This window comes from Cibotium barometz, chromosome 3, assembly GCF_041138505.1.
Source record: "Cibotium barometz isolate CiBa-2024 chromosome 3, ASM4113850v1, whole genome shotgun sequence".
Lineage (NCBI taxonomy): Eukaryota > Viridiplantae > Streptophyta > Polypodiopsida > Cyatheales > Cibotiaceae > Cibotium > Cibotium barometz.
This window is the reverse complement of record NC_141048.1, coordinates 49,902,427-49,974,515: the sequence shown is the minus strand read 5'-3', so window position 1 is coordinate 49,974,515 and position 72,089 is coordinate 49,902,427. Positions and strand designations below refer to the sequence as shown.

Sequence of the window (72,089 nt, the reverse complement as noted above, 5' to 3'; positions counted from 1 at the left end):
GCTGTAATTGATAGAGATTTATATCATGTGAATGTTTGTTTGAGATTACATGATTCTTTAGTTATGTGATAAGAATCTTAGATACGCATGCATGCTTGTTTGATATTTGAGAAGGTTGATTTGATTGTATTGCTATGTAGAAACAACAGGATTAAATAAGTTTAATGTTTTCTTAGATGACATTGTATGATTAAGATATGGTTAGAATTTGGGTATGTTTCATCCGTTATCAAACACACATGCATAAGATTATATCTAGTGACTATTGACCGAACACGGTGCGACCAGCACCTCACTAACCATGTGGCAGATAATCAAAAATAAATATCGATGATAAAATTTACTATTAAAATACCATTTTCAATAATTCAAATAATTTCCATAATCCATAACATTCGATCAATGTATCTGCATTCTAAATGCCCTTTTCCTATCCATAACATTCAGTCAATGTATCCATAACCTTATGTCAATGTATTTACATACTAAATACCCTTTTTGTATCCATAACATTCAGTCAATGTATCTGCATAATAAATTCCCTTTTTGTATCTGCATAACATTCGGTCAATGTATCTGTATACTAAATTCCCTTCTTGTTTGATTTTGGACATTTTCTAGAGTAATTCTTCATTACTACGTGTGTCTCTACATCTTTCAATTAATCTTTGAGCTTTTTTTTATAAGTGGCCAAGTCTCTTGGGAAGGTATTGATGACACCACCTTTCAGCCTTACCCTTTAATGAACACAAAAGGTAATCCAAATAACTCTCTTCAATCCCGTTAAGTTGTGTCCACTTTTAGAATGCTTGCATTTGTACTTTCGTATCCCATTTAAGTATTGGACTCACCATTTTGATTGTCCCTTAACTGGATTTTGTTTTCTTGTTCTCATCTATGCAAAGTAGAAGAATCGAGGGTGACTATCCCCTCGCTCATGTCTTCTTGAAATTTTTTCTCCAAGATTTGCTTTCCTATCCACACCTTCACCACTGGTCCCGTCCCCAAGGGGTTTTCTATGAAGGCTATAAAAGTAAAGGAGGGGTGTTTGACTTTTCGGTACCATAGCGGGGCACGTTCCTCGCACAGGGGTATCCAAGGTATGAAGTGAAGGCAAAGCTCCCCAAAATTTGGGCCAAAAATTGTATTTCTAAGTTTAAGTGGGCATGCAAGGTTTATTGGTTTTCCTTGTCTATTGTTCCCAGTGTAGCAGCTTTAGCTTTTCTAGGGAGGACAACGATAGCAAACATGATATTATAACTTATATAAAGAATAATATAGCATGTGAATAATAATGACCAGTCTAATGATGTTTGAGAGGCTTTCCCTCTTTTTTGGGGGAGGTGGTAAAGAAGTCCCGAGTGACACCAACCGTTTTGAAACGTGGCGCATGCGTATATAAGGAGACCACAAACTCTATTAGACCGGGAATGTACGCACGATGTGCATGTTACTGGGCGCGAGAGAGACAAGGGCAAAGGTTGTGTTTGAAGCGGAACTAGAATATTAGTCGGATATCAGTCGTGAGACTTCGTGACAAAGTTCGATTGTGCACACCAACCAGTTCATGAGGATCTGCTAGACTTCGGTCTGCAGCCGTCGTCCAGTAAGTCCTCAGTACGAGCACGTTAATCTCTCTGTATGATTTATATAACATACTATTGTATGGTTATATATCTGTATAATTATATCCTAACGCAAGAACATAAATAATAAAGTCACATATATTGAATTTAGTCCAAAATCGATATAGTATAGTTCGCATAATTTATACACTTTCTCCACACAAATTATATCGAGAGAACATTTTATTGGTGGCCATAATATTATATTATATTTATATTTATATAATATTGACAGCAGCACTAGTTGTGTGATGGAATCGGAGGCGACCTCTCAGGAAAACGGAGGCACTAGTAGTACTGACTAGTCGTAGGCAAGACTAGTAATTGGGAGGCCTGCTGCTAGCGCATTATAAAAGCAAGCAGCGCTGCGCCCCTCTAATACAGCACAGCCAGCCGTATCATAATTAAGCCACCCCATATCTTTTTAAGCTTCAAATAATGAGAAAAAGTGTAGCCTTAATACTTCATTTAATTTCCAACAAACATGGACTGATAATGTTCGACAAGTCCTTGTCTTTGAAGTTAGCTAGTCCTTCTACCTTCATACATTTGTGTCTTATTCCATTGCTCAAAGTTTGGTAGACTATTGTTCTTTACATAAGAGCACACTTTGTGCTATAAAATAACATCCAAAACAAACATTATACCATCTTTGTTAGCTTTTCCCAAAACCTTACAATTATTGTTGTGCTCTTACAGCATGCATTCATATGAATTGAGAATAACCTCCAAATTTCGTTCCTCAATCTCACCAACTGACACAATATTTTTAATTATACTTGGTACACACAATACATCATGTAGATATTTCACAACATTATTTGAAAAATCAACTACTATGTCACTTACAAGAGTAGTAGAATGTGTTAAGTCATATTTTGTGGACACAAATGCAAGAACCTTAATTTATTTCTTATATGAAAACCATACTTCATGATAATTTATATGGTAAGAACACTTATCATCAAATGGCTCTTCAATTATAACACTAACCATATGTTGCATTAGAAAGTACGTGCTCCTCTTTGTCACTGTTGTTTTAAGTTGATGTTGATGCATGACTACCTTTATTAAAATTTTCTTCTCGCACATCTCTTTATCTTGATTAAAATTACCTTCTTTCACATATTTTTATCTTGAAAAATAATATTTTATAACATGACCTGACTTATAATAGTAGTGATACATTGGCCTTTGATTTCAGAAATTTAAAAAACACCTCTTATATCTTGATATGCATAACATGTACCTCATTCTTGTTGAAATATACAAGTGAATAGGGTGTGTATGGGAACAAGCTCTTGGATAGAGGCTGTAAAAGAGAAGATATAATTGTGAAAGAACTTGTGAAAAGGTGAGAAGAATCTACTGGGAGAGAATAATGGGTAGCATGAGGGAATTTAGGAGTGTGGAGATATTCTGGGAGATATTCAGGGAAAAGAGAAGAGGTGGAGAGAATCAGGCAAAAGGTGGAGATATTCTGGGAGTAAATCATGGAGAAATCAATGGGATTTGATGCTTGATGTAAACTCTATAAATTGACGCATAGCCCTAATGAGAATTTGCTGGTTTTTGAGTATCCATGCCTACATTAATCTATTTGCTAATTATTCACTAATTACATCTTAATTATTTGCTAATCACTTTGTTAATGATGTTGATTCTAGTGTTTGATCCACCATAGCTCATCATTATGCTCAAATTTCAACAATTCTATTGTTGAAATTTTGAATCTCCCCCTTTCTATCGCATTCTAAAAATCTACTCTTACTTGTTGAACGTTTGAAGCTCACCTTGCCTCTTGAATTCTAAAAAGCTTACTTGCGATCCTCGGCAATTTCCAAGAAATTTAATGTTGGGTTTGATATGAGGTTTGATTAGCTCTTCCATATGAGTCAGAGGTGCTTCCTTTATTTCCTTTTCCTCTAGAACTTTTAAAGAAATGATTGCATTCTGACCATACTAATTATTATAAGACTTTGATATACCTCCAAGGATGTGTTCTTCTCGGATCGTCTTTATAATGAGATTCTTCAAAGTAGGTAACTCTTCTATCACCATGATAAATGAATAAAACAACTTATTTTCACAATAAAAGCTATTCAAGCATGCTTGAAACACAATTCTTTAACATAATTTGAGATAGAAATATTTTAGCTTTTAACAATATTCATGACTCTACTTTCAATTGCATTTTATGTGAATTGGACACACTCTTATACATGTTTGCAAGAATATCCCATAATTCAACAACTAAATCACAATGTTCAATGTGAGGTGTGATTACTTGCCTTACATTTTGCTCACTGTTTTGTTCTTGAGATTCAAATTCTTGAGTCCATGTGCTAGTGATTGGTTAAATCGTAGGCTTCTTTAACTATTTGCTTACCTTTTCCATATTGAAGAACAAAGCGCACTGGTTCCTCCTCTATACTTGTCACTGTGGTTTCTTTATGGTGCTCCAGTAAAACTTTAACATCTTGAAGATCTTTGTAAATAACTTAACATAAAAGAAAAGGCTTCAAAAAATGCACTTTCTTCACACATGCAAGTGTGGGCTTCCAAAAACATACCTCCCTCTCGCAAACCTATGTGGGCACATTAATCTTGATCAAAACTTTTGCAAGGAAACTTTCGTTTTACCAACCTTGAGAGAATTTATGACATCAACAATTCACTCAATTATAGACACAAAAATTCATGTATTGAAAAAACTTATTTTACATGTGCATCCCCTTTAAAACTTTTTCGTTCACTGAGAAAACTTCATCACTTCATGATTTTGCACACTATATATACTACTCATAACATTATCGATTAGACATCTTAGCCAAAACATGCACTTATAAATTATCTATAAAGATTTTGTTTATGCATCATAGCAACGCCCTCTTATACCATGAAGGTGTTTAAGCCTTATTTATCCCAAATATTAAGCATAGGTTAGAGTTTATCTTTGTTTCAAACATTCGTTTGGATTTTGTAACATCAAATGAAAGCTTGATCTTGGCAATGGCTATAAAGAAAACACAATGGTTCACACCATTTTATTGGATGTTTTGAAGTGGGGTTGACTACTTGTTTACATCAACAAGGTTCTTTAAAAGGCATGCTTGGTCTTAGGATCATCTAGTGGTGTACAAATCATGCAAAGTGCTGCTCTCCCTCAATCTATTGTGCACATTGCTCAATGTTAATGAAACAAGTAATAAGCCTTATAAGGCTTTACAAAATCATGTTTAATATCTAGCCTTGAGATCTTAGCTACCAACCCTTATCACAAAAAACATGTGATTGTCTTCATCGTAGTAGATTATGCTTTGAGCATAGTGTGGTTTTCATAGGTTTAATTAAAAACTAATAATGAAAATAAAAATTAATGGGTAGGAACTTGGGTAAATGAAAGACAAATTGAGTAATGGTTTAAATGCTATTGGACAAGTGAAAGGCTTTTATACGGAATTGATATAACACTAGTGTGGTGGATATGATCAATGAGGGGATTAAAACATAATTATGAAGAGACTAATGACTTGATTAATGAATGTGAAATGTGAACACTTTAATGTGAATCAAGCAAAGAAAAACCTTTCTTTGCTTGATAAAATTACTCGTATGTATTTACAAAACAAAGGAATAGCATTTATGTTGTTTAAACATTATTAGTTTTAGCTTGATGGAGATGCTATGAATTTTGTGAAAAAGGATATATCATATTATGGCAGAGAGAGAGAGAGAGAGAGAGAGAGCCATGCTAGCATCAATATAAAATCCAATTGCCTTCGACAAAGTCATGTTATCTAGGTTGAGAGATCCTAAAACCTTGTACACATGATGGTGGGCACTCTGTTGATTTGAATGATATTCCTTCTTAGTCTATGTCTTATATTATTTATATATAACATCCCTACTTAATTTACTCTCCACTTCCTCTCCTTTATTCGTTTTTATTTACATATGGAGAGGAAAAAGAATAGAAAGATTTCATGTTTCTTCTACTTCGAGTTCTCATCAAACATAGGGTAATATAAAAAGGAGGGAAGAACAAAAGAAGAATAAGAAAAGAGAAACTTATGTTCTTGAATATCTTTGTGAATGCATCCCTCAACTCAGCATAGTTAGAAAAATGGCCATCATCAAATTGCATGAGCCAATACATTAGAATATCTTCACAGGTGGTAGCAAATTGATCTCTCTTGAGATCCTTCAAGAGTTCTTCTATTGGCTGATAGACCTTCCATGCCTGCTCAAATGTATTGATGTGGATGTGAGGGTCATTTGACTTTGCACCCTTAAACATCGGGAAGTGATCATTTGTTCAAGTTTTTAGCTATTTTAAACCACACTTCGACCTTTGTGCTTTGTTAAGTCAACATTTCTGTGAGTTTTTAGTGCCACTCATATCCTATTTCATCTAGTTTTCTCAACATTGTATTGAACTGCTTCTCCTCATAAAAACACTCCTAGTTCTAAGTTGTTGATGCCATTATCGTGTGTGCAAGTTGATGATGCCATTGAGACTCTCATTCTAATTCTGAAGTATCATTGGAGGTGCTCTTGTACTTCTTCTTCTTCTTCAGAGGTGGTCTCATACTTCTTCTTCTTCTTCTTCTTCAGAGGTGGTCTCATACTTCTTCTTCTTCATCTTCTTTTCCTCCTTATCAGAGTCACTATGTGACTAAGATTGTGTCTTGGTTTTTCTTGCCTTTCGTTCCTTTATCAACAAACCTGATGGTGTTCTTAATAAAATCTTCCAAGATCTTTGTAGGATTCTATTGTTCCATTTTCTTGATGTCCTTGTCTCTTAGGCCATTGGTAGCAAATCATCTAAGGTTTGGCACCATTGGTGGGTTTTCCACTTTCGGGGCCTTTTCCTTGATTCGGTGTCATGGAAATAGAGAATTTTTATAAGCTAAATTGATATAAAAATGTGACGGTCTCGAATGTAGCCATATCTTAATCGTATAACTTAATCTTAGCAAACATTGAAACTGACTTAATCGTTAGATTTCTACATAGCAATACAATCAAATCAATCCTCTCAAATAGAAAAATAAGCATGCATGCCATATCCAAGATTCTTATCACATAAGTAAAGAATCATGTAATCTCAAACAAACATTCACAGAATATAAATCTCTATCAATTAAAGCATCTCATCTCAATCAATCACAATGTATGTTTCTATCTCAAGATTCTATCATCATTACCATGCTTGACGACATGGTTACTCATAATGACCAAAATCCAACCAATCTAGGGCTTTCTCCGATGCCTGTCCACCCAACCTCCACACTGGACATCTCGGCCATTCCTGAGTATGCCTCTTTCTAAAACTCGTCCTCTCTGGGTTCTACCACATGGCTTCCAAAGGGCATGAATCTCGTTCTCTGTCTAGCGTTCCCTGTCTAAGGATGGCCAGCATGCATATCAATCATTCACACACAAGCATATAATTCCTTCATTTTAAAAAAAAGCAATCTGAAGTCATACTTACCATCTTACACTATCTCTAGTCCATAATCTTTTAAGGCATGCATATTCAAGTCAATTAAAATTACCTTCAAGTATAAAACAAGCTTTTAAATCAAACACCCCTTAACTTCTCTTGGTCTTTTAAGGCACACAAGAATCTTTATTTTTAACAAAATCTATTATCATGTTCTAACTAGCGAGATAATCTCTAGTCACTATAGCTAAGTCTTAACTATGCTTATGCATTAGTCCATCCGGTTTATGCGTTAGTCCATCCGATCACTATAGATAAGATAGTCAATCTTGATGTCGATTTATTTAATTCATATCAAAAGAATTTGAAGAAAAATAATAAAAAGAGAGTTTGTGTACTTCCCTGATATATTTGAAGATGTCTTGATTGAGTGGGAATCCATGTCTACTCTCAAGAAGTTGTGGAAGAGCAGTTTGTAGATTTAGCAAGCCTCTTAGATCTACTGTCAGGGGTGCAACGTGCAAGAGGTATAACTTCATGCACAATTATCAGAAGCTTGTCATGTGGGTACTTAAAATTACTAGAACATGTGTATTCTACAACCTAGTGTGGGCGAAATTGCCAAAATTAGCTGTATGTGAAAGTCAACTCCAAAAATACATCACGTTTTACTTTTTTATCAAATTTCCATCCATCTACATACCTAAAGGCTTTCTTTACGCTGCACACTAACTAATTGAAAACTCGATCTTGAATTTTCACTTAATTTTAACACTTAGAATTTTTACTACTAAAAAACTACTCAAAATCTGCTGGAATTCATTACCGAAATTTGTAGCATCTAATACTTAAGATTATCTTGAATCATAACTTGGTTAAAGTTAGAGGTATGTTACATTCTCTCCTCGTTATGAAATCGTCCTCCACGATGATAAAAACATCTTATACGCAATCATTAGACCTTGAGAAATAGTTTTTTCTTATTCAACTATTCTACTTGATATAGTACTTGAGAAGTCATATACCTTTATCTTTCAAGAAAAGGATAATTTTGTCCTAAGATTTTTTCAAGTAGCCTTGGAATGAACGACTTGCTTATCTAAGATCTTACCTTGATATAAAAGCTCTTAACTTGATTCTTCATTTCTTTCCTATCTCTTCTTGGATAAAATCAGCATATTCGGTATTCACTGCATCTATTAGACTCTCAATACTATAGCATTCTTTTCTCTCAGTATTGTGCTCTCTTTCATTCATATCTCCGATAGATCTTATCTTGGATAAACGATTTAAATTGTTAAGCTAGTCATGTATACTAAACTCTAGCGTAAGAGCTTACTAGTCTTAAGTCTATAAAATTTAACTCCAAATAAGAAACTAGATAAATCTTGATCCATTACACAAAGTAACTTGATTTTGAGAATCAGTCACTATCCATGTCATAAATAAATCTTCTTGGAATCACAACTTAATAAACAATAATAACTTTGATTATCTTTGCATTGTCTCAAACTTTAAGGTAATCAAACAATTTACAAACTCATATTTTTACTGTTCTTGTAGCTTTAGACTTAGTCAAATTTCTTCCACAAGAAATTAATCCGCGATTATTTCTTGAATTAAAAAGCTTAGAAAGCAAAACACTCTCAAGCTTTACGAACAAATGTGGTTACATCATGTTTCTATTGATGGACTTGCAATCTCCACAATAGATATAGATTTCCAAACCTACACTTATTTACTTCACGATGATAATTTACTACTTAATAAGCAAATAGTATACTACATGAAATACTTTTCTTGATCTGGTGCGAAGAAGATATCATTCTAAATTCTATATCACATCTTTGACCTTGCAAGTAATAATCTTACTATGATCTCCAATCATGCAAACCCGCTTCTCATGACACAATATCTTTGCCTTTCTAGGCACTAACCAATCTATCCCTAATATGGCATCATATCTTCCCAAAGCCAACACATGGAAATGATCTTTTGACTTGGGGTTATCTATGAATAAAAAGCATATTCTTGACATACTTCTTATATGTATGTTGCTTTCTCAAAGCAAGCTCTACCATAAGATACTTTTGGTAAAATTCAGTTATTCTTAACTATTTTACCACGTGGGGTGGTTGAAAACTATAAGTGCTTCCCGAGTCAATCAAAACTTGAAATACATTATTCACAATCTTGATAGGAATATTAATAATTGAAGCTCGATTTTCAACCTTACCTGCAAGAATAACAGCATTGACATGTGCATATTCTTTAATATCCTCAGCCCACAATTGCAATATCTTCTCCTCTTGCTCCACAAGTGTCATCGGTAGTTGAAAAATTCATGTATATTCTCTTTCATACTCTGCCTTGGTTTCTAATCTCCAGAAGTTAATCGCTCACGTACCTCTTGTGATGTTTGTTTGTTTTTTGCACTCAAAAGTTCGATGACCCTTTTGTAGAGAACCAAAACATTGGCCTTTACACCATGCCTTTCCTACCATCTCTAGGGATAAATATATAAAATACTAGGGTTACCATTCTTCTTCTCGCTCATTTGCATTATCCTATTCTCCAAAAAAAATTTCCTTCTCCTTGACTTTGTCTATCATCAAAATTAAGACGATCTTGCATCTCTTTATCTTCTCCACCACTCCTTTTTTTCTTCATTCAAATCCATAGAAGCTCAAGTACGCAAGCTCTCATTCCTTTCTCTAAGCTAAGTCCTGATGCCTATAATAACTCTAATAACTTTCTCAAGAGTTACACCCATAAAGAATAATGTGTAAAAGCTCCTCTTCTTGTCCTACGTTAACTACTGAATTTGTTTAATGTGTGGCCATCTTCTGATTGTATATCAAATCGTAAAAAAATTTAAAAAGAAAAGAATCTTCTCATTGTATCACAAAAATAAAAAATAATATGAGTCCCCCAAGACCTGCAACATCCGCAATTAAGTGCGGACTGCCCAACCTATGCTCTGATACCAATTGTGATGGTCCCAAATCTAGCCATATCTTAATCGTACAACTTAAAAGAAAAGCTGGCTTCAAAAAATGCACTTTCTTCACACATGCAAGTGTGGGCTTCCAAAAACATACCTCCCTCTCGCAAACCTATGTGGGCACATTAATCTTGATCAAAACTTTTGCAAGGAAACTTTCGTTTTACCAACCTTGAGAGAATATATGACATCAACAATTCACTCAATTATAGACACAAAAATTCATGTATTGGAAAAACTTATTTTACATGTGCATCCCCTTTAAAACTTTTTCGTTCGCTGAGAAAACTTCATCACTTCATGATTTTGCACACTATATATACTACTCATAACATTATCGATTAGACATCTTAGCCAAAACATGCACTTATAAATTATCTATAAAGATTTTGTTTATGCATCATAGCAACGCCCTCTTATACCATGAAGGTGTTTAAGCCTTATTTATCCCTTAAAAAAAGCAATCACAAGTCATACTTACCATCTTACACTATCTCTAGTCCATAATCTTTTAAGGCATGCATATTTAAATCAATCAAAATCAACTTCAAGTATAAAACAAGCTTTTAATTCAAACAGTCCTTAACTTCTCTTAGTCTTTTAAGTCACACGAGAATATTTATTTTTAACAAAATCAATTATCATGTTCTAACTAGCGAGATAATCTCTAGTCACTATAGCTAAGTCTTAACTTTGCTTATGCATTAGTCCATCTGGTTTATGCGTTAGTCCATCCGATCAATATAGATAAGATAGTCAATCTAGATGGAAATTTCTAAGGCAAATCCTGACGTCTCTTTCGGAGAGTAATGCCTTCCAATTTATTTAGAATTACACAAAAGTCAAAACTACAAAGTTTTAGGACTTCTAGTTCTCTATAAAACATATCTGAATGATGGTTCTCTAAAAAATGAGTTCTAAGGTCTCTTTGAGAGCATTCGAAATGGCCAAAGTTGTGTTTTCAGCATAAAACTATAAAAAACAGCCAAGTGTTCCACTTTGTACTCGAATAACTAAAAAACGAAAGGGATTTGGCTTTCTAGCCTCTCATACGCTCTTGTAGAGTTTTTTGCCATCTAAAACTTTTGTCTTTATGTCAAAATCTAATTCTAACCACACGGAAAGATAAATGCTTTGCAAAACAGTTCCTAATAAAAGTTATACCTAAAATTTTGTCACACAAACTAGTCAAATACTCTATCTTCTAATTCTTTACCCCACCAAAACTATTTATTCCATGAGTATCATAGACCAAGATGATCATGTATAATTAATAAAGTTAAGAATTGCTCATCATCGTTAAGCACGCCCTATATCGACTCGAATTTATTTATTTCATATATCGAAAGAATTTGAAGAAAAATAATAAAAAGAGAGTTTGTGTACTTCCCTGATATATTTGAAGATGTCTTCATTAATTGGGAATCCATGTCTACTCTCAAGAAGTTGTGGAAGGGCTATTTGTCTCTTTATATTCTAATCCTCCATGACATATATGTTTGGGAGGTTGATGTGACTTATGAAACTCCTTCTACATCTACATGAGTTTTAGCAAGTGTCAAATTTTCAAGACATGTACTCACTACCTTCATCACTTCTCAAGACTTTGAACCTATAATAACATTAGTTTTTTATAAAAAATTTAAATTCAACAAACTTCTTAGAAGCTTCACTATTATGTTTAACGAATTAGATCCATAACGTCCTTGTGCAAATCATGAATTGAGGTGATATAATAATGCGATCCACCAATGCTTGGCATTTTTTTTTGGTTGGATCCCGTATCTTTTTAAGCCTCAAATAATGAGAAGAAGTTTAGCCTTAATACTTCATTTAATTTCCAACAAACATGGAGTGATAATGTTGGATAAGTCCTTGTCTTTGAAGTTAGCTGGTCCTTCTACCTTCATACATTTATATGACCCAATATCTTATGCCATTGCTCAAACTTTGGTAGACTATTGTTCTTTACATAAGAGCACACTTGTTCTTTACAATAGAGCACACTTGTTCTTCTTCTTCAGAGGTGGTCTCATACTTCTTCTTCTTCATCTTCTTTTCCTCCTTATCAGAGTCACTATGTGACTAAGATTGTGTCTTGGTTCTTCTTGCCTTTCGTTCCTTTATCAACAAACCTGATGGTGTTCTTAATAAAATCTTCCAAGATCTTTGTAGGATTATATTGTTCCATTTTCTTGATGTCCTTGTCCCTCAGGCCATTGGTAGCAAATCATCTAAGGTTTTGCACCATTGGTGGGTTTTCCACTTTCTGGGCCTTTTCCTTGATTCGGTCATGGAAAGAGGGAATTTTTATAAGCTAAATTGATATAAAAATGTGACGGTCTCGAATGTAGCCATATCTTAATCGTATAACTTAATCTAAGAAAACATTGAAACTAACTCGTTAGATTTCTACATAGCAATACAATCAAATCAATCCTCTCAAATAGAAAAATAAGCATGCATGCCATATCCAAGATTCTTATCACATAAGTAAAGAATCATGTAATCTCAAACAAACATTCACACAATATAAATCTCTATCAATTAAAGCATCTCATCTCAATCAATCACAATGTGTTTCTATCTCAAGATTCTATCATCATTACCATGCTTGACAACATGGTTACTCATAATGACCAAAATCCAACCAATCTAGGGCTTTCTCCGATGCCTATCCACCCAACCTCCACACTGGACATCTCGGCCATTCTTGAGTATGCCTCTTTCTAAAACTCGTCCTCTCTGGGTTCTACCACATGGCTTCCAAAGGGCATAAATCTCGTTCTCTGTCCGGCGTTCCTTGTCTAAGGATGACCAGCATGTATATCAATCATTCATTAAATGCATATAAAAAAAAAAGTAATCAGAAGTCATACTTACCATCTTACACTATCTCTAGTCCATAATCTTTTAAGGCATGCATATTTAAATCAATCAAAATCAACTTCAAGTATAAAACAAGATTTTAATTCGAACAGTGCTTAACTTCTCTTGGTCTTTTAAGTCACACAAGAATCTTTATTTTTAACAAAATCAATTATTATGTTCTAACTAGCGAGATAATCTCTAGTCACTATAGCTAAGTCTTAACTATGCTTATGCATTAGTCCATCCGGTTTATGCGTTAGTCCATCCGATCACTATAGATAAGATAGTCAATCTTGATGGCAATTTCTAAGGCAAAGCCTGACAACTTGTCTCTTTCGGAGAGTAATACCTTTCAATTTATTTAGAATTAGAGAAAAGTCGAAACTACAAAGTTTTAGGACTTCTAATTCTCTATAAAACATATCTCAGTGATGGTTCTCAAAAAATGAGTTCTAAGCATTCGAAATGGCCAAAGTTGTGTTTTCAGCATAAAACTATAAAAAACAGCCAAGTGCCCTACTTTGTACTCGAATAACTCAAAAACGAAAGGGATTTGGCTTTCTAGCCTCTCATACGCTCTTGTAGAGTTTTCTGCCGTCTAAAACTTTTGTCTTTATGTCAAAATCTAATTCTAAACACACGGAAAGATAAATGCTTCGCAAAACAGTTCCTAATAAAGGTTATACCTAAAATTTAGTCATAAACTTATCAAATATTCTATCTTCTAATTCTTTACCCCACCAAAACAATTTATTCCATGAGTCTCATAGATCAAGATGATCATGTATAATTAATAAAATTAAGAATTACTCATCATTAAGCACGCCCTATATCGACTCGGATTCTCTCGTATACACTTATCGATTTATTTATTTCATATCAAAAGAATTTGAAGAAAAATAATAAAAAGAGAGTTTGTGTACTTCCGTGATATATTTGAAGATGTCTTGATTGATTGGGAATCCATGTCTACTCTCAAGAAGTTGTGGAAGAGCTGTTTGTAGATTTAGCAAGCCTTAGATCTGCTGTCAGGGGTGCAACATGCAACACGTGTAACTTCATGCAGCAGAGTTATCAGAAACTTGTCGCGTGGGTACTTAAAATTACTAGAACATGTGTATTCTACAACCTAGTGTGGGCAGAATTGTCAAAATTAGCTGTTTATGAAAGTCAACTCCAAAAATAGATCACATTTTACGTTTTTATCAAATTTCGAATTGCATGTCCATCTACATACTTAAAGGCTTTCTTTACGCACACTAACTAATTGAAAACTCGATCTTGAATTCTTACTTAATTTTAACACTTAGAATTTTTACTATTAAAAAACTACTGAAAATTTGCTGGAATTCATTACTGAATCCCCGCCGTTATGAAATTGTCCTCTCCTCGACGATAAGAACATCTTATTCTCAATCATTAGACCTTGAGAAATAGTTTTTTCTTATTCAACTATTATACTTGATATAGTACTTGAGAAGTCATATACCTTTATCTTTCAAGAACAGTATAATTTTGTCCTAAAATTTCTTCAAGTAGCCTTGGAATGAAGGACTTGCTTATCTAAGATCTTATAAACTTGATATAAAAGCTCTTAACCTGATTCTTCATTTCTTTCCTATCTCTTCTTGGATATTCGGTATTCACTGCATCTATTAGACTCTCAATACTATAGCATTCTTTTCTCTCAATATTGTGCTCTCTTTCATTCATATCTCCGATAGATCTTAATATCTTGGATAAACAATTTAAAGCTAGTCATGTATACTAAACTCTAGTGTAAGAGCTTAGACTCTCAATACTATAGCATTCTTTTCTCTCAGTATTGTGCTCTCTTTCATTCATATCTCATATAGATCTTATCTTGGATAAACGATTTAAAATGTTAAGCTAGTCATGTATACTAAACTCTAGTGTAAGAGCTTACTAGTCTTAATTCTAAAAAATTTAACTCCAAATAAGAAACTAGATAAATCTTGATCCATCTTGATTTTGTAAATCAGTCACTATCCATGTCATAAATAAATCTTCTTGGAATCACAACTTAATAAACAATAATAACTTTGATTATCATCGCATTGTCTCAAACTTTAAGGTAATCAAACAATTTACAAACTCATATTTTTACTTTTCTTGTAGCTTTAGACTTTGTCAAATTTCTTCCACAAGAAAGCAATCCTCTATTATTTCTTCAATTAAAAAGCTTAGAAAGCAAAACACTCTCAAGCTTTACGAACAAATGTGGTTACATCATGTTTCTATTAATGGACTTGCAACCTCCACAATAGATATAGATTTCCAAACCTAACACCATATTGGGGAATATGGGAATTTTCCACAAGTTTGGGACACGTGGTCAAAAGTTTGGATAAAACATAACTTGAACACCACTAATCCAAAATGAGCGCTTTATAGCTCTTTTAGGACTTCTAATTCTCTATAGAACATTTCTCAGTGATGGTTCTCTAAAAATGAGTTCGAAGGTCTCTTTGTTGAGAGCATTTAAAATGGCCAAAATTGTATTTTCAGCATAAAATTGTAAGAAAAAGCCAAGTGCCCCACTTTGTTGTACTCGAATAACTCAAAAACGAAAGGGATTTGGCTTTCTAGCGTCTCATACACTCCTGTAGAGTTTTCTGCCATCTAAAACTTTTATCTTTATGTCAAAATCTGATTCTAAACACACGAAAAGATAAATGCTTCGCAAAACAGTCCCTAATAAAGGTTATACCTAAAATGTAGTCACAAACTAGTCAAATATTCTATCTTCGAATTCTTTACCCCACCAAAACTGTTTATTCCATGAGTCTCATAGACCAAGATGATTATGTATAATTAATAAAGTAAAGAATTACTCATCGTTAAGCACACCCTATACCAACTCGGATTCTCTCCTATTCACTTATCGATTTATTTATTTCATATCAAAAGAATTTGAAGAAAAATAATAAAAAGAGAGTTTGTGTACTTCCGCGATATATTTGAAGATGTCTTGATCGGTTGGGAATCCATGTCTACTCTCAAGAATTTGTGGAAGAGCTATTTGTAGATTTGGCAAGCCTCTTAGATCTGTTGTGAGGGGTGCAACCTGCAATAGGTATAACTTCGTACACAATTATCAGAAACTGGTCATGTGGGTACTTTAAATTTCTAGAACATGTGCAGTCTACAACCTGGCATGTGCGAAATTGCCAAAAATAGTAGTATGTGAAAGTCCACTCCAAAAATAGGTCACGTTTTACTTTTTTTTATCAAATTTCTATTTGCATGTCCATCTACACACTTAAATTCTTTCTTTGAGCACACTAACTAATTGAAAACTCAATCTTGAATTTTTACTTAAATTTAACACTTTTGTATAGAACCGAAACATTGGCCTTTACGCCATGCCTTTCCTACCATCTCTGGGGATAAATATACAAAATACTAGTTACCATTCTTCTTCTCGCTCATTTGCATTATCTTATTCTCCATAAAATTTTTCCTTCTCCTTGACTTTGTCTATCATTAAAATTAAGACGATCTTGCATCTCTTCATCTTCTCCAGCACTCCTTTTTTTCTTCATTCAAATCCATAGAAGCTCAAGTACGCACAGCTCTCATTCCTTTCTCTAAGCGAAGTCTTGATGCCTACAATAACTCTAATAACTTTCTGAAGAGGTACACCCACATAGAATAATCTGTGTAAAAGCTCCTCTTCTTGTCCTAGGTTGACTACTGAATTTGTTTAATGTGTGACCATCTTGTGATTGTATATCAAATCGTAAAAAAATTTAAAAAGAAAAGAATCTCCTCGTTGTATCACAAAAATAAAAAATAATATGAGTCACCCAAGACCTACAACATCCGCAATTAAGTGTGGACTCTCGAACCTATGCTCTAATACCAACTGTGATGGTCCCAAATCAAGCCATATCTTAATCGTACAACTTAATCTAAGCAAACATTAAAACTCACTTAATCGTGCTATTTTTACATAGTAATATAATCAAATCAATCCTCTCAAATAGCAAAATAATCATGCATGCCATATCCAAGATTCTTATCACACATGTAAATAAGTTTATAAGGCATGCATATTCAAATCAATCAAAATCATGTTCTAGCAAGATAATCTCTAGTCACTATAGCTAAGTCTTAACGATGCTTATGCATTAGTCCATCCGTTCGATGCGTTAGTCCATCCAATCTATACAGATAAGATAGTCAAGGCAAATCCTGACAACTGGTCTCTTTGGGAGAGCAATACCTACCAATCTATTTGGAATTAGAGAAAAGTCAAAACTATAAAAAGTTTTGGGACTTCTAATTCTCTATAGAACATTTCTTAGTGATGTTTCTCTAAAAATGAGTTCTAAGGTCTCGTTGAGAGCATTCAAAATGGCCAATGTTGTATTTTGTCCTAAGATTTCTTTAAGTAGCCTTGGAATGAAGTACTTGCTTATCTAAGATCTTAACTTGATATAAAAGCTCTTAACTTGATTCTTCATTTCTTTCCTATCTCTTCTTGGATAAAATCAACATATCCGGTATTCACTGCATCTATTAGACTATCAATACTATAGCATTCTTTCCTCCCAGTATTGTGCTCTCTTTCATTCATATCTCCAATAGATCTTATCTTGGATAAACGATTTAAAATGTTAAGCTAGTCATGTATACTAAACTCTAGTGTAAGAGCTTAGACTCTCAATACTATAGCATTTGTCTCTCAGTATTGTGCTCTCTTTCATTCATGTATCCAATAGATATTATCTTGGATAAACGATTTCAAATGTTAAGCTAGTCATGTATACTAAACTCTAGTGTAAGAGCTTACTAGTCTTAATTCTATAAAATTTAACTCCAAATAAGAAACTAGATAAATCTTGACCCATTACACAAAGTAACTTGATTTTGTAAACCAGTCACTATCCATGTCATAAATAAATCTTCTTGGAATCACAACTTAATAAATAATAATAACTTTGATTATCATCGCATTGTCTCAAACTTTAAGGTAATCAAACAATTTACAAACTCATATTTTTACTTTTCTTGTAGCTTTAGACTTTGTCAAATTTCTTCCACAAGAAAGCAATCCTCTATTATTTCTTCAATTAAAAAGCTTAGAAAGCAACACACTCTCAAGCTTTACGAACAAATGTGGTTATATCATGTTTCTACTTGCAACCTCCGCAATAGATATAGATTTCCAAACCTATACTTATTTACTTCAGGATGATTGTTTACTACTTAATAAGCAAATAGTATACTACATGAAATACTTTTCTTGCTCTGGTGCGAAGAAGATATCATTCTCAGTTCTACATCACATCTTTGACCTTTAAGTAATAATCTTTACTATGATCTTCAATCATGCAAACTAGCTTCTCATGACACAATATCTTGGCCTTTCTAGGCACACTAACCAATCTATCCCTAATATGGCATCATATCTTCCCAAAGCCAACACATGGAAATCATCTTTTGACTTGGGGTTATCTATGAATAAAAGCATATTCTTGACATACTTCTTATATGTATGTTGCTTTCTCAAAGCAAGCTCTACCATAAGATACTTTTGGTAAAATTCAGTTATTCTTAACTAACGTGGGGTGATTGAAAACTATAAGTGCTTCTCGAGTCAATCAAAACTTGAAATACATTATTCACAATCTTGATAGGAATATTAATAATTGAAGCTCGGTTTTCAGCCTTACCTGCAAGAATAACAGCATTGACATGTGCATATTCTTTAATATCCTCGGCCCACAGTTGCAATATCTTCTCCTCTTGCTCCACGAGTGTCGTCGGTAGTTGAAAAATTCATGTATATTCTCTTTCATACTCTGCCTTGGTTTCTGATCTCCTGAAGTTAATCGCTCACGTACCTCTTGTGATGTTCGTTTGTTTTTTGCACTTAAAAGTTCGATGACCCTTTTGTATAGAACCGAAACATTGGCCTTTACGCCATCAACAAACGTGATGGTGTTCTCAATAAAATCTTCCGAGATCTTTGTAGGACTATATTGTTCCATTTTCTTGATGTCCTTGTCCCTCAGGCCATTGGTAGCAAATCATCTAAGGTTTGGCACCATTGGTGGGTTTTCCACTTTCTGGGCCTTTTCCTTGATTCGGTGTCATGGAAAGAGGGAATTTTTATAAGCTAAATTGATATAAAAATGTGACGGTCTCGAATGTAGCCATATCTTAATCGTATAACTTAATCTTAGCAAACATTGAAACTGACTTAATCGTTAGATTTCTACATAGCAATACAATCAAATCAATCCTCTCAAATAGAAAAATAAGCATGCATGCCATATCCAAGATTCTTATCACATAAGTAAAGAATCATGTAATCTCAAACAAACATTCACACAATATAAATCTCTATCAATTAAAGCATCTCATCTCAATCAATCACAATGTATGTTTCTATCTCAAGATTCTATCATCATTACCATGCTTGACAACATGGTTACTCATAATGATCAAAATCCAACCAATCTAGGGCTTTCTCCGATGCCTGTCCACCCCACCTCCACACTGGACATCTCGGCCATTCCTAAGTATGCCTCTTTTTAAAACTCGTCCTCTCTGGGTTCTACCACATGGCTTCCAGAGGGCATGAATCTCGTTCTCTGTCTGGCATTCCTTGTCTAAAGTTTGAGACAATGCGATGATAATCAAAGTTATTATTGTTTATTAAGTTGTGATTCCAAGAAGATTTATTTATGACATGGATAGTGACATGGATAGTGACTGATTTATTTATGACATGGATAGTGACTGATTTACAAAATCAAGCTACTTTGTGTAATGGATCAAGATTTATCTAGTTTCTTATTTGGAGTTAAATTTTATAGAATTAAGACTAGTAAGCTCTTACGCTAGAGTTTAGTATACATGACTAGCTTAACATTTTAAATCGTTTATCCAAGATAAGATCTATCGGAGATATGAATGAAAGAGAGCACAATACTGAGAGAAAAGAATGCTATAGTATTGAGAGTAATAGATGCAGTGAATACCGAATATGCTGATTTTATCCAAGAAGAGATAGGAAAGAAATGAAGAATCAAGTTAAGAGCTTTTATATCAAGGTAAGATCTTAGATAAGCAAGTCGTTCATTCCAAGGCTACTTGAAAAAATCTTAGAACAAAATTATACTTTTCTTAAAAGATAAAGGTATATGACTTCTCAAGTACTATATCAAGTATAATAGTTGAATAAGAAAAAACTATTTCTCAAGGTCTAATGATTGCGAATAAGATGTTTTTATCGTCGAGGAGGACGATTTCATAACGGGGAGAGAATGTAACATACCTCTAACTTTAACCAAGTTATGATTCAAGATAATCTTAAGTATTAGATGCTACAAATTTCGGTAATGAATTCCAGCAGATTTTGAGTAGTTTTTTAATAGTAAAAATTCTAAGTGTTAAAATTAGTTTAAAATTCAAGATCGAGTTTTCAATTAGTTAGTGTGCAGCGTAAAGAAAGCCTTTAGGTATGTAGATGGACATGCAAATGGAAATTTGATAAAAAAGTAAAACGTGATGTATTTTTGGAGTTGACTTTCACATACAGCTAATTTTGGCAATTTCGCCCACACTAGGTTGTAGAATACACATGTTCTAGTAATTTTAAGTACCCACATGACAAGCTTCTGATAATTGTGCATGAAGTTATACCTGTTGCACGTTGCACCCTTGACAGCAGATTTAAGAGGCTTGCTAAATCTACAAACAGCTCTTCCACAACTTCTTGAGAGTAGACATGGATTCCCACTCAATCAAGACATCTTCAAATATATCAGGGAAGTACACAAACTCTCTTTTTATTATTTTTCTTCAAATTCTTTTGATATGAAATAAATAAATTGATAAGTGTATACGAGAGAATCCGAGTCGATATAGGACGTGCTTAATGATGAGTAGTTCTTAATTTTATTAATTATACATGATCATCTTGGTCTATGAGACTCATGGAATAAATAGTTTTGGTGGGGTAAAGAATTAGAAGATAGAATATTTGACTAGTTTATGAATTAATTTTAGGTATAACCTTTATTAGGAACTGTTTTGCGAAGCATTTATCTTTCCGTGTGTTTAGAATCAGATTTTGACATAAAGACAAAAGTTTTAGACATCAGAAAACTCTACAAGAGCATATGAGAGGCTAGAAAGCCAAATCCCTTTAGTTTTTGAGTTATTCGAGTTCAAAGTGGAGCACTGGGCTATTTTTTACAGTTTTCTGCTGAAAACACAACTTTGGCCATTTTGAATGCTCTCAAAGAGACCTTAGAACTCATTTTTAGAGAACCATCACTAAGTTATATTTTATAGAGACATAGAAGTCCTAAAACTTTGTAGTTTTGACTTTTCTCTAATTCTAAATAAATTGGAAGGTATTACTCTCCGAAAGAGACATGTTGTCAGGCTTTGCCTTAGAAATTGCCATCAAGATTGACTATCTTATCTATAGTGATCGGATGGACTAACGTATAAACTGGATGCACTAATGCATAAGCATAGTTAAGACTTAGCTATAGTGACTAGAGATTATCTCACTAGTTAGAACATGATAATAGATTTTGTTAAAAATAAAGATTCTTGTGTGCCTTAAAAGACCAAGAGAAGTTAAGGACTGTTTGATTTAAAAGCTTGTTTTATACTTGCAGGTAATTTTGATTGATTTGAATATGCATGCATTAAAAGATTATGGACTAGAGATAGTGTAAGATGGTAAGTATGACTTCAGATTGCTTTTTTTTTTAAATGAAGGATTGATATGCATGTGTATGAATGATTGATATGCATGCTGCCCGTCCTGGTAATCAAACAATTTACAAACTCATATTTTTACTGTTCTTGTAGCTTTAGACTTAGTCAAATTTCTTCTACAAGAAAGCAATCCTCTATAATTTCTTGAATTAAAAAGCTTAGAAAGCAAAACACTCTCAAGCTTTATGAACAAATGTGGTTACATCATGTTTCTATTGATGGACTTGCAACCTCCACAATAGATATAGATTTCCAAACCTACACTTATTTACTTCACGATGATAATTTACTACTTAATAAGCAAATAGTATACTACATGAAATACTTTTCTTGATCTGGTGCGAAGAAGATATCATTCTAAGTTCTACATCACATCTTTGATCTTGCAAGTAATAATCTTTACTATGATCTCCAATCATGCAAACCCGCTTCTCATGACACAATATCTTGGCCTTTCTAGGCACTAACCAATCTATCCCTAATATGGCATCATATCTTCCCAAAGCCAACTGGAAATCATCTTTTGACTTGGGGTTATATATGAATAAAAAGCATATTCTTGACATACTTCTTATATGTATGTTGCTTTCTCAAAGCAAGGTCTACCATAAGATACTTGTGGTAAAATTTAGTTATTCTTAACTATTTTACCACGTGGGGTGATTGAAAACTATAAGTGCTTCCCGAGTCAATCAAAACTTGAAATACATTATTCACAATCTTGATAGGAATATGAATCGTTGAAGCTCGGTTTTCAGCCTTACCTACAAGAATAACAGCATTGACATGTGCATATTCTTTAATATCCTTAGCCCACAGTGGCAATATCTTCTCCTCTTGCTCCACAAGTGTCATCGATAGTTGAATAATTCATGTATATTCTCTTTCATACTCTGCCTTGGTTTCTAATCTCCTGAAGTTAGTCGCTCACGTACCTCTTGTGATGTTCGTTTGTTTTTTGCACTCAAAAGTTCGATGACGCTTTTGTAGAGAACCAAAACATTGGCCTTTATGCCATGCCTTTCCTACCATCTCTGGGGATAAATATATAAAATACTAGGGTTACCATTCTTCTTCTCGCTCATTTGCATTATCTTATTCTCCAAAAAAAATTTCCTTCTCCTTGACTTTGTCTATCATCAAAATTAAGACGATCTTGCATCTCTTTATCTTCTCCACCACTCCTTCTTTTCTTCATTCAAATCCATAGAAGCTCAAGTACGCACAACTCTCATTCCTTTCTCTAAGCTAAGTCCTGATGCCTATAATAACTCTAATAACTTTCTCAAGAGTTCCACCCACAAAGAATAATGTGTAAAAGCTCCTCTTCTTGTCCTAGGTTAACTACTGAATTTGTTTAATGTGTGGCCATCTTGTGATTGTATATCAAATCGTAAAAAAATTTAAAAAGAAAAGAATCTCCTCATTGTATCACAAAAATAAAAAATAATATGAGTCACCCAAGACCTGCAACATCCGCAATTGAATACGGACTGCCCAACCTATGCTCTGATACCAAGTGTGATGGTCCCAAATCTAGCCATATCTTAATCGTACAACTTAATCTAAGCAAACATTGAAACTCACTTAATTGTGCTATTTTTACATAGTAATATAATCAAATCAATCCTCTTAAATAGCAAAATAAGCATGCATGTCATATCCAAGATTCTTATCACATACGTAAAGAATTTTTTAAGGCATGCATATTCAAATCAATCAAAATCAACTTCAAGTATAAAACTAGCTTTTAATTCAAATAGTCCTTAACTTCTCTTAGTCTTTTAAGTCGCATGAGAATCTATGTTTTCAACAAAATCAATTATCATGTTCTAACTAGCAAGATAATCTCTAGTCACTATAGCTAAGTCTTAACGATGCTTATGCCTTAGTCCATCCGGTCGATGCCTTAGTCCATCCGCGATCTATACAGATAAGATAGTCAATCTTGATGGCAATTTCTAAGGCAAATCCTGACAACTGGTCTCTTTGGGAGAGTAATACCTACCAATCTATTTGGAATTAGAGAAAAGTTAAAACTATAAAAAGTTTTAGGACTTCTAATTCTCTATAGAACATTTCTCAGTGATGGTTCTCTAAAAATGAGTTCTAAGGTCTCTTTGAGAGCATTCAAAATGGCCAAAGTTGTATTTTCAGCATAAAATTGTAAGAAAAAGCCAAGTGCCCCACTTTGTTGTACTCGAATAACTCAAAAACGAAAGGGATTTGGCTTTTTAGCATCTCATACACTCCTGTAGAGTTTTCTGCCTTCTAAAACTTTTGTCTTTATGTCAAAATCTGATTCTAAACACATGAAAAGATAAATGCTTCGCAAAACAGTCCCTAATAAAGGTTATACCTAAAATGTAGTCATAAACTAGTCAAATATTCTATCTTCGAATTCTTTACCCAACCAAAACTATTTATTCCATGAGTCTCATAGACGAAGATGATCATGTATACATAATAAAGTTAAGAATTACTCATCGTTAAGCACACCCTATACCAACTCGGATTCTCTCATATTCACTTATCGATTTATTTATTTCATATCAAAATCTGAAATCTGTAGCATCCAAAACTTAAGATTATCTTTAATCATAACTTGGTTAAACTTAGAGTTATATTACAAAAAACCTTGCACACACAAATACATAAATTGATGAACAAGAAATTAGAATTGGATCACATAAATAAATTGCAACATAGAGCATGATAGATAATAATCTTCAATAGTAGACATGAGTGAGAGAGAGAAAGAAATATATAGAGTACACCGTCAACACTCTCACACCGAGTACAATCATCCCCCCCCATGCATGAGTATTTAAATGTATTAATTTTGTTTCAGGCCAAAGTGACCTATTTACAAGAAGTGTCCTTCTATAAATATTAAAGAAGGTAATTCAATCTTAGATAAAATATAACATTTTAATTTTATCTATTTTTAGGCCTGTAAAACTAATGTATGTCAAAAGTACTCCTCTCATGCATTGAATTCTAAAGAAAGTCACAACATAAATATTAGATCGTATAAATGTCTAATTTTGCATACTTTTTTGTTATTTACAGTCTTGTCCAAATACCTCCACTCATTTCAACTTTGCTAAAAATATAATATCACCATAAATATAATGATGCCAAAATGTGTACTAATATGCATGCCAAAAATGTGTAACCATCATCATGTCGCCCGCACTAGCCCTGCCAACCCCACTGATCCATTGTTACATACCTCTGAGATTAACCAAGTTATGATTAAAGATAATCCTAAGTTTTCGATGCTACAGATTTCAGTAATGAATTCCAACAGGTTTTTAGTGGTTTTTTAGCAGTAAAGATTCTCAGTGTTAAAATTGAGTGAAAATTTAAGATTGAGTTTTCAATTAGTTAGCATACTCAAAAGAAGCCTTTAAGTGTGTAGATGGACATGCAAATTAAAATTTCATAAAAAAGTAAAACGTGACCTATTTTTAGAGACGACTTTCACATAGAGCAGATTTTAGCAATTTCACCCGCGCTAGGTTGTAGACCGCACATATTCCAATAATTTTAAGTATCCACACAGCTAGTATTTGATAACTGTGCATGGAGTTACACCTATTACAGATTACAGCCCTGACAGCAAATTTGAGAGGCTTGCCAAGTCTAGAAGCAGCTCTTCCACAACTTCTGGAGAGTAGACATGGATTCCCAATCAATCAAGACATCAGCACATATATCGGGGAAGTACACAAACACTCTTTCTATTATTTTTCTTTAAATTCTTTTGAGATTAAATAAATATATTGATGATAAGCGTGTATATGGGAGAATTTGAGTCGATGTATGGCACGCTTAACCATGTGAATGATGGGAAAACACCACAAGAAGAGAAGAGGGGGGGTTCCCGTAAAGAATCCATAACATTCAGTCAATGTATCCATAACCTTCTGTCAATGTATTTGCATTTTAAATACCCTTTTTGTATCCATAACATTCGGTCAATGTATCTGCATACTAAATTTCCTTTTTGTTTGATTTTGGACATTTTTTAGAGTAATTCTTTATTACTACGTGTGTCTCTACATCTTTCAATTAATCTTTGAGTTTTTTTTTATAAGTGGCTATATCTCTTGGGAAGGTATTGATGACACCACCTTTCTACCTTACCCTTTAATGAACACAAAAGGTAATCCAAATAACTCTCTTCAATCCCGTTAAGTTGTGTCCACTTTTAGAATGCTTGCATTTGTACTTTTGTATCCCATTTAAGTATTGGACTCACCATTTTGATTGTCCCTTAAGTGGATTTTGTTTTCTTGTTCTCATCTATGCAAAGTAGAAGAATCGAGGGTGACTATCCCCTCGCTCATGTCTTCTTGAAATTTTTTCTTATAACCTGGATAAGTGTGTGACGAAGGTTCAAACCTTGGGGTTAAGCCTCAAAGGGAAATCTAGTCAATGGTTTCAGTCACTAAGATTGATGGCCAATGATGAGATTTAGAAACTCATAAATTATAGATTTACTTACAAAAATGAAGCATATAGAATGATTTTTATAATTATGCTCCATATTTTTTAACATCTGCTCAATCTAAGGTTTCCTTAAAAAGAATATTTTGGAACCTTACTTTTTAATCTTACACTAAATCATTGTAGTTTTAGGTTTAGTTTTATGGTACCCTAGTTGCATACAGGCTTTCATCATTGCTTGAGTAGTGCATCCTTTTGGGGGCAGCTTCTCCAAGATTTGCTTTCCTATCCACACCTTCACCACTGGTCCAGTCCCCAGGGGGTTTTCTTTGAAGGCTACAAAAGTAAAGGAGGGGTGTTTGACTTTTCGGTACCATCTTCTAGTCTTTGGCCCAAATTTTGGAGAGCTTTGCCTTCACTTCATACCTTGGATACCCCTGCGAGACGAGAGGAACGTGCCCCGCTCGATTGAGCATGCACGCGAGAATTAAAAGGTCACGTCGTTCACTCACCTCAAGAGTAGAGTTGTCTCCCTTAGCTATATTGTTAATTGTATTTCTAAGTTTAGGTGGACATGCAAGGTTTATTGGTTTTCCTTGTCTATTGTTCCCACTGCAGCAGCTTTAGCTTTTCTAGGGAGGACAACGATAGCAAACATGATTTTATAACTTATATAAAGAATAATATAGCATGTGAATAATAATGACCAGTCTAATGATGTTTGAGAGGCTTTCCTCTTTTTGGGGGAGGTGGTAAAGAAGTCCCGAGTGACACCAACTTTGGTTGAAACGTGGCGCATGCGTATATAAGGAGACCACAAATTCTATTAGACCGGGAATGTACGCACGATGTGCATGTTACTGGGCGCGAGAGAGACAAGGGCAAAGGTTGTGTTTGAAGCGGAACTAGAATATTAGTCGGATATCAGTCGTGAGACTTCGTGACAAAGTTCGATGGTGCACACCAACCAGTTCATGAGGATCTGCTAGACTTCGGTCTGCAGCCGTCGTCCAGTAAGTCCTCAGTACGAGCACGTTAATCTCTCTGTATGATTTATATACCATACTATTGTATGGTTATATATCTGTATAATTATATCCTAACGCAAGAACAGAAATAATAAAGTCGCACTACAATACATATATTGAATTTAGTCCAAAATCGATATAGTATAGTTCGCATAATTTATACACTTTCTCCACACAAATTATATCGAGAGAACATTTTATTGGTGGCCATAATATTATATTATATTTATATTTATACAATATTGACAGCAGCACTAGTTGTGTGATGGAATCGGAGGCGACCTCTCAGGAAAACGGAGGCACTAGTAGTACTGACTAGTCGTAGGCAAGACTAGTAATTGGGAGGCCTGCTGCTAGCGCATTATAAAAGCAAGCAGCGCTGCGCCCCTCTAATACAGCACAGCCAGCCATATCACAATTAAGCCACCCCCTTGGGCTGAGCTACACACAGCGAGCGCAGTACTGTCCCAAATTATACTAGACTCTGCCTGCTCTGCTCGTCTCGTCTCCTGCGCTAGCTAGCTCGCCGCCGCCATGCCGATCTCCACCACCAATGGCGCCGCATGCAAAGCCAAACTAGCCAAAGCCCAAGCCGATGGCCCTGCCAGCGTGCTCGCCATGGGCAGCGCCACCCCTCCGCACTCTTCAAGCAGCACGAGTACCCGGACTTCTACTTCAACGTCACCAACAGCAACCACATGACCGACCTCAAGCAAAAGTTCCAGCGCATTTGTAAGCCCCCTCATATATACTAATATATATAATTGCAATAATACTGTATAATAATAGGCAGGTGAGACGCAACTCCAAGCTAACGTTGCTCTCCTCTGTACGTACGTACTACTGCAGGTGACAGATCAGGCATCCAGAAGAGGCACATGTACCTGAACGAGGAGATTCTGCGGGCCAACCCGAGCATGTGCGACTTCTGGGGCCAGTCCTTGGATGCGAGGCAAGAGCACATGGTGGAGGAGATACCCAGGCTTGGTGGGGAAGCTGCCCTCAAGGCGTTGGAGGAGTGGGGCCGCCCCAAGTCCTGCATCACCCACCTTGTCTTCTGCTCAACGGGCGGCATGGACTTGCCCGGGGCGGACTGGGCTCTCACCAAGCGTCTGGGTTTGCGCCACAATATCAAGAGGCTGATGCTGTACTCGCAGGGCTGCTTTGGTGGAGGCACGGCCCTCCGCATGGCCACGGAGCTGGCCGAGAACAACAAGGGCGCACGCGTGCTAGTGGTCTGCAGTGAGATCACCGTGGTGACCTTTCGTGGGCCTAATGAGACCCATATCGACAGCCTTGTGGGTCAGGCTTTGTTCAGCGACGGTGCCTTGTGTGGAGCAGATGCGGCGCAACTCTCTGGAAAAGAAGCTCGCCACTTCTGGCGAGGGCTTCGATTGGGGGGTGCTCGTCAGCTTTGGCCCGGGTGTGACTTGCGAGGCTCTTCTCCTTAAGAGCCTCCCCCTTGCGTAAACTACTCGGCTAGAAGTGAAAATATGAGATTCAGGCCAAGGCACCTTCATTCATTCTAGTTTTCCTTAAATAAAGATACAACTAGAAAGGCTATGGCATGTGGGCACTAGTAGAGTTGGTTGGGTCTATTGCAAGATGATGATTAGTAGCGTGTGTGGTTCATCTTCTTGGCATTTCTACGTTCTTTCCAGCCCATGATAACATGTCTTTTTCTTGCCATTTCTACTAAGTCTCTATATGCGTGCCCTCTTATCATATAAGAGACATATTGAATTTCATAATTATAAAATTTCTTGTTTTTAGTATTTACCTCATGGAGATGCTATGAATTTTGTGAAGAAGGATTAATATTATCATGACAAAGAGAGAGAGAAAGAGAGAGAGAGAGAGAGAGAGAGCATGCCGTGTCACGAGCATCAATATAGAATCCATTTTCCTTCGCTAAAGTCGTATTATCTAGGTTGAGATGTCCTAAAATCTTGAGCACACGGCAGTGGCCACTCTCTTGCTTTGAACGCTATTCCTTTGCCATGCTATATCTTATAGAATTTATAATAACACGCCCAATCAATTTACACTCCTCTTTCTCTTATTTCTCTTCTTTCTTCTTTTTCTTTACATTCAGAGAGGAAGAAGAATAGAAGATTTTATGTTTCTTCTACCGCGACTTCTCATCAAGAATAAGATAATAAGACAGAAAAAGAACAAGAAAAGAGAAACTTACCAATGGATAAAGAGATATTGCGAGTCCCTGTTGGACAATAAACACACTTAGAACCTTATTTTTGAGAAAATAAAAATAAAGCCTAACAGAAAAGATAGAAGCCTAAACCCAAAATATAATTTACTTGATGAGATTGTTTCTTATTGTGTAAATAACTTCAAGTATATAATTGAGAGATGAATGGTGTTGCATAAAGGAATAATTGATACATTTTACAAATTGCTAAAGCCATGTTGGAACAAAAATGTATGCTCATTATTGGGCAAAAGCTTGCAATTATGCTCATTATTGGGCAAAAGCTTGCAATTATGCTGTGTTTGACTTATGGATGTGATGTTGAAGATATAGAATGATGGAGATCAAGCTGTATAGATACCAAGAAGAGGGTCACTCATTCAGAGGTTAACTTATGATACCTTTCTATCTCCACATTACGCTTTTATAGTAGCTATATCATAATGGAATGAACTTGAAGCGAGTATCCTTGTAGGCAGATATAGTAGCTTCCTTTAGAAACATTTTTCAATAGGCTTTCAAGGAGAGTGGAGCTTCGACAAGCAGTTGAGATTTAGTACTTAAAGAGGCATAATCTTAAGAGCAAGGTAAGATTTTAATGACAAGTTCCATTCCATTCTTTTCTATCTATGAATGAGTAGTGTTTTACATAGGTTTACTTTACATAGGTATAAAGGGGGACTCAAACATAGGTTTACTTGACTAAAGTGTATATTCTACATTTGAATTTCTTGATTCAAAATCTGTGGGAAAATTTCTCTCTTTATATTGTAATCCTCCATGACATATATATTTGGGAGGTCGATGTGACTATGAAACTCCTACATCTACATGAGTTTTAACAAACTTGTCAAATTTTCAAGACATGTACTCACTACCTTCAGGACTTCTCAAGACTTTGAACTTATAATTACATTAGTTTTCTACAAATTTTTTAAATTCAACAAACTTCTTAGAAGCTTCACTTTTATGTTTAACGAATTAGATCCATAACGTCCTTGTGCAATCATGAATTGAGGTGATATAATAATGAGATCCACCAATGCTTGGCAATTTTTTTTTGTTGGATCCCGTATCTTTTTAAGCTTCAAATTATGAGAAAAAGTGTAGCCTTAATACTTCATTTAATTTCCAACAAACATGGACTGATAATGTTGGACAAGTCCTTGTCTTTGAAGTTAGCTAGTCCTTCTACCTTCATACATTTGTGTCTTATGCCATTGCTCAAAGTTTGGTAGACTATTGTTCTTTACATAAGAGCACACTTTGTGCTATAAAATAACATCCAAAACAAACATTATACCATCTTTGTTAGCTTTGCCCAAAACCTTACAATTATTGTTGTGCTCTTACAGCATGCATTCATATGAATTGAGAATAACCTTCAAATTTCTTTCCTCAATCTCACCAACTTACACAATATTTTTTATTATACTTGGTACACACAATACATCATCCAGATATTTCACAACATTATTTGAAAAATCAACTACTATGTCACCTACAAGAGTAGTAGAATGTGTTGTCATATTTTGTGGACACAAATGCAAGAACCTTAATTTATTTCTTATATGAAAACCATACTTCATGAGAATTTATATGGTAAGAACACTTATCATCAAATGGCTCTTCAGTTATAACACTAACCATATGTTGCATTAGAAAGTATGTGTTTGTCACCGTTGTTTTAAGTTGATGATGTATGACTACCTTTATTAAAATTTTCTTCTCGCACATCTCTTTATCTTGATTAAAATTACCTTCTTTCACATATTTTTATCTTGAAAAATAATATTTTATGACATGACCTGGCTTATAATAGTAGTGATACATTGGCCTTTGATTTCAGAAATTTAAAAAACACCTCTTATATCTTGATATGCATAACATGTACCTCATTCTATTGTTGAAATTTTGAAGCTCCCCTTTTCTATCGCATTCTAAAAATCTACTGTTACTTGTTGAATGTTTGAAGCTCACCTTGCCTCTTGACTTCTAAAAATCTTACTTGTTTTGTGATCCTCGGCAATTTCCAAGAATTTTAATGTTGGGTTTGATATGAAGTTTGATTAGCTCTTCCATATGAGTCAGAGCCGCTTCCTTTATTTCTTTTTCCTCTATAACTTTTAAGAAAATGATTTCATTCTGACCATACTAATTATTATAAGACTTTGATGTACCTCCAAGAATGTGTTCTTCTCGGATCGTCTTTTATAATGAGATCCTTAAAAGTAGGTAACTCTTCTTTCACCATGATAAATGAATAAAACAATTTATATTCACAACAAAAGCTATTCAAGCATGCTTGAAACACAATTCTTTAACATAGTTTGAGATAGAAATATTTTAGCTTTTAACATTATTCACGACTCTACTTTCAATCGCATTCTACGTGAATTGGACACACTCTTATACATGTTTGCAAGAATATCCCATAGTTCTTCAATTAAATCACAATGTTCAATGTGAGGTGTGATTACTTGCCTTACATTTTGCTCATCATTGTTTTGTTCTTGAGATTCAACTTCTTGAGCTCCATGTGCTAGTGGTTGGCTAAATCGTAGGCTTCTTTAACTATTTGCTCATCTTTCCCATAATGAAGAACAAAGGGCACTGGTTCCTCCTCTATACTTGTCAGTGTGCTCCTTTAAAGAAATACATGTATGCTCAAAGTCAATGCCATCCTTGTTAGATAATATAGTGACAATATTATCATACAAAGGATTCTTCACCGTATCAAGAAGGTGTGTAACCAATTGAGTTCGAGGAATAGGATCCCCTGCAGCAAAAAGTTGATTTCATAATACCTTTGAAATGATTCAATGTGACTAGACATGGATGTACATGCCTTGAATTGAAGCTTGCCCAGAAGATTACGGAGATAGAGAATCTCTGTAACAGTTTTCTTCTCAAACATAGTGATAAGATAGTCCCATATAGCATATGCATAACGTGGATAACGGATAAACATCTAGCATAAGTGAATTGTTAAGGGTAGAAAGTATATACCGACGAGCAGCCTTATCACGAGACGAATCCAGTGTGCATGATCAATTTTCCACTGTTCAAAAATAGGACCTTCGGTAATAATAACATCATTCTGAAGTGGATCAATAGGTTAAGGAGGGCATGCAAGAATACCAAGAAAAATATCTGCCAATTCTTCTCCTCCCAAAATTAATAGCATCTTGTATTTCCAACCAAGAAATCATTGGCCTTGGAAAAGAGGAACAGAATGCTACCTAGAAGGAAATCCGTTAACAAGTATGGTGTTTGCCATGTCCGATTGTGAGAACACGTATAAGATAAGATCGCAGAACTTACAGACCATGTACGAGATATGAGAAACGTAGCCAGAAATAGGCATGCACTAGACGACGAGCATAAAGTGATCGTGTAAAGAATAGAACGTGAACCAAAATTAGAACTCTAAAAGTGGAGACCCGTGTCTCATGCACGTAAGCAAACTTAGAGGTCCATAAAAGACGAAAATAATAATAAGAAAAAGCACCGCGTTAAGAAAAAAATCACCGCGTTATAACGTGACTTGCACGGCAAGTTTTATATCTAATTATAGCTTGTACAGCAAGCATCTGTCTAAAGCTTTCACGGAAAGATTTGACGATCAAATCCTACTTACAACTCAGAGACAACTACCTATTTGCTCTCACAAAGAACCTGTTTTACTATTTTAGATACAGTTTTCCTGAATTGTCCTAACTTTTGGCTGAGAACTCTGATTGACAAACCGTTTTGATAGGACTCACCAGCACTGTGCCATCTACGCACCGTTTTAGTTTTAAGGACGTGATTAAGAAACAATTCTAATTATAACAAATGGAGATATAAAATCATGTAGGCAACATATAATCAAAGAACCAATCAAACCTACACAAAATTGTTACCAAAGATCAATCTAGTAAGAAATGAAATCATAATCATAAATTGAACAAGAAAACGTAGATGCTTCCCTTATGATTAGAATCGCTCTGATACCATGTTCAGGGAGAGAGACGAGACAAGAGACACCATATACGCTCCACAAGAATGAATCATATTAGTCACAAGTCACATATATATAGGCAAGACCTAGAGTGAGTTAGGGCTAGCTATATATAGCTCCAACAGGAACTCTTCTATCACCATGATAAATGAATAAAACAATTTATATTCACAACAAAAGCTATTCAAGCATGCTTGAAACATAATTCTTTAACATAATTTGAGATATAAATATTTTAGCTTTTAATATTATTCACGACTCTACTTTCAATTACATTTTATGTGAATTGGAGACACTCTAATACATGTTTGCAAGAATATCCCATAATTCTTCAACTAAATCACAATGTTCAATGCGAGGTGTGATTACTTGCCTTACATTTTGCTCATCACTGTTTTGTTCATGAGATTCAAATTCTTGAGCTCCATGTGCTAGTGGTTGGCTAAATCGTAGGCTTCTTTAACTATTTGCTTACCTTTTCCATAATAAAGAACAAAGGGCACAGGTTCCTTCTCTATACTTGTCACTGTGCTCCTATTTTGAATCTCTTTGCATGATAATGTTTATTGTCTAGTTTCTTTATGGTTCTCCAATAAAACTTTAACATCTTGAAGATCTTTGTAAACAACTTAACATAAAAGAAAAGGCTTCAAAAAATTGACTTTCTTCACACATGCAAGTGTGGGTTTCCAAAAACATACCTCCCTCTCGCAAATCTATATGAGCACACTAATCTTGATCGAAACTTTTGCAAGGAAACTTTAGTTTTACCAACCTTGAGTGAATTGATGATATCATCAATTCACTCAATTATAGACACAAAAATTCATGCATTTCATAAAAAATATTTTACATGTGCATCCCCTTCAAAACGTTTCTGCTGAAAACTTCATCACTTCATGATTTTTCACACTATATATACTACTCATAACATTATCGATTAGACATCTTATCCAGAACATGCACTTATTAATTATCTATAAAGATTTTGTTTGTGAATCATAGCAATGCCCTCTTATACACTGAAGGTGTTTAAGCCTTATTTATCCCAAATATTAAGCATAGGTTAGAATTTATCTTTGTTTCAAACATTCGTTTGGATTTTGTAACATCAAATGAAAGCTTGATCTTGGCAATGGCTATAAAGCAAACACAATGGTTCACACCATTTTGTTAGATGTTTTTAAGTGGGGTTGACTACTCGTTTACATCAACAAGGTTCTTTAAAAGGCATGTTTGGTCTTAGGATCATCTAGTGGTGCACAAATCGTGCAAAGTGCTTCTCTTCCTCAATCACTACAAGTGCTTGAGGGCATACCGACGCTAAAATACCGACGCAAATGTCGAACGTCGGTATGCCCGTCGTAATGTTGGAGGAGACAAGTCGGGCGGGGTATTTTCAAATTTTCGTTTACTGACGCGTATACCGACGTGTATACCGATGCTTATTCCGACGCATATACTGACGCACATTCTGTAGTATATACCGACGCATATTCCGACGTATATTCCGTAGCATATACCGACGCTCGTAAGTTTTTTACAGCCGAGAGCATATTTTTTGATTTTTTCGCAGACAGCACGTTGCAGAGGTCTCTTTCTCTCCCTCTCCTCTTTTTTCCTCTCTCCTCTTTTCTCCTTCTTTCTTCTTTTCTCCTCTTCTCCTTCTCCTAATATGTTCTTGCTTTTACTTTTTAATTTAAGAATTAGGATGTTTAGGGTTTTGTGTTTTTTTGGCTCTCTATGCATGTTGAGAGCTCTCTATGTATGCATAAATCTCCTAATGCATGCATAGAGATTTTAGGATTTTGTATTAGTTCTTATTCTTGTGTTTAATTTACTAATTATTTTGTTTAATATTTTGTTTTGCAGCTCTTTTACCTCACCAATCTTTCACCAATCCTCTCCTTCAGCTTCGCAAAAAAGAGGTAGATCCTCTTTCGATTTTTCTTGTTTATGCTATTTTCTATGAATTATTGCATCCCTGTTTTATGGTTTAGGGTTAGTTTTGGGTTCTTGTAAGCTTATACGTAGGATTAATTTAATATCTATGCATAAAACCTATCATAAGCTTGCAATCTCTATGCATAGCCTTCTTGCAAGCTTTATGCATAAGCTCTATTCATAGAGCTTGCGAGCTTGTGAAATCTCTATGCATAAGCTCTATGCATAGGCTTTATGCATAGAGTTTGCAAGCTTATAAAATCTCTATGCATAGGTTTCTTGCAAGCTTATAAAATCTCTATGCATAGGTTTCTTGAAAGCTTGCATGGACATTGTACATAGAGCTTGCATAGCCTTCTTGTTGAAAGCTCTATGCATAGCCTTCTTGTAAAAGCTCAATGCATATGCTCTATGTATAGGCTTTATACATAGAGGTTGTAAGATTATGAAAGCTCTATACATAGGGCTTGTAAGCTTATGCAAGCTCTATACATAGAGTTTATGCATAGAGCTATATGAATCTAGTCGAATGCATGAATTAAGATCTATGCATAAAGCTTAATACATAATGTTTTATGTATAAATCTTATGGATGAGCTTTATGCATAAGGCTTCACATGCGTTATGTTTTTTTGCATAAACCTTTTTTTGATGTAGAGTGCCTTGCATGGATGGAAAGCATAAGCTTTTTGAATGTTTATACTCTCTTATACATATAACATGTAAGTCTTATGCTCTGTTTTTCTATGCATAAGGTATTCTCTTTATTCATAGAGTTTATATATGTTATCACGGTAAGATCTCTTATCCATGTAAAACAAGATCATGTTTATTACACCATTGGGTGATGGGATTAAGGGTTAGCATAGTGCATAAGGCTTATAGCATAGAGCTTATGCATAAGTCTTGCATAGAGCTTATGCATAAGACTTATGCATAGAGCGTATGCATATGGCTTATGCATAGAGCGTATGCATAAGACTTATACATAGAGCTTATGCATAAGACTTATGCATATGGCTTATGCATAGAGCGTATACATAAGACTTACGCATAGAGCTTATGCATATGGCTTATGCATAGAGCGTATGCATAAGGCTTATGCATAGAGCTTATGCATAAGGCTTATGCAATTGGCTTATGCATAGAGCTTATGCATAAGGCTTGCAGCCTTATTATGCAAGCTTATACTTATGGCTTATAAGCCTTACTATGCATACGATCTATTTACAAAATCTATGCATTTAGATTTTTGTATAAGGCCTTTATAAATAGCTATTTATGAATAGAGATAGCTTCTCTCTCCATCCTTGTTCAAATTCGAGTTAATTTTGTATGGAGAGGAGATAAGCTAATGTATAAGTTATTTTTAAGATCTCCCTCAACGACTGGGGAAAAGAAGCCTGTTTGACGCTTTTTTAAATATTTTTAAAGTCTCCCTCAACGGCTGGGGAAAAGAAGCCCGTTTGACGCTTTAAATGTTATTTTTTAAAATCTCCCTCACGGTTGGGGAAAAGAAGCCCTGTTTTATGGTTTACATAGTGCTTTGTGTAATGCATAATGATTTGTGTTTAATGAGCTGCATATACATGTTATCCTGCTAGATGGAGCCTCTCAATATTGAAGAGAGAATAGTGTGTCCATGCATGCGATGTAAGTACCAAATCTTTCGAAAACGAAGGATTTGTAACCAGCATGTTCATGACGCTGGCATATTTCCAATGGAGCGCTTGCAAAATTTACGGTTTCAATCGTACAACCAAGCAAGTGTGCAGCCGCATCTTGATAACATTGCGCCTGTGAATTCTCGTCCCCAACAAAGGATGAGGATATCGCAGGGAGGGAGTGACAGATGGAGCTCAATTAACAGCACCCGAGGGAATGGAAGAAGGTCAGGAAATGGAAGAAGGTCCAATGGAAGAAATGTTGGATGCCTTCATCGAGCAACAAGAAGCTCTCTTCGAGGAGCATGAACATGAAGATCATCAACCACGACATTCTCAACGGTCAAATTATGAACCAGAGGAAGAGGCCATGCGTAAACTTGCACGCCTTCCATTATATAATGGTGCCAACATATCTGTATTGCGTGCATCTCTTACGATGCTAAATTTGCAGTCAATTTTTGGATGGTCTAATACAAGTGTCACTGAACTATTCAAGTAAGGACTTTTTTTGGAGATTACACCTACTGTTGAAATGATAAATTTGCAGTCAATTTTTGGATGGTCTAATACAAGTGTCACTGAACTATTCAAGTAAGGACTTTTTTTGGAGATTACACCTACTGTTGAAATGATAAATTATCAACTTGTATTTGAGAAAATCTTAATAGTAACGATCAGATATTGCCATACTTGCAGGCTTTTGAAAGACCAGATATTGCCCCCTGGCAAACGAGATGCCTCCATCTCGTGCAGATGCGAAGAAGTTATTGAAATCCATAGGCATGGATTACAATAATATTCATGCTTATCGCAATGATTGTTGCCTCTTCCGCCATGAATATGAGCATTTGCAAGAATGTCCCCATTGTGGCTCTAACAGATATAGAGAAGATGTTCAGGGGGAAGCTATCCCGGTAAAGGTTCTCAGGCACTTTCCAATCATCCCAAGAATAAAAAGCATGTTCAGGTGCAAATCTATAGCAAGCTTGATGACATGGCATGCCACAACTCGATCCACAGATGAAGTGATGTGTGTGCCTGCTGACTCACCCGCATGGAGACACATTGAAGAGAAATGGCCGGCTTTTAAGGAAGAACCTCGAAACCTCCATCTTGGCCTAGCAATGGATGGTGTAAACCCTTTTGGTTTAAGGAGCTCTTCATGAAGCACATGGCCTGTTTGCCTTGTGAATTATAATCTTCCGCCATGGTTAGCAATAAAGAAAGGTCATTTGTTGCTCTCATTAATAGTTCCAGGAAAGTACAAGGTGAAGAACATGGATGTATATTTGGCACCACTTATTGATGAGTTACGCACCTTGTGGAACGGAATTGAAGTGAAGGACATGTCAAAGGAGCAGAGTGGCCAAAGACTTACAACTGTGCAAGGTATTCTCATGTGGACAATGCATGATTGGCCTGGCTATGGAGAATGCTCAGGTTTGTCTATATCGGGTTACAATGCATGTCCTGTATGTGGTCCTCGACTTGATTCAAGATACTCAAAAGCATTACGAAAGAATGTCTACCAAGGACATGTTAGGTATCTTCCAGAAAATCATGAACCATTATAAACGATGCATATTTTCAAGAATGTAGCTGACATTCTGTGGAAGACCATGACAGGAAAAAAGGAGACTAAAGGCCAAAGGGATGACTTGGAAGAGATTGGTTGCATGCAAGAGTTGTGGGCTCGCACTAGACCCAATGGAAAGGTGCTACTTCTAAGAGCCCCATGGGTTTTTAGCAAGATGGAGGAACAACAAGTCAAGAGGACAATTTTAGAGTTTCGGACTCCTACAGGTTGTATGCATTGCTTGAAAAGTGCATTTACAAAGGATGATGATCTTAGTGGCCTCAAGAGTCACAAGTTTCTACAATTTGTGCTACCCATAGCAATAAAAGATTGCCTCACTGAAGACATTAGAGCTACTATCTATAAGATTGGCACATTGGTGCGCTGGATTTCTTCAAAAGAGATAAAGAGAGACACTTTGGAGACAGCGCGTTTAAACTCCATAGAGGCAGTCTGCATGGTAGAGAAGTTTTTCCCTACAAGTTTATTAACAATCTAGATGCATCTGCTAGTTCATGTTGTAGATGAGGTTGCAGTTGCTGGAACAGTCCATTCAAGATGGATGTTCTTTTTGGAGAGGTTTATGAAGACATTAAAGGGATTTGTTCGCCAAATGGCTCGCCCCCACAGGGTAGTATGTGAGAAGGAAGGCTGATACAAGAGTCCCTTGTTTACATCACTGAATATTTAAGTTCCTCAGATCCAGAGATACCTCGACTATGGTCTCAAGAGTCTAACAGGCGAGTCATTGGTGAGGAACCTCAAGGCCAAGGCATTAAGAGAAAGATGGATAACAATTTGAGAGAAAAAATCAACAAATTTTGCATCTTGAACTCTCATGTAATGGAGAAGTGGATTGAGACATATGAAGCTCTCAAGCGACAGCGAGTACAAGATCGTTTAAGTTTCAGAAGGAATCACACTACAAGAAATCTCCCATATCCAGAAGGTATGCAAGCTCTTCCGGACTTTCCCACAGGTAGATGGCTAGAAGCTATAATTTTAGAAGCCAAACGTGCTGGTTTAACTATAACAGAGGAGGAGGAGGAGCTTACAAAAGGATGCGATTGGCATGTAAGTGTTTAAGTTCTACATGTCTCTCTTTTTTTTCTCTACATGTCTCAGTGTTTGATTCTCCATCAACAATCTTTTTGTGCTATTTGTAGTATCACAAATATGGGACGTTTTGGTCACATGGACGTCATTTTCGAGTAGAACGAATAGACCAAAGAAGAGCAACCTTTGATTGTGGTGTCACAGCACAGTTTGTTCAAGAAAGTCGTGCAAGTGCAAGTGATGATAACACAATTACTGGAATGCTTGATTACTTTGGAACCATTCAAGATATATTAAAGGTTGGCTTCAGAAGTTTTGAGTTGTTTATCTTTGATGTGAAGTGGTTCAAGGTAATCATGAATGGGCCACATGCAACTGTACGTAGAGACAAGAGTGGCCTCATCCAAGTGGACTCTACAAAGGTATGGACCGATCAGTAAGATACCTTTGTGCGCCCAGAGCATTGTGAGCAGGTTGTCTTTAAAGCGGATCCAAAAGATCCACGCTGGCTGTTTGTGGTTCAAGTCGCCCCCCGCAATAAGCAAATTTTTGAAGAATTTGAGCTACAACAAGGTGATGTGGATGCACAGGGTAATGGAGAGCAGCAAGAACAAGCCGATATCAACAATGAAGAGGAGCAAGCAATTGAAGAGGAGCAACTAGAGCAAGATCCAAATGAAGAGGTGAAAACCAAGGAAGCTGAAAAACATGTTGAGGAAGAAGACATAGATGATGAAGACATCCTTCATCAAGGGACTTTTAATGATGAGGATGCTGAAATGTACATAGACATAGATCTCTTTGGGGCTACTGATCTTAATGAGGATGATAGAATAGATAATGATTTTTAAAATGATGTATCTTAATGATTATGCAAATAGTTATGACATATTTGTAATGGTTTTATGACATTGAAGGTCCTTTCATTGTTTACCATTGTTAATGTTTACCATCATAATCACTACTGTAGGAGCAAGTTGATATAGTTTTACCAATGTTGTTTATCATTGTTAATGTTTGTCATATGGTTCTTTCATTGTTTATCGTGTAATTTTCATTTCGCACAAGTTTGTCATATGGTTTTTTGTCCAACAGGCCATGGGTGACTCACCGCCCTACGACTACAGTCCAGATTTCTCATTTAATCCTACACCGCAGGGCATGAGTCCCCAGCAGTTATATGGTTTTCTTTCGTCCATGACTCCAGAGCAGAGAGCCATGGCTCAGAGTTATTGGGGTTCTGGAGCAGGGACATCTGCCTCACCATCTGGCTTCCCGACGCCAGTTCCCACACCCGTGGGTACGACAGCAGCTCCCACACCTCATACCACACAGCCTTCCACTCCTCTTACAGCTCGATCTACCACCTCTTCACATAGACGGCGCTCACGTAGTAGGTCTTCAGGGGGAGGTTGTTGTGGTGGTAGTGCCACAAATGCTGTGACACCACCACCGCGTGAGCGTCGTCCTTCGCTCTCATCTGTTGATAGTACACCCATAGGGTCACCTTCCACTCCCTGGGGTGCACATGACCATGACAACAGCAAGATTTACACAATTAGGGATGGGGCACCAATAATGGATAGTGCAAGGAAGGCAATGAAGACACGCATTCGACAATTGTGCACTATACAGTTTCACGACTCTGTCATGACTAAATAGGATCAGCAAGATAAGGGGAAGAAAAATTATATAAACACAAAGATAAAGCAAGAGTTCCAGCCATCTGACCCTATGAATGTCGTCTCTAATGAGTGGATACAGTATACAGCTCGCATTTTGATGGGGCATCGTAGGTCAGAGGCGAGGGACGCATTTAGAGAGGGGAAAGAGAAACCTGTTTGGCTAGATGAGAGGGAGTGGGCAGCCATTGCTCAGGAGCTCACCGAGACACCAGAGAGGTTTCAACAACAAAGAGAGGCGGCAAGGGCAAGACTCCAAACAGTAGGGGCTTCTCATCTTGGGAGTGGTGGTAACGAAACCATGCGCCATGAATTCGTAAGTATTTGTAGCAATTTTATTTATGTAAATGTATGTATGTGGGCTTAATGTTGATTTCTAAAAGTTATAATTATTAATCGTTTGTGCAGGAGTTGGCCATGAATCGCCCACCAAGTAGGCGAGAGGCGAAGTACGCTCACAAACATGGCCTTGTGGCCTTGTTTGAGATGCTTGAAGAAGAAGGAGAGACCGTCAATTGGGAGGCATTACCATGATGTAAGATGACCTTCAAACTAATGAAATATGATCAAAACATTCTTGAGTATTAATGTTTAATTTAATTTCTTGTTTGTCGATCAAGAAAATAAAAAAACGAGCACGGTTGTTTTTGTGCTCTATTTTAGACAGAATGGTGCTATCTGTTTGCGGTTGTTGATCCTGTTCATTGCAGGCAGCCAGACAACAGCAAGCAGCACTATTATGCCCAAAAAAAATTTTCTGGTACAGCTTTGGTATATTCCCCGGTACTGGCGTCGGTATATTCATTGGTATATGTCTTGGTATTTGGATCGGTATAAAACTCGGTATACACCCTGGTATATGCACCGGTATAGACGCCGGTTTAGCCGTCGGTATTACCCCCGGTGAGCGTCGGTATAGACAACGATATAGGCGTCGGTATTGTTACCCGACGCTTATACCGACGCTGTGGTTCCGACGCTTATACCGGTGTTTATACCGATGACGGGGCTTTTTTAGACCCCGTTAAATGACGTCGGTATAAGCGCCGGTATTAGGCTAACATGTAGTAGTGAATCTATTGTGCACATTGCTCAATGTTAATGAAACAAGTAATAAGCCTTATAATGCTTTACAAAATCATGTTTAATAACTAGCCTTGAGATCTTAGCTACCAACCCTTATCACAAAAAACATGTGATTATCTTCATAGTAGTAGATTATGCTTTGAGCATAGTGTAGTTTTCACAGGTTTATTTAAAAACTAATAATGAAAATAAAAATTAATGGATAGGAACTTGGGTAAATGAAAGACAAATTGAGTAATGGTTTGAATGCTATTGGACAAGTGAAAGGCTTTTATACGGAATTGATATAACACTAGTGTGGTGGATATGATCAATGAGGAGATTAAAACATAATTATGAAGAGACTAATGACTCGATTAATGAATATACGGAATTGATATAACACTAGTGTGGTGGATATGATCAATGAGGATATTAAAACATAATTATGAAGAGACTAATGACTCGATTAATGAATGTGAACACTTTAATAAGAATCAAGAAAAGAAAAATCTTTCTTTGCTTGATAAAATTACTCGTATGTATTTAGAAAACAAAGGAATAGCATTTATGTTGTTTAAACATTATTAGTTTTAGCTTGATGGAGATGCTATGAATTTTGTGAAAAAGGATATCTCATATTATGGCACAGAGAGAGAGAGAGAGAGAGAGAGAGAGAGCCATGCCACTAGCATCAATATAAAATCCAATTGCCTTCGACAAAGTCATGTTATCTAGGTTGAGAGATCCTAAAACCTTGTACACATGATGGTGGGCACTCTATTGATTTGATTGTGTACACATGATGGTGGGCACTCTATTGATTTGATTGATATTCCTTCTCAGTCTATGTCTTATATTATTTATAATAACATCCCTACTTAATTTACTCTCCACTTCCTCTCCTTTATTCGTTTTTATTTACATATGGAGAGGAAAAAGAATAGAAAGATTTCATGTTTCTTCTACTTCGAGTTCTCATCAAACATAGGGTAATATCAGGAGGAGGGAAGAACAAAAGAAGAATAAGAAAAGAGAAACTTATGTTCTTGAATATCTTTGTGAATGCATCCCTCAACTCAGCATAGTTAGAAAAACGGCCATCATCAAATTGCATGAGCCAATCCATTAGAATATCTTCAAAGGTGGTAGCAAATTGATCTCTCTTGAGATCCTTCAAGAGTTCTATTGGCTTATAGACCTTCCATGCCTGCTCAAATGTATTGATGTGGATGTGAGGGTCATTTGACTTTGCACCCTTAAACATCGGGAAGTGATCATTTGTTCAAGTTTTTAGCTATTTTAAACCACACTTCGACCTTTGTGCTTTGTCAAGTCAACACTTCTGTGAGTTTTTAGTGCCACTCATATCCTATTTCATCTAGTTTTCTCAACATTGTATTGAACTGCTTCTCCTCATAAAAACACTCCTAGTTTTGAGTTGTTAAAGCCATTATCGTGTGTGCAAGTTGATGATGCCATTGAGACTCTCATTCTAATTCTGAAGTATCATTGGAGGTGCTCTTGTACTTGTTCTTCTTCTTCAGAGGTGGTCTTATACTTCTTATGAGGTGGTCTCATACTTCTTCTTCTTCATCTTCTTTTCCTCCTTATCAAAGTCACTATGTGACTAAGCTTGTGTCTTGGTTCTTCTTGCCGTTCGTTCCTTTATCAACAAACCTGATGGTGTTCTTAATAAAATCTTCCAAGATCTTTGTAGGATTATATTGTTCCATTTTCTTAATGTCCTTGTCCCTCAGGCCATTGGTAGTAAATCATCTAAGGTTTTGCACCATTGGCGGGTTTTTCACTTTCTGGGCCTTTTCCTTGATTCGGTGTCATGGAAAGAGGGAATTTTTATAAGCTAAATTGATATAAAAATGTGACAAGTCAATATTAGGTAATTTGGGAAAAATCTCACATTTTTGGAATCAATTACTCCATATAGTTCTGGACATATCTTAAACATACTAACTCCAAATTTGTCGGAGATCATAGATTTAGATTCTAGTCTTTAAGATCTTTCCGATGATATGTCACATGAGGGGGTTTTGACAAACTTTTGGACAAGTTCACCATGCTCCCATTTTTCAAATGGGAATGGGATTTTTCCCAAATTATCTAATATGGTGTTTGACGGTCTTGAATGTAGCCATATCTTCATCGTATAACTTAATCTAAGAAAACATTGAAACTGACTTAATCGTTAGATTTCTACATAGCAATACAATCAAATCAATCCTCTCAAATAGAAAAATAAGCATGCATGCCATATCCAAGATTCTTATCACATAAGTAAAGAATCATGTAATGTCAAACAAACATTCACACAATATAAATCTCTATCAATTAAAGCATCTCATCTCAATCAATCACAATGTATGTTTCTATCTCAAGATTCTATCATCATTACCATGCTTGACAACATGGTTACTCATAATGACCAAAATCCAACCAATCTAGGGCTTTCTCCGATGCCTGTCCACCCAACCTCCACACTGGACATCTCGGCCATTCCTGAGTATGCCTCTTTCTAAAACTCGTCCTCTTTGGGTTCTACCACATGGCTTCCATAGGGCATGAATCTCGTTCTCTGTCTGGCGTTCCCTGTCTAAGGATGGCCAGCATGCATATCAATCGTTCATACACAAGCATATACATCCTTCATTTTAAAAAAAAGCAATCTGAAGTCATACTTACCATCTTACACTATCTCTAGTCTATAATCTTTTAAGGCATGCATATTCAAGTCAATCAAAATTACCTTCAAGTATAAAACAAGCTTTTAATTCAAACACCCCTTAACTTCTCTTGGTCTTTTAAGGCACACAAGAATCTTTATTTTTAACAAAATCTATTATCATGTTCTAACTAGCGAGATAATCTCTAGTCACTATAGCTAAGTCTTAACTATGCTTATGCATTAGTCCATCCGGTTTATGCGTTAGTCCATCCGATCACTATAGATAAGATAGTCAATCTTGATGGCAATTTCTAAGGCAAAGCCTGACAACTTGTCTCTTTCGGAGAGTAATACCTTCCAATTTATTTAGAATTAGAGAAAAGTCAAAACTACAAAGTTTTAGGACTTCTAATTCTCTATAAAATATATCTCAGTGTGATGGTTCACTAAAAATGAGTTCTAAGGTCTCTTTGAGAGCATTCGAAATGGCCAAAGTTGTGTTTTCAGCATAAAACTGTAAAAAATAGCCAAGTGCTCCACTTTGAACTCGAATAACTCAAAAACAAAAGGGATTTGGCTTTCTAGCCTCTCATATGCTCTTGTAGAGTTTTCTGCCATCTAAAACTTTTGTCTTTATGTCAAAATCTGATTCTAAACACACGGAAAGATAAATGCTTCACAAAACAGTTCCTAATAAAGGTTATACCTAAAATTAATTCATAAACTAGTCAAATATTCTATCTTCTAATTCTTTACACACCAAAACTATTTATTCCATGAGTCTCATAGACCAAGATGATCATGTATAATTAATAAAATTAAGAACTACTCATCATTAAGCACGTCCTATATCGACTCGGATTCTCTCGTATACACTTATCGATTTATTTATTTCATATCAAAAGAATTTGAAGAAAAATAATAAAAAGAGAGTTTGTGTACTTCCCTGATATATTTGAAGATGTCTTGATTGAGTGGGAATCCATGTCTACTCTCAAGAAGTTGTGGAAGAGCAGTTTGTAGATTTAGCAAGCCTCTTAGATCTACTGTCAGGGGTGCAACGTGCAAGAGGTATAACTTCATGCACAATTATCAGAAGCTTGTCATGTGGGTACTTAAAATTACTAGAACATGTGTATTCTACAACCTAGTGTGGGCGAAATTGCCAAAATTAGCTGTATGTGAAAGTCAACTCCAAAAATACATCATGTTTTACTTTTTTATCAAATTTCCATTTGCATGTCCATCTACATACCTAAAGGCTTTCTTTACGCTGCACACTAACTAATTGAAAACTCGATCTTGAATTTTCACTTAATTTTAACACTTAGAATTTTTACTACTAAAAAACTACTCAAAATCTACTGGAATTCATTACCGAAATTTGTAGCATCTAATACTTAAGATTATCTTGAATCATAACTTGGTTAAAGTTAGAGGTATGTTACATTTTCCCCGTTATGAAATCGTCCTCCTCGACGATAAAAACATCTTATACGCAATCATTAGACCTTGAGAAATAGTTTTTTCTTATTCAACTATTCTACTTGATATAGTACTTGAGAAGTCATATACCTTTATCTTTCAAGAAAAGTATAATTTTGTCCTAAGATTTTTTCAAGTAGCCTTGGAATGAACGACTTGCTTATCTAAGATCTTACCTTGATATAAAAGCTCTTAACTTGATTCTTCATTTCTTTCCTATCTCTTCTTGGATAAAATCAGCATATTCGGTATTCACTGCATCTATTAGACTCTCAATACTATAGCATTCTTTTCTCTCAGTATTGTGCTCTCTTTCATTCATATCTCCGATAGATCTTATCTTGGATAAACGATTTAAAATATTAAGCTAGTCATGTATACTAAACTCTAGCGTAAGAGCTTACTAGTCTTAATTCTATAAGATTTAACTCCAAATAAGAAACTAGATAAATCTTGATCCATTACACAAAGTAACTTGATTTTGTGAATCAGTCACTATCCATGTCATAAATAAATCTTCTTGGAATCACAACTTAATAAACAATAATAACTTTGATTATCATCGCATTGTCTCAAACTTTAAGGTAATCAAACAATTTACAAACTCATATTTTTACTGTTCTTGTAGCTTTAGACTTAGTCAAATTTCTTCCACAAGAAAGCAATCCTCTATTATTTCTTGAATTAAAAAGCTTAGAAAGCAAAACACTCTCCAGCTTTACGAACAAATGTGGTTACATCATGTTTCTATTGATGGACTTGCAACCTCCACAATAGATATAGATTTCCAAACCTACATTTATTTACTTCACGATGATAATTTACTACTTAACAAGCAAATAGTATACTACATGAAATACTTTTCTTGATCTGGTGCGAAGAAGATATCATTCTAATTTTTACATCACATCTTTGACCTTGCAAGTAATAATCTTTACTATGATCTCCAATCATGCAAACCCGCTTCTCATGACACAATATCTTTGCCTTTCTAGGCACTAATCAATCTATCCCTAATATGGCATCATATCTTCCCAAAGCCAACACATGGAAATGATCTTTTGACTTGGGGTTATCTATGAATAAAAAGCATATTCTTGACATACTTCTTATATGTATGTTGCTTTCTCAAAGCAAGCTCTACCATAAGATACTTTTGGTAAAATTTAGTTATTCTTAACTATTTTACCACGTGGGGTGGTTGAAAACTATAAGTGCTTCCCGAGTCAATCAAAACTTGAAATACATTATTCACAATCTTGATAGGAATATTAATAATTGAAGCTCAATTTTCAGCCTTACCTGCAAGAATAACAGCATTGACATGTGCATATTCTTTAGTATCCTCTACGCCCACAGTTGCAATATCTTCTCCTCTTGCTCCACGAGTGTCATCGGTAGTTGAAAAATTCATGTATATTCTCTTTCATACTCTGCCTTGGTTTCTAATCTCCTGAAGTTAATCACTCACATACCTTTTGTGATGTTCGTTTGTTTTTTGCACTCAAAAGTTCGATGACCCTTTTGTAGAGAACCAAAACATTGGCCTTTACGCCATGCCTTTCCTACCATCTTTGGGGATAAATATATAAAATACTAGGGTTACCATTCTTCTTCTCGCTCATTTGCATTATCTTATTCTCCAAAAAAAATTTCCTTCTCCTTGACTTTGTCTATCATCAAAATTAAGACGATCTTGCATCTCTTTATCTTCTCCACCACTCCTTTTTTTCTTCATTCAAATCCATAGAAGCTCAAGTACGCACAGCTCTCATTCCTTTCTCTAAGCTAAGTCCTGATGCATACAATAACTCTAATAACTCTCTCAAGAGTTACACCCACAAAGAATAATGTGTAAAAGCTCCTCTTCTTGTCCTACGTTAACTACTGAATTTGTTTAATGTGTGGCCATCTTGTGATTGTATATCAAATCGTAAAAAAATTTAAAAAGAAAAGAATCTTCTCATTGTATCACAAAAATAAAGAATAATATGAGTCCCCCAAGACCTGCAACATCCGCAGTGCGGACTGCCCAACCTATGCTCTGATACCAACTATGATGGTCCCAAATCTAGCCATATCTTAATCGTACAACTTAATCTAAGCAAACATTGAAACTCACTTAATCGTGCTATTTTTACATAGTAGTATAATCAAATCAATCCTCTCAAATAGCAAAATAAGCATGCATGCCATATCCAAGATTCTTATCACATACGTAAAGAATTTTTTAAGGCATGCATATTCAAATCAATCAAAATTAACTTCAACTATAAAACTAGCTTTTAATTCAAACAGTCCTTAACTTCTCTTAGTCTTTTAAGTCACATGAGAATCTATGTTTTTAACAAAATCAATTATCATGTTCTAACTAGCAAGATAATCTCTAGTCACTATAGCTAAGTCTTAACGATGCTTATGCATTAGTCCATCCGGTCGATGCCTTAGTCCATCTGATCTATACAGATCTATACAGATAAGATAGTCAATCTTGATGGTAATTTCTAAGGCAAATCCTGACAACTGGTCTCTTTGGGAGAGTAATACCTACCAATCTGTTTGGAATTAGAGAAAAGTCAAAACTATAAAAAGTTTTAGGACTTCTAATTCTCTATAGAACATTTCTTAGTGATGGCTCTCTAAAAATGAGTTCTAAGGTCTCTCTGAGAGCATTCGAAATGGCCAAAGTTGTATTTTCAGCATAAAATTGTAAGAAAAAGCCAAGTGCCCCACTTTGTTGCACTCGAATAACTCAAAAACGAAAGGGATTTGGCTTTTTAGCGTCTCATACACTCCTGTAGAGTTTTCTGCCATCTAAAACTTTTGTCTTTATGTCAAAATCTGATTCTAAACACACGAAAAGATAAATGCTTTGCAAAATAGTCCCTAATAAAGGTTATACCTAAAATGTAGTCACAAACTAGTCAAATATTCTACTTCAAATTCTTTACCCCACCAAAACTATTTATTCCATGAGTCTCATAGACCAAGATGATCATGTATACATAATAAAGTTAAGAATTACTCATCATTAAGCACACCCTATACCAACTCGGATTCTCTTGTATTCACTTATCGATTTATTTATTTCATATCAAAAGAATTTGAAGAAAAATAATAAAAAGAGAGTTTGTGTACTTCCGCAATATATTTGAAGATGTCTTGATTGGTTGGGAATTCATATCTACTCTCAAGAAGTTGTGGAAGAGCTGTTTGTAGATTTGGCAAGCCTCTTAGATCTGTTGTGAGGGGTGCAACCTGCAATAGGTATAACTTCGTACACAATTATAAAAAACTAGTCGTGTGGGTACTTAAAATTTCTAGAACATGTGCAGTCTACAACAACCTGGCGTGTGCGAAGTTGCCAAAATTAGCAGTATGTGGTGAAAGTCGACTCCAAAAATAGGTTACGTTTTACTTTTTTATCAAATTTCGATTTGCATGTCCATCTACACACTTAAATTCTTTCTTTGAGCACACTAACTAATTGAAAACTCAATCTTGAATTTTCACTTAATTTTAACACTTAGAATTTTTACTACTAAAACCTACTTGATTTCATTACTGAAATCTGTAGCATCCAAAACTTAAGATTATCTTTAATCATAACTTGGTTAAACTTAGAGTTATGTTACAAAAAACCTTGCACACACAAATACATAAATTGATAAACAAGAAAATAGAATTGGATCACATAAATAAATTGCAACATAGAGCATGATAGATAATAATCTTCAATAGTAGACATGAGTGAGAGAGAGAAAGAAATATATAGAGTACACCGTCAACACTCTCACACCGAGCACAATCATCCCCCCCCATGCATGAGTATTTAAATGTATTAATTTTGTTTTAGGCCAAAGTGACCTATTTACAAGAAGTGTCCTTCTACAAATATTAAAGAAGGTAATTCAATCTTAGATAAAATAAAACAACTTAATTTTATCTATTTTTAGGCCTGCAAAACTAATGTATGTCAAAAGTACTCCTCTCATGCATTGAATTCTAAAGAAAGTCACAACATAAATATTAGATCGTATAAATGTCTAATTTTGCATACTTTTTTGTTATTTACAGTCTTGTCCAAATACCTCCACTCATTTCAACTTTGCTAAAAATATAATATCGCCATAAATATAATGATGCCAAAATGTGTACCAATATGCACGCCAAAAATGTGTAACCATCATCATGTCGCCCGCACAAGCCCTGCCAACCACTGATCCATTGTTACATACCTCTGAGATTAATCGAGTTATGATTAAAGATAATCCTAAGTTTTGGATGCTACAGATTCCAGTAATAAATTCCAACAGGTTTCTAGTGGTTTTTTAGCAGTAAAGATTCTCAGTGTTAAAATTAAGTAAAAATTTCAGATTGAGTTTAGTTAGCATACTCAAAAGAAGCCTTTAAGTGTGTAGATGGACATGCAAATCAAAATTTTATAAAAAAGTAAAACATGACCTATTTTTAGAGACGACTTTCACATAGAGTAGATTTTAGTAATTTCACCCGCGCGGCGGCAGGTTGTAGACCGTACATATTCCGATAATTTTAAGTATCCATCAAGCTAGTATCTGATAACTGTGCGCGGAGTTACACCTATTGCAGATTACAACCCTGAGAGCAAATTTGAGAGGCTTGCCAAGTCTAGAAGCAGCTCTTCCACAACTTCTGGAGAGTAGACATGGATTCCCAATCAATCAAGACATCAGCAAATATATCGGGGAAGTACACAAACACTCTTTCTATTATTTTTCTTTAAATTCTTTTGAGATTAAATAAATATATTGATAAGCGTGTATATGGGAGAATTTGAGTCGATGTATGGCATGCTTAACCATGGGAATGATGGGAAAACACCACGAGAAGAGAAGAGGGGGGGTTCCCGTAAAGAATCCATAACATTCAGTCAATGTATCCATAACCTTCTGTCAATGTATTTGCATACTAAATACCCTTTTTGTATCCATAACATTTGATCAATGTATCTGCATACTAAATTCCCTTTTTGTTTGATTTTGGACATTTTTTAGAGTAATTCTTTATTACTACGTGTGTCTCTATATCTTTCAATTAATCTTTGAGCTTTTTTTTAATAAGTGGCTAAGTCTCTTGGGAAGGTATTGATGACACCACCTTTCTACCTTACCCTTTAATGAACACAAAAGGTAATCCAAATAACTCTCTTCAATCCCGTTAAGTTGTGTCCACTTTTAGAATGCTTGCATTTGTACTTTTGTATCCCATTTAAGTATTGGACTCACCATTTTGATTGTCCCTTAACTGGATTTTGTTTTCTTGTTCTCATCTATGCAAAGTAGAAGAATCGAGGGTGACTATCCCCTCGCTCATGTCTTCTTGAAATTTTTCTTATGAACTGGATAAGTGTGTGACGAAGGTCCAAACCTTGGGGTTAAGCCGCCTCAAAGGGAAATCTAGTCAATGGTTTCAATCACTAAGATTGATGGCCAATGATGAGATTTAGAAGCTCATAAATTATAGATTTACTTACAAAAATGAAGCATATAGAATGATTTTTATAATTATGCTCCATATTTTTTAACATCTGCTCAATCTAAGGTTTTCTTAAAAAGAATATTTTGGAACCTTACTTTTTAATCTTACACTAAATCATTGTAGTTTTAGGTTTAGTTTTATTTCCATTGCAATTGAGCAGAGATTACATAGCATATTTCACCTATCCTCTTCCCCCAGACAAAGGAAGACTGGCTCCAAGATACATGGTGCCCTAGTTGCATACAGGCTTTCATCATTGCTTGAGTAGTGCATCCTTTTGGGGGCAGCTTCTCCAAGATTTGCTTTCCTATCCACACCTTCACCACTGGTGGTCCAGTCCCCAGGGGGTTTTCTTTGAAGGCTACAAAAGTAAAGGAGGGGTGTTTGACTTTTCGGTACCATCTTCTAGTCTTTGGCCCAAATTTTGGAGAGCTTTGCCTTCACTTCATACCTTGGATACCCCTGCGAGAGGAACGTGCCCCGTTCGATTGAGCATGCACGCGAGAATTAAAAGGTCACGTCGTTCACTCACCTCAAGAGTAGAGTTGTCTCCCTTAGCTATATTGTTAATTGTATTTCTAAGTTGAAGTGGACCTGCAAGGTTTATTGGTTTTCATTGTCTATCGTTCCCACTGCAGCAGCTTTAGCTTTTCTAGGGAGGACAACGATAGCAAACATGATTTTATAACTTATATAAAGAATAATATAGCATGTGAATAATAATGACCAGTCTAATGATGTTTGAGAGGCTTTCCTCTTTTTGGGGGAGGTGGTAAAGAAGTCCCGAGTGACACCAACTTTGGTTGAAACGTGGCGCATGCGTATATAAGGAGACCACAAATTCTATTAGACCGGGAATGTACGCACGATGTGCATGTTACTGGGCGCGAGAGAGACAAGGGCAAAGGTTGTGTTTGAAGCGGAACTAGAATATTAGTCGGATATCAGTCGTGAGACTTCGTGACAAAGTTCGATTGTGCACACCAACCAGTTCATGAGGATCTGCTAGACTTCGGTCTGCAGCCGTCGTCCAGTAAGTCCTCAGTACGAGCACGTTAATCTCTCTGTATGATTTATATACCATACTATTGTATGGTTATATATGTGTATAATTATATCCTAACGCAAGAACATAAATAATAAAGTCACATATATTGAATTTAGTCCAAAATCGATATAGTATAGTTCGCATAATTTATACACTTTCTCCACACAAATTATATCGAGAGAACATTTTATTGGTGGCCATAATATTATATTATATTTATATTTATATAATATTGACAGCAGCACTAGTTGTGTGATGGAATCGCAGGCGTCCTCTCAGGAAAACGGAGGCACTAGTAGTACTGACTAGTCGTAGGCAAGACTAGTAATTGGGAGGCCTGCTGCTAGCGCATTATAAAAGCAAGCAGCGCTGCGCCCCTCTAATACAGCACAGCCAGCCATATCACAATTAAGCCACCCCCTTGGGCTGAGCTACACACAGCGAGCGCAGTACTGTCCGAAATTATAGTAGCCTCTGCCTGCTCTGCTCGTCTCGTCTCCTGCGCTAGCTAGCTCGCCGCCGCCATGCCGATCTCCACCACCAATGGCGCCGCATGCAAAGCCAAATTAGCCAAAGCCCAAGCCGATGGCCCTGCCAGCGTGCTCGCCATGGGCAGCGCCACCCCTCCGCACCTCTTCAAGCAGCACGAGTACCCGGACTTCTACTTCAACGTCACCAACAGCAACCACATGACCGACCTCAAGCAAAAGTTCCAGCGCATTTGTAAGCCCCCTCATATATACTAATATATATAATTGCAATAATACTGTATAATAATAGGCAGGTGAGACGCAACTCCAAGCTAACGTTGCTCTCCTCTGTACGTACGTACTACTGCAGGTGACAGATCAGGCATCCAGAAGAGGCACATGTACCTGAACGAGGAGATTCTGCGGGCCAACCCGAGCATGTGCGACTTCTGGGGCCAGTCCTTGGATGCGAGGCAAGAGCACATGGTGGAGGAGATACCCAGGCTTGGTGGGGAAGCTGCCCTCAAGGCGTTGGAGGAGTGGGGCCGCCCCAAGTCCTGCATCACCCACCTTGTCTTCTGCTCAACGGGCGGCATGGACTTGCCCGGGGCGGACTGGGCTCTCACCAAGCGTCTGGGTTTGCGCCACAATATCAAGAGGCTGATGCTGTACTCGCAGGGCTGCTTTGGTGGAGGCACGGCCCTCCGCATGGCCACGGAGCTGGCCGAGAACAACAAGGGCGCACGCGTGCTAGTGGTCTGCAGTGAGATCACCGTGGTGACCTTTCGTGGGCCTAATGAGACCCATATCGACAGCCTTGTGGGTCAGGCTTTGTTCAGCGACGGTGCCTCCGCCCTCATCGTCGGCTCCGACCCCATCGCTCACGTGGAGAAGCCCTGGTTTCAGGTTCACTGGACCGGCTCCTACATCTTGCCCGACAGTGATGGTGCCATCCAAGGCCACTGGAAGCAAATCGGCCTCACATTCCACCTCCACAAAACCGTTCCACAGCTTGTCTCTCAGAACCTGCCTGCCGTCTTGCAAGATGCCCTGGATAATGTCCATGATGATGATGGCCATGCCCCTAGTCCCAATGACATCTTCTGGATCACGCACCCAGGTGGCCCCGCCATTCTAAACCAAATGGAGCAGGCACTCAAGCTCAAACCCGAGAAACTCGCAGCCACTAGACAAGTGCTCGCTGAATACGGCAACATGTCCAGCGCTTGTGTTTTCTTCATCATGGAGCAGATGCGGCGCAACTCTCTGGAAAAGAAGCTCGCCACTTCTGGCGAGGGCTTCGATTGGGGGGTGCTCGTCAGCTTTGGCCCGGGTGTGACTTGCGAGGCTCTTCTCCTTAAGAGCCTCCCCCTTGCTTAAACTACTCGGCTAGAAGTGAAAATATGAGAGGATTTTACCCTAGGAAGATTCAGGCCAAGGCACCTTCATTCATTCTAGTTTTCCTTAAATAAAGATACAACTAGAAAGGCTATGGCATGTGGGCACTCGTAGAGTTGGTTGGGTCTATTGCAAGATGATGATTAGTAGCGTGTGTGGTTCATCTTCTTGGCATTTCTACGTTCTTTCCGGCCCATGATAACATGTCTTTTTCTTGCCATTTCTACTAAGTCTCTATATGCGTGCCCTCTTATCATATAAGAGACATATTGAATTTCATAATTATAAAATTTCTTGTTTTTAGTATTTACCTCATGGAGATGCTATGAATTTTGTGAAGAAGGATTAATATTATCATGACAAAGAGAGAGAGAAAGAGAGAGAGAGAGAGAGAGAGAGAGAGAGAGAGCATGCCGTGTCACGAGCATCAATATAGAATCCATTTTCCTTCGCTAAAGTCATATTATCTAGGTTGAGATGTCCTAAAATCTTGAGTACACGGCAGTGGCCACTCTCTTGCTTTGAACGCTATTCCTTTGCCATGCTACATCTTATAGTATTTGTAATAACACGCCCAATTAATTTACACTCATCTTTCTCTTATTTCTCTTCTTTCTTCTTTTTCTTTACATTCAGAGAGGAAGAAGAATATAAGATTTTATGTTTCTTCTACCGCGACTTCTCATCAAGAATAAGATAATAAGACAGAAAAAGAACAAGAAAAGAGAAACTTACCAATGGATAAAGAGATATTGTTGGACAATAAACACACTTAGAACCTTATTTTTGAGAAAATAAAGATAAAGCCTAACAAAAAAGATAGAAGCTTAAACCAAAAATATAATTTACTTGATGAGATTGTTTCTTATTGTGTAAATAACTTCAAGTATATAATTGAGAGATGAATGGTGTTGCATAGAGGAATAATTGATACATTTTACAAATTGCTAAAGCCATGTTGGAACAAAAATGTATGCTCATTATTGGGCAAAAGCTTGCAATTATGCTGTGTTTGACTTATGGATGTGATGTTGAAGATATAGAATGATGGAGATCAAGCTGTATAGGTACCAAGAAGAGGGTCACTCATTCAGAGGTTAACTTATGATACCTTTCTATCTCCACATTACGCTTTTATAGTAGCTATATCATAATGGAATGAACTTGAAGCGAGTATCCTTGTCGGCAGATATAGTAGCTTCCTTTAGAAACATTTTTCAATAGGCTTTCAAGGAGAGTGGAACTTCGACAAGCAGTTGAGATTTAGTACTTAAAGAGGCATAATCTTGAGAGCAAGGTAAGATTTTAATGACAAGTTCCATTCCATTCTTTCCTATCTATGAATGAGTAGAGTTTTACATAGGTATAAAGGGGGACTCAAACATAGGTTTACTTGACCAAAGTGTGCTAGTGGTTGGTTAAATCATAGGCTTCTTTAACTATTTGCTTACCTTTTCCATATTGAAGAACAAAGGGCTGGTTCCTCCTCTATACTTGTCATTGTGCTCCTATTTTGAATCTCTGCGCATGATAATGTTTATTTTCTAGTTTCTTTATGGTGCTCCAGTAAAACTTTAACATCTTGAAGATCTTTGTAAATAACTTAACATAAAAGAAAAGCTAGCTTCAAAAAATGCACTTTCTTCACACATGCAAGTGTGGGCTTCCAAAAACATACCTCCCTCTCGCAAACCTATGTGGGCACATTAATCTTGATCAAAACTTTTGCAAGGAAACTTTCGTTTTACCAACCTTGAGAGAATTTATGACATCAACAATTCACTCAATTATAGACACAAAAATTCATGTATTGAAAAAACTTATTTTACATGTGCATCCCCTTTAAAACTTTTTCGTTCTCACTGAGAAAATTTCATCACTTCATGATTTTGCACACTATATATACTACTCATAACATTATCGATTAGACATCTTAGCCAAAACATGCACTTATAAATTATCTATAAAGATTTTGTTTATGCATCATAGCAACGCCCTCTTATACCATGAAGGTGTTTAAGCCTTATTTATCCCAAATATTAAGCATAGGTTAGAATTTATCTTTGTTTCAAACATTCGTTTGGATTTTGTAACATCAAATGAAAGCTTGATCTTGGTAATGGCTATAAAGCAAACACAATGGTTCACACCATTTTATTGGATGTTTTGAAGTGGGGTTGACTACTTGTTTACATCAACAAGGTTCTTTAAAAGGCATGCTTGGTCTTAGGATCATCTAGTGGTGTACAAATCATGCAAAGTGCTACTCTCCCTCAATCTATTGTGCACATTGCTCAATGTTAATGAAACAAGTAATAAGCCTTATAAGGCTTTACAAAATCATGTTTAATATCTAGCCTTGAGATCTTAGCTACCAACCCTTATCACAAAAAACATGTGATTGTCTTCATCGTAGTAGATTATGCTTTGAGCATAGTGTAGTTTTCACAGGTTTAATTAAAAACTAATAATGAAAATAAAAATTAATGGGTAGGAACTTGGGTAAACGAAAGACAAATTGTGTAATGGTTTAAATGCTATTAAACAAGGGAAAGGCTTTTATACCGAATTGATATAACACTAGTGTGGTGGATATGATCAATGAGGGGATGAAGAGACTAATGACTTGATTAATGAACGTGAAATGTGAACACTTTAATAAGAATCAAGCAAAGAACAACCTTTCTTTGCAATTACTTGTATTTATTTACAAAACAAAGGAGTAGCATTCATGTTGTTCAAACATTATTAGTTTTAACTTGATGGAGATGCTATGAATTTTGTGAAAAAGGATATATCATAATATGACAGAGAGAGAGAGCCATGCCACTAGCATCAATATAAAATCCAATTGCCTTCGACAAAGTCATGTTATCTAGGTTGAGAGATCCTAAAACCTTGTGCACACGATGGTGGGCACTCTATTGAATTGAATGATATTCCTTCCCAGTCTATGTCTTGTATTATTTATACTAACATGCCTACTTAATTTACTCTCCACTTCCTCTCCTTTCTTCGTTTTTATTTACATATGGAGAGGAAAACGAATAAAAAGATTTCATTTTTCTTCTACTTCGACTTCTCATCAAACATAAGGTAATATGACAAGGAGAGAAGAACAAAATAAGAATAAGAAAAGAGAAACCTATGTTCTTGTGAACATCTTCGCGCATGCATCCCTCAACTCAGCATAGTTAGAAAAATGGTCATCATCAAATTGCATGAGCCAATCCATTAGAATATCTTCAAAGGTGGTAGCAAATTGATCTCTCTTTAGATCCTTTAAGAGTTCTCTTATTGGCTTATAGACCTTCCATGCCTGCTCAAATGTATTTATGTGGATGTGAGGGTCATTTGACTTTGCACCCTTAATCATCGGGAAGTGATTATTTGTTCAAGTTTTTAGCTATTTTAAACCACACTTCGACCTTTGTGCTTTGTCAAGTCAACACTTCTGTGAGTTTTTAGTGCCACTCATATCCTATTTCATCTAGTTTTCTCAACATTGTATTGAACTGCTTCTCCTCATAAAAACACTCCTAGTTTTGAGTTGTTGATGTCATTATCCTGTGTGCAAGTTGATGATGCCATTGAGAATCTGATTCTAATTCTGAAGTATCATTGGAGGTGCTCTTATCACACAAGTAAAGAATCATGTAATCTCAAACAAACATTCACACAATATAAATCTCTATCAATTAAAGCATCTCATCTCAAGCAATCACAATGTATGTTTCTATCTCAAGATTCTATTATCATTACCATGCTTAACAACATGGTTACTCATAATGATCAAAATCCAACCAATCTAGGGCTTTCTCCGATGCCTGTCCACCACCCAACCTCCACATTGGACATCTCAGCCATCTCGAGTATGTCTCTTTCTTAAGCTCGTCCTCTCTGGGATCTACCACATGGCTTCTAGAGGGCATAAATCTCGTTCTTTGTCTGACGTTCCCTGTCTAAGGACGACCGGCATGCATATCAATCATTCATACACATGCATATCAATCCTTCATTTTAAAAAAAAGCAATCACAAGTCATACTTACCATCTTACACTATTACTAGTCCATAATCTTTTAAGGCATGCATATTCAAATCAATCAAAATCAACTTCAAGTATAAAACAAGCTTTTAATTCAAACAGTCCTTAACTTCTCTTAGTCTTTTAAGTCACACGAGAATCTTTATTTTTAACAAAATCAATTATCATGTTCTAACTAGCGAGATAATCTCTAGTCACTATAGCTAAGTCTTAACTATGCTTATGCATTAGTCCATCCGGCTTATGCGTTAGTCCATCCGGTTTATGCGTTAGTCCATCCAATCAATATAGATAAGATAGTCAATCTGGATGGAAATTTCTAAGGCAAATCCTGACGTTTCTTTCGGAGAGTAATGCCTTCCAATTTATTTAGAATTACACAAAAGTCAAAACTACAAAGTTTTAGGACTTCTAGTTCTATATAAAACATATCTGAGTGATGGTTCTCTAAAAATGAGTTCTAAGGTCTCTTTGAGAGCATTTGAAATGGCCAAAGTTGTGTTTTCAGCATAAAACTATAGAAAACAGCCAAGTGTTCCACTTTGTACTCGAATAACTCAAAAACGAAAGGGATTTGGCTTTCTAGCCTCTCATACGCTCTTGTAGAGTTTTCTGCCGTCTAAACTTTTGTCTTTATGTCAAAATCTAATTCTAACCACACGGAAAGATAAATGCTTTGCAAAACAATTCCTAATAAAAGTTATACCTAAAATTTTATCACACAAACTAGTCAAATACTCTATCTTCTAATTCTTTGCCCCACCAAAACTATTTATTCCATGAGTATCATAGACCAAAGAAATCATGTATAATTAATAAAGTTAAGAATTGCTCATCATCATTAAGCACGCCCTATATCGACTCGGATTTATTTATTTCAGATATCGAAAGAATTTGAAGAAAAATAATAAAAAGAGAGTTTGTGTACTTCCCTGATATATTTGAAGATGTCTTCATTAATTGGGAATCCATGTCTACTCTCAAGAAGTTGTGGAAGGGCTATTTGTCTCTTTATATTCTAATCCTCCATGACATATATGTTTGGGAGGTCGATGTGACTTATGAAACTCCTTCTACATCTACATGAGTTTTAGCAAATTTGTCAAATTTTCAACATGTACTCACTACCTTCATCACTTCTCAAGACTTTGAACTTATAAATAATAATAACATTAGTTTTTTATAAAAAATTTAAATTCAACAAACTTCTTAGAAGCTTCACTATTATGTTTAACGAATTAGATCCATAACGTCCTTGTGCAATCATGAATTGAGGTGATATAATAATGAGATCCACCAATGCTTGGCATTTTTTTTGGTTGGATCCCGTATCTTTTTAAGCCTCAAATAATGAGAAGAAGTTTAGCCTTAATACTTCATTTAACTTCCAACAAACATGGACTGATAATGTTGGATAAGTCCTTGTCTTTGAAGTTAGCTGGTCCTTCTACCTTCATACATTTATATGACCCAATATCTTATGCCATTGCTCAAACTTTGGTAGACTATTGTTCTTTACATAAGAGCACACTTGTTCTTCTTCTTCAGAGGTGGTCTCATACTTCTTCTTCTTCATCTTCTTTTCCTCCTTATTAGAGTCACTATGTGACTAAGATTGTGTCTTGGTTCTTCTTGCCTTTCGTTCCTTTATCAACAAACCTGATGGTGTTCTTAATAAAATCTTCCAAGATCTTTGTAGGATTATATTGTTCCATTTTCTTGATGTCCTTGTCCCTCAGGCCATTGGTAGCAAATCATCTAAGGTTTTGCACCATTGGCGGGTTTTCCACTTTCTGGGCCTTTTCCTTGATTCGGTGTCATCATGGAAAGAGGGAATTTTTATAAGCTAAATTGATATAAAAATGTGACGGTCTCGAATGTAGCCATATCTTAATCGTATAACTTAATCTAAGAAAACATTGAAACTGACTTAATCGTTAGATTTCTACATAGCAATACAATCAAATCAATCCTCTCAAATAGAAAAATTAGCATGCATGCCATATCCAAGATTCTTATCACATAAGTAAAGAATCATGTAATCTCAAACAAACATTCACAGAATATAAATCTCTATCAATTAAAGCATCTTATCTCAATCAATCACAATGTGTTTCTATCTCAAGATTCTATCATCATTACCATGCTTGACAACATGGTTACTCATAATGACCAAAATCCAACCAATCTAGGGCTTTCTCCGATGCCTATCCACCCAACCTCCACACTGGACATCTCGGCCATTCCTGAGTATGCCTCTTTCTAAAACTCGTCCTCTCTGGGTTCTACCACATGGATTCCAAAGGGCATAAATCTCGTTCTCTGTCCGGCGTTCCCTATCTAAGGACGGCCAGCATGCATATCAATCATTCATACACATGCATATAAAAAAAAAGCAATCAGAAGTCATACTTACCATCTTACACTATCTCTAGTCCATAATCTTTTAAGGTATGCATATTTAGATCAATCAAAATAAACTTCAAGTATAAAACAAGCTTTTAATTCGAACAATCCTTAACTTCTCTTGGTCTTTTAAGTCACACAAGAATCTTTTTTTTTACAAAATCAATTATCATGTTCTAACTAGCGAGATAATCTCTAGTCACTATAGCTAAGTCTTAATCTCTAGTCACTATAGCTAAGTCTTAACTATGCCTGCCGTCTTGCAAGATGCCCTGGATAATGTCAATGATGATGATGGCCATGCCCCTAGTCCCAATGACATCTTCTGGATCACGCACCCAGGTGGCCCTGCCATTCTAAACCAAATGGAGCAGGCACTCAAGCTCAAACCCGAGAAACTCGCAGCCACTAGACAAGTGCTCGCTGAATACGGCAACATGTCCAGCGCTTGTGTTTTCTTCATCATGGAGCAGATGCGGCGCAACTCTCTGGAAAAGAAGCTCGCCACTTCTGGCGAGGGCTTCGATTGGGGGGTGCTCGTCAGCTTTGGCCCGAGTGTGACTTGCGAGGCTCTTCTCCTTAAGAGCCTCCCCCTTGCTTAAACTACTCGGCTAGAAGTGAAAATATGAGAGGATTTTACCCTAGGAAGATTCAGGCCAAGGCACCTTCATTCATTCTAGTTTTCCTTAAATAAAGATACAACTAGAAAGGCTATGGCATGTGGGCACTCGTAGAGTTGGTTGGGTCTATTGCAAGATGATGATTAGTAGCGTGTGTGGTTCATCTTCTTGGCATTTCTACGTTCTTTCTGGCCCATGATAACATGTCTTTTTCTTGCCATTTCTCCTAAGTCTCTATATGTGTGCCCTCTTATCATATAAGAGACATATTGAATTTCATAATTATAAAATTTCTTGTTTTTAGTATTTACCTCGTGGAGATGCTATGAATTTTGTGAAGAAGGATTAATATTATCATGACAAAGAGAGAGAGAAAGAGAGAGAGAGAGAGAGAGAGCATGCCGTGTCACGAGCATCAATATAGAATCCATTTTCCTTCGCTAAAGTCATATTATCTAGGTTGAGATGTCCTAAAATCTTGAGCACACGGCAGTGGCCACTCTCTTGCTTTGAACGCTATTCCTTTGCCATGCTACATCTTATAGTATTTGTAATAACATGCCCAATCAATTTACACTCCTCTTTCTCTTATTTCTCTTCTTTCTTCTTTTTCTTTACATTCAGAGAGGAAGAAGAATAGAAGATTTTATGTTTCTTCTACCACGACTTCTCATCAAGAATAAGATAATAAGACAGAAAAAGAACAAGAAAAGAGAAACTTACCAATGGATAAAGAGATATTGCGAGTCCCTGTTGGACAATAAACACACTTAGAACCTTATTTTTGAGAAAATAAAAATAAAACCTAACAGAAAAGATAGGATCTTAAACCCAAAATATAATTTACTTGATGAGATTGTTTCTTATTGTGTAAATAACTTCAAGTATATAATTGAGAGATGAATGGTGTTGCATAAAGGAATAATTGATACATTTTACAAATTGCTAAAGCCATGTTGGAACAAAAATGTATGCTCATTATTGGGCAAAAGCTTGCAATTATGCTGTGTTTGACTTATGGATGTGATGTTGAAGATATAGAATGATGGAGATCAAGCTGTATAGGTACCAAGAAGAGGGTCACTCATTCAGAGGTTAACTTATGATACCTTTCTATCTCCACATTACGCTTTTATAGTAGCTATATCATAATGGAATGAACTTGAAGCGAGTATCCTTGTAGGCAGATATAGTAGCTTCCTTTCGAAACATTTTTCAAAAGGCTTTCAAGGAGAGTGGAGCTTCGACAAGCAGTTCAGATTTGGTACTTAAAGAGGCATAATCTTGAGAGCAAGGTAAGATTTTAATGACAAGTTCCATTCCATTCTTTCCTATCTATGAATGAGTAGAGTTTTACATAGGTTTACTTTACATAGGTATAAAGGGGGACTCAAACATAGGTTTACTTGACTAAAGTGTATATTCTACATTTGAATTTCTTGATTCAAAATCCGTGGGAAAATTTCTCTCTTTATATTGTAATCCTCCATGACATATATATTTGGGAGGTCGATGTGACTTATGAAACTCCTACATCTACATGAGTTTTAACAAACTTGTCAAATTTTCAAGACATGTACTCACTACCTTCAGCACTTCTCAAGACCTTGAACTTATAATTACATTAGTTTTCTACAAATTTTTTAAATTCAACAAACTTCTTAGAAGCTTCACTTTTATGTTTAACATATTAGATTCATAACGTCCTTGTGCAATCATGAATTGAGGTGATATAATAATGAGATCCACCAATGCTTGGCAATTTTTCTTTTTGTTGGATCCCGTATCTTTTTAAGCTTCAAATAATGAGAAAAAGTGTAGCCTTAATACTTCATTTAATTTCCAACAAACATGGACTGATAATGTTGGACAAGTCCTTGTCTTTGAAGTTAGCTAGTCCTTCTACCTTCATACATTTGTGTCTTATGCCATTGCTCAAAGTTTGGTAGACTATTGTTCTTTACATAAGAGCACACTTTGTGCTATAAAATAACATCCAAAACAAACATTATACCATCTTTGTTAGCTTTGCCCAAAACCTTACAATTATTGTTGTGCTCTTACAGCATGCATTCATATGAATTGAGAATAACCTCCAAATTTCTTTCCTCAATCTCACCAACTTACACAATATTTTTTATTATACTTGGTACACACAATACATCATGCAGATATTTCACAACATTATTTCAAAAATCAACTACTATGTCACCTACAAGAGTAGTAGAATGTGTTGTCATATTTTGTGGACACAAATGCAAGAACCTTAATTTATTTCTTATATGAAAACCATACTTCATGAGAATTTATATGGTAAGAACACTTATCATCAAATGGCTCTTCAGTTATAACACTAACCATATGTTGCATTAGAAAGTATGTGTTTGTCACCGTTGTTTTAAGTTGATGATGTATGACTACCTTTATTAAAATTTTCTTCTCGCACATCTCTTTATCTTGATTAAAATTACCTTCTTTCACATATTTTTATCTTGAAAAATAATATTTTATGACATGACCTGGCTTATAATAGTAGTGATACATTGGCCTTTGATTTCAGAAATTTAAAAAACACCTCTTATATCTTGATATGCATAACATGTACCTCATTCTATTGTTGAAATTTTGAAGCTCCCCTTTTCTATCGCATTCTAAAAATCTACTGTTACTTGTTGAATGTTTGAAGCTCACCTTGCCTCTTGAATTCTAAAAACCTTACTTGTTTTGTGATCCTCGGCAATTTCCAAGAATTTTAATGTTGGGTTTGATATGAAGTTTGATTAGCTCTTCCATATGAGTCAGAGCCGCTTCCTTTATTTCTTTTTCCGCTATAATTTTTAAGAAAATGATTTCATTCTGACCATACTAATTATTATAAGACTTTGATGTACCTCCAAGAATGTGTTCTTCTCGGGTCGTCTTTTATAATGAGATCCTTAAAAGTAGGTAACTCTTCTTTCACCATGATAAATGAATAAAACAATTTATATTCACAACAAAAGCTATTCAAGCATGCTTGAAACACAATTCTTTAACATAATTTGAGATAGAAATATTTTAGCTTTTAACATTATTCACGACTCTACTTTCAATTGCATTCTACGTGAATTGGACACACTCTTATACATGTTTGCAAGAATATCCCATAGTTCTTCAATTAAATCACAATGTTCAATGTGAGGTGTGATTACTTGCCTTACATTTTGCTCATCATTGTTTTGTTCTTGAGATTCAAATTCTTGAGCTCCATGTGCTAGTGGTTGGCTAAATCGTAGGCTTCTTTAACTATTTGCTCATCTTTCCCATAATGAAGAACAAAGGGCACGTCCTCCTCTATACTTGTCAGTGTGCTCCTATTTTGAATCTCTGCACATGATAATGTTTGTTGTCTAGTTTCTTTATGGTGCCCCAATAAAACTTTAACATTTTGAAGATCTTTGTAAACAACTTAACATAAAAGAAAAGGCTTCAAAAAATTGACTTTCTTCACACATGCAAGTGTGGACTTCCAAAAACATACCTGCCTCTCGCAAACCTATGTGGGCACATTAAACTTGATCAGAACTTTTGCAAGGAAACTTTAGTGTATTAATGACATCATCAATTCACTCAATTATAGACACAAAAATTCATGCATACAAAAAACTTATTTTACATGTATAGCCCCTTCAAAACTTTTCTGCTGAAAACTTCATCACTTCATGTTTCAAACATTCATTTGGATTTTGTAACATCAAATGAAAGCTTGATCTTGGCAATGGCTATAAAGTAAACACAATGGTTCACACCATTTTGTTGGATGTTTTTAAGTGGGGTTGACTACTTGTTTACATCAACAAGGTTCTTTAAAAGGCATGCTTGGTCTTAGGCACTACAAGAGCTTGAGGGCATACCGACGCTTAAATACCGACGTAAATGTCGAACGTCGGTATGTCCGTCGTAATGTTGAAGGAGTATTGTAGGGCGGGGTTTTTTCAAATTTTCGTGTCCCGACGCGTATACCGACGCCTATACCGACGCATATTCCGACGCGTATACTGACGCACATTCCGTGGCATATACCGACGTATATTCCGACGCATATTCCGTAGCATATACCGGCGCTCGTAAGTTTTTCACAGCCGAGAGCCTATTTTCTGATTTTTTCGCACAGGAGGACGCGTTACAGCTAGAGAAGGTCTCTTTCTCTCCCTCTTCTCTTTCTCTCCCTCTCCTCTTTTTTCCTCTCTCCTCTTTTCTCCTTCTTTCTTCTTTTCTCCTCTTCTCCTTCTCCTAATATGTTCTTGCAATTGCTTTTACTTTTTAATTTAAGAATTAGGATGTTTAGGGTTTTGTGTTTTTTTGGCTCTCTATGCATGTTGAGAGCTCTCTATGTATGCATAGATCTCCTAATGCATGCATAGAGATTTTAGGGTTTTGTATTAGTTCTTTTTCTTGTGTTTAATTTACTAATTAGTTTGTTTAATATTTTGTTTTGCAGCTCTTTCACCTCACCAATCTTTCACCAATCCTCTCCAGCTTTGCAAAAAAGAGGTAGATCCTCTTTCGATTTTTCTTGTTTATGCTATTTTCTATGAATTATTGCATCCCTGTTTTATGGTTTAGGGTTAGTTTTGGGTTCTTGTAAGCTTACACATAGGATTAATTTAATATCTATGCATAAAACCTATCATAAGCTTGCAATCTCTATGCATAGCCTTCTTGCAAGCTTTATGCATAAGCTCTATTCATAGAGCTTGTGAGCTTGTGAAATCTCTATGCATAAGCTCTATGCATAGGCTTTATGCATAGAGTTTGCAAGCTTATAAAATCTCTATGCATAGGTTTCTTACAAGCTTGTAAAATCTCTATGCATAGGTTTCTTACAAGATCTATTATCCATGTAAAACAAGATCATGTTTATTACACCATTGGGTGATGGGATTAAGGGTTAGCATAGTGCATAAGGCTTATAGCATAGAGCTTATGCATAAGTCTTGCATAGAGCGTATGCATAAGACTTATACATAGAGCGTGTGCATAAGACTTATACATATGGCTTATGCATAGAGCTTATGCATATGGCTTATGCATAGAGCGTACGCATAAGGCTTATGCATAGAGCTTATGCATAAGACCTATGCATATGGCTTATGCATAAGACTTATGCATAGAGCGTGTGCATATGGCTTATGCATAGAGCGTGTGCATAAGACTTATGCATATGGCTTATGCATAGAGCGTATGCATAATACTTATGCATAGAGCGTATGCATATGGCTTATGCATAAGACTTATGCATAGAGCGTGTGCATAAGACTTATGCATATGGCTTATGCATAGAGCTTATGCATATGGCTTATGCATAAGACTTATGCATAAGGCTTATGCATAGAGCTTATGCATAAGTCTTGCAGCCTTATTATGCATAAGACTTATGCATAGAGCTTATGCATAAGGCTTATGCATAGAGCGTATGCATATGGCTTATGCATAAGACTTATGCATAGAGCGTGTGCATAAGACTTATGCATATGGCTTATGCATAGAGCTTATGCATATGGCTTATGCATAGAGCATACGCATAAGACTTATGCATAGAGCTTATGCATAAGACTTATGCATAGAGCATGTGCATATGGCTTATGCATAGAGCTTATGCATATGGCTTATGCATAAGACTTATGCATAAGGCTTATACATAGAGCTTATGCATAAGTCTTGTAGCCTTATTATGCAAGCTTCTACTTATACTATGCATTTAGATTATTGCATAAGGCCTTTATAAATAGCTATTTATGAATAGAGATAGCTTCTCTCTCCATCCTTGTTCAAATTCGAGTTAATTTTGTATGGAGAGGAGATAAGCTAATGTATGAGTTATTTTTAAAATCTCCCTCAACGGCTGGGGAAAAGAAGCCCGTTTGACGCTTTTTTAAATATTTGTCAAGTCTCCCTCAACGGCTGGGAAAAAGAAGCCCGTTTGACGCTTTTTTAAATATTTGTCAAGTCTCCCTCAACGGCGGCTGGGGAAAAGAAGTCCGTTTGACGCTTTAAATGTTATTTTTAAAAATCTCCCTCGCGGCTGGGAAAAAGAAGCCCTGTTTTATGGTTTACATAGTGCTTTGTGTAATGCATAATGATTTGTGTTTAATGAGCTGCATATACATGTTATCCTGCTAGATGGAGCCTCTCAATCTTGAAGAGAGAATAGCGTGTCCATGCATGCGATGTAAGTACCAAATCTTTCGAAAACAAAGGATTTGCAACCAGCATGTTCATGACGCTGGCATATTTCCAATGGAGCGCTTGCAAAATTTACGGTTTCAATCCTACAACCAAGCAAGTGTGCAGCTGCATCTTGATAACATTGCGCCTGTGAATTCTCGTCCCCAACAAAGGATGAGGATATCGCAGGAGGGAGTGACAGATGGAGCTCAATTAACAGCACCCGAGGGAATGGAAGAAGGTCAGGAAATGGAAGAAGGTCCAATGGAAGAAATGTTGGATGCCTTCATCGAGCAACAAGAAGCTCTCTTCGAGGAGCATGAACATGAAGATCATCAACCACGACATTCTCAACGGTCAAATTATGAACCAGAGGAAGAGGCTATGTGTAAACTTGCACGCCTTCCATTATACAATGGTGCCAACATATCTGTATTGCGTGCATCTCTTACGATGCTAAATTTGCAGTCAATTTTTGGATGGTCTAATACAAGTGTCACTGAACTATTCAAGTAAGGTCTTTTTTTGGAGATTACACCTACTGTTGAAATGATAAATTATCAACTTGTATTTGAGAAAATCTTAATAGTAACGATCAGATATTGCCATACTTGCAGGCTTTTGAAAGATCAGATATTGCCCCCTGGCAACGAGATGCCTCCATCTCGTGCAGATGCAAAGAAGTTATTGAAATCCATAGACATGGATTACAATAATATTCATGCTTGTCGCAATGATTGTTGCCTCTTCCGCCATGAATATGAGCATTTGCAAGAATGTCCCCATTGTGGCTCTAACAGATATAGAGAAGATGTTCAGGGGAAAGCTGTCCCGGTAAAGGTTCTCAGGCACTTTCCAATCATCCCAAGGATAAAAAGCATGTTCAGGTGCAAATCTATAGCAAGCTTGATGACATGGCATGCCACAACTCGATCCACAGATGAAGTGATGCGTGTGCTGCTGACTCACCCGCATGGAGACACATTGAAGAGAAATGGCCGGCTTTTAAGGAAGAACCTCGAAACCTCCGTCTTGGCCTAGCAATGGATGGTGTAAACCCTTTTGGTTTAAGGAGCTCTTCATGGAGCACATGGCCTGTTTGCCTTGTGAATTATAATCTTCCGCCATGGTTAGCAATAAAGAAAGGTCATATGTTGCTCTCATTAATAGTTCCAGGAAAGTACAAGGTGAAGAACATGGATGTATATTTGGCACCACTTATTGATGAGTTACGCACCTTGTGGAACGGAATTGAAGTGAAGGACATGTCAAAGCAGCAGAGTGGCCAAAGACTTACAACTGTGCAAGGTATTCTCATGTGGACAATGCATGATTGGCCTGGCTATTATCTATAAGATTGGCACATTGGTGTGCTGGATTTCTTCAAAAGAGATAAAGAGAGACACTTTGGAGACAGCGCGTTTAAACTCCATAGAGGCAGTCTGCATGGTAGAGAAGTTTTTCCCTACAAGTTTATTAACAATCCAGATGCATCTGCTAGTTCATGTTGTAGATGAGGTTGCAGTTGCTGGAACAGTCCATTCAAGATGGATGTTCTTTTTGGAGAGGTTTATGAAGACATTAAAGGGATTTGTTCGCCAAATGGCTCGCCCAGAGGGTAGTATGTCAGAAGGGTGGCTGATACAAGAGTCCCTTGTTTACATCACTGAATATTTAAGTTCCTCAGATCCAGAGATACCTCGACTATGGTCTCTCAAGAGTCCAACAGGCGAGTCATTGGTGAGGAACCTCAAGGCCAAGGCATTAAGAGAAAGATGGATAACAATTTGAGGGAAAAAATCAACAAATTTTTCATCTTGAACTCTCATGTAATGGAGAAGTGGATTGAGACATATAAAGCTCTCAAGCGACAACGACGAGTACAAGATCGTTTAAGTTTCAGAAGGAATCGCACTACAAGAAATCTCCCATATCCAGAAGGTATGCAAGCTCTTCCGGACTTTCCCACAGGTAGATGGCTAGAAGCTACAATTTTAGAAGCCAAACGTGCTGGTTTACCTATAACAGAGGAGGAGGAGGAGCTTACAAAAGGATGCGATTGGCATGTAAGTGTTTAAGTTCTACATGTCTCTCTTTTTTTTCTCTACATGTCTCAGTGTTTGATTCTCCATCAACAAACTTTTTGTGCTATTTGTAGTATCACAAATATGGGGCGTTTTGGTCACATGGACGTCATTTTCGAGTAGAACGAATAGACCAAAGAAGAGCAACCTTTGATTGTGGTGTCACAGCACAGTTTGTTCAAGAAAGTTGTGCAAGTGCAAGTGATGATAACACAATTACTGGAATGCTTGATTACTTTGGAACCATTCAAGATATATTAAAGGTTGGCTTCAGAAGTTTTGAGTTGTTTATCTTTGATGTGAAGTGGTTCAAGGTAATCATGAATGGGCCACATGCAACTGTACGTAGAGACAAGAGTGGCCTCATCCAAGTGGACTCCACAAAGGTATGGACCGATCAGCAAGATACTTTTGTGCACCCAGAGCATTGTGAGCAGGTTGTCTTTAAAGTGGATCCAAAAGATCCACGCTGGCTGTTTGTGGTTCAAGTCGCCCCCCGCAGTAAGCAAATTTTTGAAGAATTTGAGCTACAACAAGGTGATGTGGATGCACAAGGTAATGGAGAGCAGCAAGAACAAGCCGATATCAACAATGAAGAGGAGCAAGCAAATAAAGAGGAGCAACTAGAGCAAGATCCAAATGAAGAGGTGCAAACCAAGGAAGCTGAAAAACAAGTTGAGGAAGAAGACATAGATGATGAAGACATCCTTCATCAAGGGACTTTTAATGATGAGGATGCTGAAATGTACATAGACATAGATCTCTTTGGGGCTACTGATCTTAATGAGGATGATAGAATAGATAATGATTTTTAAAATGATGTATCTTAATGATTATGCAAATAGTTATGACATATTTGTAATGGTTTTATGACATTGAAGGTCCTTTCATTGTTTACCATTGTTAATGTTTACCATCATAATCACTACTGTAGGAGCAAGTTGATATAGTTTTACCAATGTTGTTTATTATTGCTAATGTTTGTCTTATGGTTCTTTCATTAATTGTTTACCGTGTAATTTTCATTTCGCACAAGTTTGTCATATGGTTTTTTGTCCAACAGGCCATGGGTGACTCACCGCCCTACGACTACAGTCCAGATTTCTCATTTAATCCTACACCGCAAGGCATGAGTCCCCAGCAGTTATATGGTTTTCTTTCGTCCATGACTCCAGAGCAGAGAGCCATGGCTCAGAGTTATTGGGGTTCTGGAGCAGGGACGTCTGCCTCACCCTCTGGCTTCCCGACGCCAGTTCCCACACCCGTGGGTAGGACAGCAGCTCCCACACCTCATACCACACAGCCTTCCACTCCTCTTACAGCTCGATCTACCACCTCTTCACATAGACGGCGCTCACGTAGTAGGTCTTCAGGGGGAGGTTGTTGTGGTGGTAGTGCCATAGATGCTGTGACACCACCACCACGTGAGCGTCGTCCTTCGCTCTCATCTGTTGATAGCACACCCATAGGGTCACCTTCCACTCCCTGGGGTGCACATGACCATGACAATAGCAAGATTTACACAATTAGGGATGGGGCACCAATAATGGATAGTGCAAGGAAGGCAATGAAGACACGCATTCGACAATTGTGCACTATACAGTTTCATGACTCTGTCATGACTAAATGGGATCAGCAAGGCAAGGGGAAGAAAAATTATATAAACACAAAGATAAAGCAAGAGTTCCAGCCATCTGACCCTATGAATGTCGTCT

At 36.2% G+C, this 72,089-nt stretch overlaps 3 pseudogenes; all 3 read left to right on the top strand.

The window, feature by feature from the left end:
- The first annotated feature begins 27,738 nt into the window (after positions 1–27,738).
- LOC147640203 (chalcone synthase pseudogene) lies at positions 27,739–28,655 on the top strand (annotated as a pseudogene).
- Positions 28,656–53,666: 25,011 nt separating this feature from the next.
- On the top strand, positions 53,667–55,095 carry LOC147640202 (chalcone synthase pseudogene; annotated as a pseudogene).
- Positions 55,096–61,711: 6,616 nt separating this feature from the next.
- Positions 61,712–62,065, top strand: LOC147640201 (chalcone synthase pseudogene; annotated as a pseudogene).
- Positions 62,066–72,089: the final 10,024 nt, after the last annotated feature.